Source organism: Ochotona curzoniae, unplaced genomic scaffold, assembly GCF_017591425.1.
Source record: "Ochotona curzoniae isolate NIBS_2020 unplaced genomic scaffold, NIBS_Ocur_1.0 patch14, whole genome shotgun sequence".
NCBI classification, from domain to species: Eukaryota; Metazoa; Chordata; class Mammalia; order Lagomorpha; family Ochotonidae; genus Ochotona; species Ochotona curzoniae.
In genome coordinates, this window is record NW_024466684.1 from 976,445 (window position 1) to 1,048,533 (window position 72,089).

Consider the following 72,089-nt stretch of genomic DNA (forward strand, 5'->3'; position numbering starts at 1 on the left):
ATTGTTGGATTGCACTTTTCTCTTTTGCAAATTATTTTCTATTGATTTGTCTCTGTGTTTTTATTGTTTTGCTTCCTTTTTGTCTTTTGCCCTTCAGTCCTTCCTGTAGTTCATCTGTCTGTGTTTAGTAGATATGTTCTGTGGATTAGTGTAGGCCATTTTCTTTAGGGGGGCAGACACCCGCTCCCCTTCTTTTTTGCCTCTGTGCTCCCATCTCTGCACCCCCAAGTCACTAGTCTGCTTCCCCACTGTCTGTGACAGCCTCATGTCCTCACCCAGCCATCTCCCCTTCTCTCCAGCTTCATGGAAGATGGCCTCCTGTCCTCCTGAACTGGGACTGCCCCAGTGCAGGGCAGGCTGCAGGGCCACAAAACAAAGCCCTGTCCCAAGGAGATGCAGCCCCAGGAGGCAAGGAGTTTCCCAGTAGGGTGAGTTTTGTCTACAGCAGTGTGCAGAGTACTGGGAGGACAGTGGCACAAAAGGTGCAGGTTGTTTGTGTCTGTGCCTGGCATGCTGGCCAGGGCTCTGTGGTAGGCGGCAGTGCCCTAGCCTCCAGGGAAGCAGGTAGGGCAGTGGGGGAGATCCCCAAGAATCTGGGTCCAGTGCAGCCAGGAACTTGGCACTTGGGCTTCAAAATTGTTCCCTTTGGGATCATGGGTGGATAGAGGGAGCAAGGATGCCCCTCCCTTAAACTAGGGCTTCTAAGAGACTCACCTCTTCCCCTTTAGCCCCTGCTTTGTATCCAGTGTTCAAATGGTTCCATGCTGGTGTAGAGGCTGCTGCTTCTGAAGTTTCTAGAAAAATGAGATGAAAATGCTTTCTAAACATTTTCGAAAACTACTAAAATTGATGCATATCCTTGTATGTGTAGCATAAGTGATGGATAGACAAAGTTCAACAGCATTATATATTTTTTAAAAAGATTTAGTAATTTTTATTGGAAAGTCAGATATACAGAGAGGAGGAGAGACAGGAAGATCTTCTGTCTGATGGTTCACTCCCCAAGCAACCACAATAGCCTGAGTTTAGCCAATCTGTAGCCAGATCAGGGATTTTATCCCTGGTCTCCCATGCAAGTGCACGTATCAAGACTTTGGACAGTGCCCGAGCGTTTCCCAGGCCACAAGCAGGGAGCTGAATGGGAAGCGAGGCCACCAGGATTAGAACAGGTGCCCCATATTGGATCCTGGAACATTCAACGAAGGACTTTAGCCACCATGCTATCCACCAGGCCCAACAGCATTATATTTTTTAAAATGATATATGTATTTGTTTCAAAGACAGACACCAGGCCCTTCACTTCCCCACCCTGACTCCCAAGACCTCACTGGACCCCATTCTGCCTGAGCCAGATGCCCAAACCCTGGGGCCTGAGGCACCTGGCAGTGGCTCTCAGGATCCAAGCCCAAGAGAAGCAGATGGATGAGTGAGACATGGCCTCTCCACATCCACGCCCAGGTTCCCAGAGGGTGCCCAGATGCAGTCCCCAGGAAAAGAAACCCCAGGCTTCTGGGATGTCTCCTCCACACAGCGGGACCAGTCCTCAGGGACACTCCTCATCTACAAGCGAACCTTCTCTGAAGGAACAAAGCTGTTGGAAAAGCATAGACAATGGGCTTGCCCGGACTGAAGTGTGCAGGTCCGAGCTCGTGGTCGCCCAGCACCTGAGGCTGGGGTCTGTGGTGGCTGCATCAGGCCGGGCACGTGGGTGCATACATCAGCAGAGCTTGTTCTGTGCTCAGCCGCCAGTACCCCAAGGACCATAACACAGGTACCATGTTCCACGTGACCCCCACACCCTGAGAAACCCTGAGTCAGGAGCACCCACTGTCCTCTTGGGCCCCAGGAACCTGTCTGCCCTGTGGGGGTGCAGACAGCTGAGCTTGTGTGTGGGCCTGCATTCCAGGCAGAAGCCACCAAGGACACTGGGGCTACAGGGGTCTGTGCAGCCAAGCTGCCTCCTGGGTGGGCACACAGGGCAGTGGGCCTCACCCTGTACCCTATGCAGCCATTGGGGCCCCTGAGACCTGGAGATGCAGCACCTGGTGGCCACTAGAAGTCATGTTGCTGAGAGTTCAGCACCTACGTGGGAGACCCAGAAGCCTGTGACTCCTGGCTTTGGATCAGCATGAGGAGGACAGCCAGTTTCAGAAAGAGTCAAAACTTCCCAAATCATTGCACAGCGCCCTTGCCTCAGCTGCTGCCTGCTTCTGGAGTCGGGGGTGGATGGATGGGACAGAACAGGAGAGTCTTATGGGGGCAGAGCCAAGCCTGCAGGTTCTTACTCTCTTGGGTCCGTTCCTCCTGGCAGATGCCAAAGTTGTCTTCTGAGGTGTGGCAAAGCACTGACCATTCCTGGGTGCCATTGCCACAGGTCACAGGCAGAATCCCTGTTCAGGGCTCATCTCCCAGGCAGGGTCCTCAGCTTGGAGAGCTGGAAGAGGCTGTGACAGCCCTGTCTCACCTCCTGTGACACAAAAGAGACTGGGTGGGCTCCAGGGGCAGAGTGCAGGTCAGAGCTTGCCCACTCACGATGGCTCTTTGCAGGCTTATCTGGTCTTCTGAAATGAGCTCAGGGCCTTCCTTATCCACAGTGGCCCTGACCATCCAGTTGTCCCCCCTCATCCTCCTGCAATTCCGGATGCCATTAGCGCTAATCCTGGAGCAGGACTCCCGCAGCGCAGCGAAATTCCTTCTTCTCCTGTGTACACCTGTGTAGCACCAACCATGCATGCGAATGGATGTTGCCCCATGGGTGACCCCAGGCATGCTACCCCAGGGATTCCAGGGCATGGCCAGGTGGGACGCCCAGCCACAGCCCAGAGCTGGGGACTTACCTGAAACCAGGGGTCAGCATGCCAGCAGCCTGGACACAGTTCCCAGTTGCAGGCCCAGCAGCCCTTAGGCCGATTGAAATTGTGGTGCTTGTTGTACATGGAGCACATGGTATTGTGCAGTGGCTGGACACAGTGCATGGGGCACACCTGCATGCCTGTCTGCCCACCCACAGCTCTGGCTACACGGTTCCCATTCGCCAGTGACTCAGCTGCCAGTGCAAAGCAACCCAGTTTAGCGCCGCTCTGGGCCCAAGGGACTGGGGTGCCATACTCTGTAGCCTAAATGAACTCAGAATGAAGAGAGGCTGCCCACTCCCCTGCCAAAACACACTTGTCTTCTTCTGGCAAGGTGTCAGAAGCCAGATACTCCAGAGTGAATCCCAAGCACATCCAGCACTAGAAGATGTGGACTGGGGCTGTGGCAAGGGGACACTGGGGAATGTGTAAGGGCCCACAGCTCCATGTGCACCTGTTCCGTGGATCTCTCCATCTGGGCTGGATACCAGCCCAGGCCCTTGTAGGCAGCCAGCCACATGCTCAAACCATGTTCAGGTAAGATAGACATGAGCCCTTCAACCTCACTTCTGTTTTCAGAAGTGCCTCCCTATTCATGGGCATAACCAGCCCAAATGGCAGGCACAGGGTCCCTACTATCCTTTGGTTCCCACTGCTGCCCATTCTAGCAGGGTACACCAAGCCACCTGACAACCTGCAAAACCAGACCTGCTGTGATGTCCTGGCTTGCTATAGAACCGCTGGCCCTTTGTGCAGATGAGATTATTTGGGGAGGGGTCTCCTATTTTTCTGGGGAAGGATTCAGGAAGGTGTCAGGGAGTCCCACTCCCTGGGGTGGGGCTTAGGGAGATCACGATGTGCACAGGGAGCTAAGGAAACCTTGAAGCCCCAGCTAATGCTGTTCCTGAGGCTTAGCAAGAAGGGGCAGAACAGGGGGAGTGGGACACAGCATTTTAAGGTATGGCCTGTGACATTAGCATGCCAAATGGGCACCAATGCATGCCCTGGCTGTCCACTTCCAATTCAGCTTCCTGCTAATGGCCTGGGAAAGCAACAAGGGTGGGCCATGTGTTTGGGCACCTGAGCCACATGAGCGACCAGGAAGAAGTCTCTGGTCTTTTGCCCAGCCTGGGTCCAGCCAGGAATTTGGGAAGTTAACCAGCACATGAAAGATTTCTCTCTCTGTAACTTTTTTTTTTAGATTCATTTATTTATAATGAAAATGTGGATTTATGGAGAAAAGGAGAGACGGAGATGGAGATCAAAGAGAAGGCGTAAAGACAGAGGCAAAGACGTTCCATCTACTGGCTCAATTCCCAAGTGGCCACAATGGCCAGAGCTGAGCAGCTCCAAAGTCAGAAGCCTGACATCTCATCTACCAATCGATGTGGGAGAAGGGACAAAGGTGGTGCCACAGAGCGAGCTTATGGGATGGAGCAATCAGCCTGGTCAGGGCCACTTGAGTCATCTCCCTAGTTATGCAGCTAGGGGCTAGGCAGTCAGCAGACAGTGTGCGGAGGAGACCAGGGCCAGGGGAAGAGCAGTGATGCAGATAATTAGTGGATGAAGGTGGTGGGGGCACGGGTATGTCCATTTCACTCACACACTATACACAGGTGTGTCCATCACACACACACACACCATCCTCCCCATCCCCTCCACCCCCGTACCTTTACAGAGGCCCTTGGGGGACAGACTGGAGATGAACCATTACATCATGGTCCATAGTCGATGATCAAATGGCTTTCTGGACACTTCTCTGAATATCCTCACACATTTCTATACAATTTTTAAAGAGCTTTTAAAAAAAGATTTATTTTCATTGAAATGGTGGATACACAGAGAGGAGAGACAGAGGGGAAGACCTTCCATCCAATGATTCACTCCCAAGTGACCGCAACGGCTGGAACTGAGTGAATCCGAAGCCAGGAGCTTCTTCCAGGTCTCCCACACAAGTGCAGGTTCCCAAGGTCTTGGGCCATCCTCAACTGCTTTCCCAGGCCATAAGCAGGGAGCTGGATGGGAAGGAAGGGCACCGGGATTAGAACCGATGGCCATATAGGATCCCGGCACGTGGAAGGCAAGGACCTTAACCACTACACTACCTTGCTGGGCCCCACTTTTTTTTAATACACAAATTATCAGGATACAACAGTGAAACCTCACCAAAGGACCATGCTGGACAAGAATCAGCACCTCCTGCTCCAGGTCTAACAACTGCTGCCTTTCCTTTCCACTCTTCTTACCTCACACAGTCCCCAGGCACCATGTGCACAGGCTTGGACCAGGGGGTGATGCTAAGGTGACCTGGGGGAGCCCTTGGAGGGTGGGGCCTAGTGGGAGGGCTGAAGGCCCTCTGTAGTGCTTGTCGCAGAGTGGGTTCCAGGCACTGGCTTGGCTGCCTGGCTCCCCCTGCAGTCTTCCCTGGGCCATCTACTACCCTTGTGGGAGGCCAAACCATGGGACTGCCTAATCTTGGACTTGAGTTCCCTACAACCACAAGCCAAGTAAAGCTCTTACTGCACCTGTCAAGTTGCTGCTGGGGAATGTCAACATCTGGTCAGCTCCCCTCCTTGACTGCAGGTGTCAGGAAGCATTCCAGGTGCATGCAAAAGGCTACCGGACTTCTACTTAATGAGCCTTATTATATCTATTTCCTAGATAAACTGTATATACATATTTATTCATCTGTCCTTTTGTTGCCCTGATGGTGCAGCCCATTTGACAGCACACAAGTTTCCTTTGATGGAGTGTTTCCTCCTTTGTAGTAAACTAGAGCTGCTCACTTACACAAGGGCCCACGCCCCCTGGCTCCTTTGGAAACTCACTTGGGGCTATCAGCATCTGTGCCGTCTGATATGAAACTCCCCAGATCCCAGAATGCAGCTCTTCTACTTTACCACCTCAGAGTACCAAATGATCGACAGTTTGGTCTTGCTCACTTAAAAAAAGAAAAAGGAGGGGCTTGGCACAATAGCGTAGCAGTTAAAATCCTCACCTAAATGTGCTAGGATCCCATATGGGTACTGGTTCTAATCCCAGTAGCCCTGTTTTCCATCCAGCTCCCTGCTTGTGGCCTGGGAAAGCAGTCCAGGATGGCCCAAAGCTTTGGGAACCTGCACCCACGTGGGAGAACCAGGGGAGGCTCCTGGCTTCTGGCTACAGATTGGCTCAGCTCAAGACTTTGCGGCTGCATGAGGAGTTAATCAGCAGATAGAATATCTTCCTCTTTGTCTCTCCTCCTCTCTGCATATCTGCCTTTCCAATAAAAATAAATAAATCTTTAAAAAGAAATCATTAATACAAATGGCTTATTGACGTTAACATTAAATAAAGACATGACATCCGTAAACAGGAGTAAACCTCTCCACGCCTATGTGGATACAATACAATTTACCTCTTCCCCTGTTGCAGGAGTTACATTTTTCCATCATGTGGAGGAATTATTGCAATGAACAGCCCCGTGGTCTCCTGCACACGCATGCTCCCACTTCTGGCAGGTGCATGTCTAGCTGCTGGCAGGGGTGGCAGCAGATTTTTGGGGGGAATTATTAATTTCTTTATTATTATTATTATTAGTTACATTGCATTATGTGACACAGTTTCATAGCTTCTGGGATTCCCCCAACCCCTCTCCATACCCTCCTCCCATGGTGGATTCCTCCACCTTGTTGCAGTATGACAGACCAAATTCAGTTGAGATTCCTTCACTGCTAGGATATACCAGGGAAAGAGTCCAGCAGCTAATTGTCCAGATATATTCAATGGTTTCTTGGGGAGATCATCTCTGGTCTGAAGGTAGAGCTGGCAGAATATCATCCTGATCAATTAAAAGCCCCAACATAACATCAACAACAATTTACAACATTATGGAATTAATTGTCATGGTATTGAGTAACCAATATGTTATAAAATGCAAGTTCTTAACCACATCCTGAATGGCTATAGGGTACTATGTCTATCCTCATTTTAGTATTTAGCAGTCTAGAGCGTTGAAGCATAATTATACTGAACTTGGCAGATTTCAGGATAGTCCAAACTGACTTCTTCTCTAGCAAGGCATATACCTACAGCTGAGGTGTAGAACTGGTTTAGGAGGGGTGTGCAGAGAAATCTTCCATTCCCCAGTGAGGAGTATCTAATCTCTGTGTCCTACCTAGTAAGGTATATGTGAATCCATGCTGACCGTTTCCTGTCTGGTTCTAAGCTTTCCTTGTTGTTCTCTGTCTATTCTAATTTTGTTTGTTTGTTGGGGACGGGCCTATGGAGTGACCCTCATGGTCATTGCAAGAGAGGATGGGGATCCAAAATTGGAACTAAGTAAGGACCAGAGAAACCGCCTCTCCCTGGACCTGAAGGAAGTTTACTGTTCTTCTGTGTCTACAGATCACTCAGGTTTCCTGGCTGTTGTTCCAATGAACTTGGATCCTGTGAGGAAGGATTTGGGCTTCTTCCAACCCATGTGGTAGATCCCAGTGGGGGTGTATGACCTCACAGTTCTCGGTCTCCGAAGGCACTCCAATTCCCAGTGGTCTCCTTGGCCATTGAGATTTAGTCCTTGGTGCCTGTAACAATAGTCCTTGGTGTGGATCCAGGTGTCTCCAAGGTTGGGATACAAGCCTCCTGCTGTCCACCTGCTCCACTCTGGGGTCCCCCTCCCCCCGCTCTATGCATATGACCTCCTGTTAAGAGGTTGTCAGGATCACTCGATTCCCCCATATGTCTTTGTAGTTTTACTAATGTACTAATGTCTAATGCTGATTTGAGTCTGTTGTCTATAAGTTACCTGTTATGTTCTTGATAGGTTATACTTCACGTCTTCCTCACATATTCTAGGGAGATGGAAGATTTCTCTGCTCTCCCGCCCCATTACCGAGAAGCATAGGGTCTTAAAAGTGTGTTAGGTTTTACAGTTCTTTGATGTAGATCATGAACAGTCTGACTTACACTGATTGCTGGTTCATTGATTACATCACAATATCTTATGGCATGTGTTACAGGCTGTTAGAGGTTGGAATAATATTACAATTTACAGGTACTATTTTTCAAATTAATAGCATTTCAACTTAAATTAAGGCAAACATGTGGTATCTGACCTTTTTGGATTGGTTCATTTCCCTTAGCATTATGGTTTCCAGTTGGGCCCATTTGGCCACAAAGAACTGCATTTCTTTTTTTTTTTTTTTTTTTTTTTTAATAGCTGAGTAGTATTCCATGGAGTAGATGAACCATAGCTTTCTTATCCAGTCTTCTGTTGATGGGCATTTTGGTTGCTTCCAAGTTTTTGCAATTATTGATTGTGCTGCTATGAACATGGGGGTGCATGTTGGTTTCTCGTGTAACAGGTGTTTTGGATATATTCCTAGAAGTGCTATTGCTGGATCATATGGTATGCAGATTTTCAGTTGTTTGAGTGTTCTCCATACTGATTTCCATAGGGGCTGTACCAACCTGCACTCCCACCAGCACTGGAGAAGTGTTCCCTTTTCCCCCACATCCTCGCCAACAAGAACTATAGGTGATTTTTTGTATATGAGCCATTCTTACTGGCGTTAGGTGGTACCTCATTGATGTCTTGATTTGGATTTCCCTTATTGCCAGGGAACTTGAGCATTTTTTCATGTTTGTTTGCCATTTGGGTTTGTTCCTTTGTGAAATGTCTGCCCATTTCCCGTGCCCATTTCTTGAGTGGTTTGGTGTTTTGGTTGTTCTGGAGAACATAGTATATTCTGGAGATTAGCACACTGTCACCTATGTAGTGTACAAAGATCTTCTATTCTGTGAGTTGCCTTTTTACTTTGTTGGTAGTTTCCCTTGCTGTACAGAAGCTTCTTAGTTTGATGAGGTCCCATTTGTTTATTTTGGCCTTGACTGCTATTGCTTTTGGTGTTCTTTTTAGGAAGTCAGGGCCTACACCTAAATCTTGCAGGGTGTTTCCAACATTTTCTTCCAAAAGTTTGAAGGTTTCTGGATGTAGGTTTAGGTCTTTTATCCATTTAGATTTGATCTTAGTGTATGGTGAAAGATGTGGGTCTATCTTCTTGTTTCTGCAGGCTATTAACCAGTTGTCCCAACAGCATTTATTGAAGAGACCTTCCCATTTGCTTGGATTGTTGTCTTTTTGTCAAAGATTATTTGGCTGTATCTGCGTGGGTTCCCTTCTGTTGTTTCTATTCTGTTCCATTGATCCACCTAGCTCTGTGCCAGTACCAGGCTATTTTGATAACCACTGCTCTGTAGTATGTCCAGAGGTCTGGAACTGTGATTCCCCCTGTTAACTTCCTATTCTTCAGGATGGTTCTAGCTATTCGTGGTTTTTTGTGTTTCCAGATGAACCTTTGTATCATTTTTTCCAGTTCTATGAAGAATGTTTTGGGTACTTTGATTGGGATTGCGTTGAATGTATATTGCTTTTGGTAGTATGGACATTTTGACGATATTGATTTTACCTATCCAGGAGCATGGGATGTTTCTCCATCTTTTGAAGTCTTCCTCAATTTCTTTTTTAAGCTTATTGTAGTTTTCTTCAAAGAGATCTCCTACATTTTTGGTTAGGTTTATTCCTAGATACTTCATACTCTTCTCTGTTATTTTGAATGGTATCCTGTTGGTTAGATCTATTTCCATCTTGTGGCTGTTTGCATACACTATGGCTGTTGATTTTTATTTATTTTGTACCCTGCCACTCTACCAAACTCTCGTACAAGTTCTAGCAGTCTTTGTATTGAGTCTCTTGGTCCCTCTATGTAAAGGATCATGTAAATTAAAGAAAAGGTTTTTAATAATAAAAAAAAGGATCATATAATCTGCGAATAGTGAAAGCTTAACTTCTTCAATACCCATTTGAATTCCTTAGATTTCTTGTTGTATGCCCTCTGCAAGTACTTCTAGAACTATGTTGAATAGCAGTGGTAATAGCGGACATCCTTGTCTTGTTCCAGATCTCAGTGGAAAGGGTTGTAGTTTTTCTCCATTCAGTATAATGCTGGCATTGGGTTTTTCGTATATTGCTTTGATTATGTTGTGGATTGTTCCTTCTATGCCTACCCTGGTTAGGGTTTTTAGCATGAAGTGGTGTTGGATTTTGTCGAAAGCTTTTTCTGCATCTATTGATACTATTATATGATTTTTGTTCTTCAGTTTTTGGATGTGGTGTATCACATTTATGGATTTCTGAATGTTGAACCATCCCTGCATGCCAGAGATAAATCCTATTAGTCCAGATGAATGATCTGATTTTTTAAAAATTCTATTGACTTGAATTTTGTTGAGGATCTTAGCATCAATGTTCATCAGGGAGATTGGTCTGTAGTTTTCCTTCTCTGTTAGTTCTCTATCCGGTTTTGGGATTAAAGTGATGTTGGCTTCATAGAATGAGTTTGGAAGGGTTGCTTCCTTTTCTATTGTTTTGAAGAGTTTGTAGAGGATTGGGGTTAGCTCTGCTTGGAATGTTTTGTAGAATTCTGTAGTGAAACTGTCTGGACCTGGGCTTTTCTTTGTTGGGAGATCTTTAATCACTGATTTGATCTCTGCCTCAGTTATGGGTTTGTTCAGGTCTTCTGTTGCCTCTGGGCTAAGTTTTGGTAAGTGGTGGGAGTCTAAGAACCTTTCCATTTCCTGGTGATTTTCTGATTTGTTGGAGTACAGCTGTTTGTACTAATCTCTGATTATTTTCTTGATGGTTGCAGTGTCTGTTGTTACGTTTTGCCTTTTTCATCCTTGATGCTATTAATTCTCATTTTCTCTTGTTTTTTCTTTGTCAGTTGGGCCATTGGGGTGTCTATTTTGTTTATTTTCTCGAAGAACCAGCTTTTTGATTGGTTGATTCTGTGTATAGTATTTTTTTTTTATTTCTATTTGGTTTATCTCCTCCCTTCTTTGGTTTCTTGCTTCCTTTTGTTTGTAAGGTTGTTTTATTGCTGTTTCTTCAATTTCTGGAGGTGTGTGTTTAATTCTTGTAATTGGTATCTTTCTTGGGCTTTGACATAGGCACCAACTGCTATGAACTTACCATGCAACACTGTTTGGTGGTGTCCCACAAGTTGTGGAATTTTGTATTTGAGTTTTTGTGGGTTTCCATAAACTTTTTCATCTCATCTTTTACTTCTTCTCGGACCCATTGTTCATTGTAAGCACATTGTTCAGCCTCCAAGTGTTTACATATTTCCTGGGGCATTTTGATTTATTGATTTCCAGTTTCACTCCTTTGTGGTCTGAGAAGGTGCATGGTATGATTCCGATTTTTTTGAAGTTAGTGAGGCTTGCTTTGTGCCCTATCATGTGGTCAATTCTGGAGAAGGTGCCATGCACTGCTGAAAAAAATGTATATTCTGTGTCCGTGGGGTGGAGGGTTCTGTAAATGTCTACCAAGTCCATTAGTTCTATGGTCTGTGTGAGTTCTATTGTTTCTCTGTTAAGTTTCTGTTTCGTTGATCTGTCTATTGGTGTTAATGGGGTGTTGAGGTCTCCCACGATTATTGTATGTGCATCTATGTCCCCTCTTAAGTCCATCAGCAATTGCTTCATGTAGCTGGGTGCACTTGTGTTTGGTGTGTAGATGTTTATAATGGTAATCACTTCCTGCTGGAAGGTTCCCTTCAGCAATATAAAGTGTCCATCTCTGTCTCTTTTGATGTTTGTCACATTGAAGTCTATGTCATCTGAGATTAGAACAGCTACTCCAGCCTTTTTTTCTCATCTATTGGCGTGAAATATCTTTTTCCATCCCTTCACTTTCAGTTTCTTAGCATCTTTTTTGGTTAGATGTGTCTCTTGTAGGCAACAGATGGTTGGGTTCTGTTTGTTGATCCATTCTGTTAATCTGTGTCTTTTGATTGATGAATTTAGGCCATTTGTGTTTAGAGATAATATGGAGAGGTTGTGATTTTGAGCTGCCATGAGTGTGTGTAAGCGTGCAAGTGTGTATTTGTGTCTATTAATATCTCTGATTAGTTGACTTTCCTCATATGGACTTTAGTGGGGAGGTCTTCCCATTTGCCATCTTTGATTTTGGTTTTCATTTTTTCTTTCTGGGTTTAGCACCTTCCTAAGGAGATTTTCTAGAGCTGGTTTTGTGCTGGCATATTCTTCGAGTTTCTCTTTACTGTGGAAGAATTTAATTTCATTTTCAAATACAAATGAAATCTTCACTGGGTACATTATTCTTGGTTGGCAGTTGTTTTGTTTCAGGATTTGAAAGGTTTTACCCCATTCTCTCCTTGCTTGGAGTGTTTCTTCTGAGAGGTTGGCTGTGATTCTGATTGGTTTTCCTCTGAAAGTAATCTTGTCTTTTCTTCGTACTTAGAATAGTTTCCTTGTATTTGCTGGAGGGGAGCTTGAGGACCACATGTCTGGGTGAGGATCTCTTTGGGTCGAATCTGTTGGGGGTTCTCTGTCCTTCCTGGATTTGTGCTGGATTTATATTTCCAGTGTTCTGGAAGTTCTCCTGTATATCCAATTGAACACCCGTTGCAAACCTCTCTTTTTTCATTCTTTGGGAGGGCCTATTATTCTAATATTTGACTTTTTGAGGTTGTCTTTCATTTCCTGTATGGCTTTGTTCAGGTTTGTCTCCAGCTGTTTGATGAGCTGCTTGCTTTCATTCTGATTGTCTTCCATTTCTGATATTCTATCCTCTGCTGTATTCATTCTGTTGGTTAGGCTCTCAACTTTGTGCTCTAAGTCGAGGATTCCATTTTTGACTTGTTTTATTTCTGCAATGACATGGTTTTTGAATTCCTTGAGCTCTTCCCAGTGCTTCTCGCTGTCTCTGATGAATTTTATCATTATTTTCTTAAATTCCTTATCTGGTAACTCCTCCATGTCTTCATCTTGCATCTCAGAGATTGAGATTAGTTTTTGGTTGTTTTGGGGGAAAGTGCTTGATCTTTCATCTGAGTCATTACTTTTTCTGATACTTCTCATTGTGTTGTGGTTTCTTGTCGCTTTGGGATTTTAGCCTCTGACTTGCTTGTCCACAGCCTCTGACCTCAGTGCTGTAGCCTAGAGTGGGTGTGGTCCAGTTACTGCTGCATGGAGTATAGGCAGAAGCGTAATTCTCCTTGCTCTATTGGGGACAGTAGGCAATGGTGGGGTGTTGGGTCATTTTGTTTGCCCCTGGGTTTATATCTCTGCAACCTGGTTCCCCTGCAGCTTGTTGGTTAGGTGTTGTCTTGCATGTGCCCACGGGGACAGAGAGTAGGTGAGAGCCTTTGTAGCCTTGGGACTTCTTGTGTTTGGTCTGGGTAGATTTAGTGCGTGCGGCTCCACTCTCCACTACACTCTCACAAAGGTTTTCTCCTATTGGGAAGGGTGCTGCTGTGGCCCTGCTTGACTGCCGCCTCTGCATGGGTTGGTAGTCTTTGTTCAGTGGCGTCACTGCCTCTGGGGCCTGAATTCTGGCGGAGCTTCCAGCTGTTTACTGTCCTGACATGAGTTAGGGCGCTCTATCAACTGGCCCCAGGGTGTGTGGTTCCACTCCCCACTACACTCTCTCAAAAGTGCTCCCCTGTTGGGAGGTATGCTGTTGGGACTTCTCCCCACCTCCCCCCCACCCCGCTTGTCCTCTGCCTCTGCCCAGGTTGGTGGCCTCTATGTTCAATCACGCAGCCACCTCTGGGGTCTCCAGCACTCCAGTGGTCTGTGGCCCCCACTGGTGTGGGTACTTGTAAAGGTTAATCTCACTGCCTTTGTCTTTGGATCGGCTGAGACTCCCGCTAGCCTTCCCCTGCTTGGGATCGCAACTTACCAAGTTTCACACGCTAGCCTTCCCCTGCTTGGGATCGTAACTTACCAAGTTTCACACGGCGTGCTGCCTTTCTTTTTCTGGCTGTCCCTCCAAGCTGTGTGGATTTTCTTACTTCAGCGATGTCCAGGGACCTTCCCGCTCCTCTCCCTGCAATTCTATGCCACCTGGTTTGTTCTTCTGCTGGATCTCGGTCACTCTCTCTCAGGATTCCACCCTATACCACTCTCTGTGGTCCACCATCTTTGAACTTGACAACTTTTATTTTTAAATGAAAAGTTTCAGTGAGCCTTTCTGAAGAAATGAAGAACATGATTCTTGACATGTACTCTCTATTTTTTTTTTTAATTTTACTTCTTTTATTATTATCATTTTATTACACAGTTCCATAGACTCTGGGATTTTCCTTACCCTTCCTCAATTCCCTCTCCACTCACTGAGTTTCCTATATTATTACTATAGTATAGTTTTTCATACACAATCATATTTCCATCATTGAGGGCATGGACAATGGCAGAGCATCCAGCATCCTATTGTCAAGATATAGTAAACAGTTTCATTGGGAGTCCGTTTTTGTCTGGAAGTAGAGATACATACTGCATTGTATCCTCACATCTGCATACAATAATCTGCATTACACAGTTACTTACATACCCTTATATCAAAAACCACAAACAAAATCAAAAACAGGAAGAAAAAAATTATCAGCACCATGAAGTTAAATAACATGCTACTGAATGACTACTGTGTAGCTAAAGAAATGAAAAAGTCAATCAAGAACATTCTCGAAGCAAATGATGCTACAGTATGGTCTATCAGTCACTGAAGAATCTGATCATAAGAACGTGTTTTGAAGAAAAGAAGCTAACACCAACAAAAAATAAAAATCCATGAGGTACAGTTTCTGCTGATCTTTGTTGGTGAAATGCATCTCCTGTAGACAACAAATAGATGGGTTTGTTTTTTTTTAATCCAGCCTACTAATGTGTGATATTTAATTGAGGTTTCAAGCCGTTTAAATTCAGGGTTAATACAAATTATGTGGGAATCTGGTCCTGTTGTTTTAGCAATGTGTTGTTCATTGGTTTAGTCTTCTGTTGTTATTTTACTGGGATTTTTTTTTTTTTTTTTGCATTTTCCTTTGGTTTTGATAGACGCTACTAATTTTCTCTGTCCAGAGAACATCTTTAAGTATCATTTACAGGGCATATTTGAAGAGGCTAATATTTCTCCTTCTGTGTAAACATGTCCTTACCCTGTTCCACCATCTTGATTTCTCAATGTAACAGAATTTCAAGTAAAATTTTAAAAAATCTTAAAAAAAAAAATAAAATTAGTAAGATCATGAAACAAGAACAGAAATATTATATTAGAAAAAACTTCTAAAAAAGAAAAAAATTCAAAGTAAAATTAAAAATAGTTAACACTGTTTCCACTCTTTCAATTTATACATGTTACGTAAGCCATGCCTCACTTAATCCTTTCAACAACTATAGGAAATAGATACTGTCAATGTTCTCATTCTGTTACTGAGGAAACAAATGTATGAAGTTAGGTCATTTGTCCAAAGTCAGGAAGCTACTAAGGAACAGAACCCACACACTCAGAATCTGAATGTTTAACATGGTGAAAGAGCTTAAGAAACCACACTGGGGGCTGGAGCTATACATTACAGTAAGCTCTGTGTGAGGGGCTGACATCCCTTTGGCTGCCAGTTCAGGTCCCAGCTGTGCCACTTCTCATCCAGCTCCCTACTCAAGCCTGCTAAAGCAGTACAGGAGGGTTGATGCTCTTGGGCCAATGCCTTTACATCACTTAGCTATCGATGTTGTGGCCATTTGGAGAAATGAACCAGCAGATGGAAGAACATCCTTCTCTGTCTCTCCTTCTCTCAGTAAATCAACCTTTCAAACAAAAATAATACAAAGCCAAAAAAATATGCAAAAGAAGTAGATAGCAATAGCAATAAGAAAGTTAAACCTTAAATGTAGAGACCAATAAATAAGAAAAATATTTTAAAAGCCATCATAGAGAAGCTCCTGAAATGAAGCAGAACTATATTCAAAAAACAGAATAGAGTACTCCAGCAAAAGAAGTGGAGAACATTCGACAACGGTATATACTCTATTTCCTACTGACTTTCAAGATGAAGAAGGCTGACTTTCAAACATGCAAGTCATCCAGAAAGAGGAAAAATTGGACTATCAAAAGATAGAGCAGGGGAGCTGGACAGAGGCACAAACAATACCCTCTGTGTTTACACCAGAGAGACAACAAACAACACACTTTCTGTGATGTTGGCAGGGACACAGAAGAAAACCAAAGGGGAGGATGAACTCAGCACTAAAGGGAGAAAGAAACGTAAACTATAAAACACAGGACAGACCACAGCATTGTGTGTCTCGACTCTGGCACCGGATAAAAGAAGGAAATAAAAATTTTACTGTAAGCTTCTGACTCCAAATACAATATACCTTAATGCTCCAAAAGCAAATATCACAAGAGACTGTAAAGTGGTCACGTATTGGTGAGCAAGACTGGCATACAGATGCAAACTTTATTTTTTCTGAAAGAAATAAACTGAACTTACAATCCAAAGAAAACACACAGATAACATTCCAAGGAAAGTGATCACAATCAGAGCACCAAAATAGATACTCTGGAAAAAAGGGCAAAACAGATCAAGGATCAAGAAATACCAAGTACTGATCTCACAGGCAAAGGAAACAGGAACTTAAAAGAATCAGCAGGAAACAAGAAAATTTACAGAAGAATGCAACAGACTCCCAGTGATCCAACAATACACTAGGCTGAATTAGAACTCAATGGACTGAGGACATACCAACCAGAACTGAAAAAAGAAGCTGTAAATGGGGAGATTATCCAAAGATATCGCCAAAAATAAAGTTCGGTGATATAAAGAAAGAAAACATGTAGGAAAGTGGTCAGGATGCATGGGAGAAAATGGTGAGAAAATCTTGAGAAAATCTAACTGACGGAGAATCAAGATGGCGGAATAGGGTAAGGACACGTTTAAATGGACGGAGAAGCATTTAACCAGAATGAAGCAGAGAGGACATATTTCAGGAAATACGAAAGGACAGAACAACAACAGAGGGGTTCCCGTGTACTGACAGACACAGAAAAGCAGCGGGCACAGCAGTGTGGTGTTGCAGTGAATGATATTCCAGCATGGCGATCTAAACTCCACCAGCAGCCAGAACTCCACCAGCAACCAGGTGGGAAGGGACTTTCACTGGGAGCTTGGGAGGTGCACCCAGACGGGGAACTGTCTGTCCTGCTGGTTCATTTGATTTGACCAGGAGCAGAGACAGAGCAGCAGATCCCAGGCGGGCAGTGCGAGAACAGCATGGATTTCATAGCCCAGTCAGCCCCCTAGAGCTGAATTGTTCGCCATTTTGCCTAAGGAGGAAAGGGCAAGGGAAAGGACTGAGCATGCTCTGAGCGGAGGGTGAGCTCATTTCTGACTCAGTGAACTGCAACGACGTGGCATTCTACGGGTTCCATCCGGGGCAGGTCTGGGTAGCCCTTGGATCTGACGGCCAGCAGATCAAGAACTGTAGTGGTGGTAGCACATCGGGTGCCATTTTGTGCACTGTGGCAATAGCTTTGGGACTGCAGGGGACAACAGTGAACTGCACATGTGCTGAGCTCGCGAGAACTCGCTGAGGTCCCGCAGGAAAATAATACCGACTGTGGCATTGTACCAGTCAAAACAGGTCCGTGTGGCACCCAGACCTAACATCCAACAAGTTCCGACAAGATCAGCGCCACCAACAACCTAACTAGATAGGACACCTGGTGTCTCTTTAATCCTGGAACCCACTCCAACCAGAAGAGGGAGAAAGGTTGCAGAGACAATAGTGCAGTCTCAGCATGGTATCACAGGAGGTGGAGAGTGGTGAGCCAAGAGCTGGGGCTGTGGAGACCACGGTGGATATCTGACATAAGAAGCCAGACCTGGAACTCACTGGAGGTTGTGGCACAAGTGGCTGCAAGCAAAAAGTTGTGTACCAACTACAATAAGTAAAATCGCATTGTAGACCTGTGGGTGACACAGCTTAGAAACCTGCCCCAAGGAGAAGACTCTGCTAACCAGAAGTACAATGACCAAGAGCAAAAGAAGAGACAAAGGCACAATGAATATTACTGAAAACTCCCCTGCAAAGGAGCAAAACCCTATGCCAACCTCAGAGTTAACATTGAGAAAATAGGGGACACAGAATCCATAAGACTCATTTTAAAGATTCTGGTCAAAAATGAGAAGTTAATGCAAGAGTTCAAAGAATTTAAGGAAGCAGTAAAGCAAATCAAGACTGGAATATCAGAAATTAAGAACACAGTAGAGCAAATTAAAAGTACAGTGGAGAGTCTCCAAAATAGAATGAAGCAAGCAGAAGAAAAAATCTCAGAATTGGAAGATATCTCCTGTCACCAGGGGGAAGCAAACAAAAAGCTGGAAGCAGAGCTGGATCAGGCTTAAAAAAGTATTCAAGAATTGAAAGACACTATTAAGAGGCCAAATATAAGAGTTATGGGAGTCCCAGAAGGTACAGAAAGAGAAGCTGAGTTTGCAAATGTATTTAATGAAATAATAAAGGAAAATTTCCCTTATCTGGAGAAAGAATTGGGAAACAAGATCCAGGAGGGATACAGAACTCCCAACAGGCTTGATCAAAAGCAATCTTCACCAAGACATATGATTATCAAGCTCTCTTCAATTGAACATAAGAAAAAGATCCTTAAATGTGCACATGAAAAACATCAATTGACATATAAAGGAAGGCCAATTAAGCTCACAGGAGATCTCTCACAGGAAACTCTACAGGCAAGAAGAGAATGGAGTGACATATTCCAGATTCTAAAAGAAAAAAATTGTCGGCCTAGGATAACATACCCTGCAAAGCTTTCTTTTGTCTTTGAAAATGAAATAAAATTCTTCCAGAGTAAAGAAAAGCTAAAAGAATTTGCCTCTTCTAAACCTGCTCTACAAATGATACTTCAAGATGTTCTCTTGGCAGAGAAGAGGAATAGCACCTACCAAAACCAAAGGCAAATGGGAAGAACATCTCAGTAAAATGACAACAGAAGACTAAATCAATGAATCACCCATTCCTAAAATGACAGGACCAAAGTACCACCTATGTATATTTAACTCTAAATGCAAATTGCTTAAGCTCAATCAAACATCATAGATTAGTAGGCTGGATTAAAAAACAAAACCCATCTGTTTATTGTCGGGAGGAGACACACTCTAACAAAGACCAGTGGGAACTATATCACATGGGTTTTGTTGTTTTCTGTTGGTTTCATCTCTTCAAAACACTTTCTTCTGATTAAATCATTCAATGACTCGTAGGTCATACAGTGGCATCATTTTCTTCAAGAAGGTTCTTGATTTTCACTTCTTCAGCTACATGTTATACATTTAACAGCATGTTGTTTAACTTTTTGGTGTTGTTAATTTCTTTTTTCTCCCGGAAGTTGATTTTGTTTTGTGGCTCTTCATTTAAGGGAAGGCATAGTAGTTGTGTAATGAAGACTGTCATATCTAGTAACATGTCATTTAACTTCATGGCATTGTAAATTTCTATTTTTCTTTCTATTGTTGATTCTGTATCATGACTTTTCATTTAAGGGAATGTACAGTAGTTATGTAATGGAGACTAACAACCAGATGTGAGGATGCAGTGTGGTATGCATCTCTGTTTCCAGACAAAGTGGACTTACAGTTAAAGTGTTTATATTATATTTTGACAATAGGATTCTGGACTCTCTGCCAGTGTCCATGCCCGCAGTGATGAACATATGACTGAGTATGAAGAACTATATGTTAATAATGACATAAAGGAACTGGGGGGGAAGGGAATTGGGGAGAGGGTAAGGGAATATGGAACTGTATCGTAAAATGATAGCAATAATAATAAAATGTGAAAAAAAATAAAAAAAAGAAAGAAAAAATTAGAAGCAAAGAAAAACCAATGATCTTAAAGAATGTAGAGTGAAACTTCATGTAATAATATGTACTACAAGTGAAAATTCTTAAATATTTAGTATAATGATCTTTTCTGGGTCTTATTATAATTAATTACTTTCATGCTCTGTTAACAAATTTGTGTAAATCATAACAAAAGGAGTCATCTAAATTATACTAGTGACAAAATACACTTTAAAGAATGATAATTAAATTTTCAATAAATGGATTCAAAAATTAAAAAAAAAAGAAAGAAAATCTAACTGACGCCAAATTGGACTTGGAGAGGATAACAGATTAAATAAAAGCTGGACTCCAGGTGTGCTGGGCAGAATCAGGCTGGATTGCAACACCAGTGGGTTCCAGTGGAAGACAGGGCTGGAAACAGAATTGACCCAGCAATTTCAACCACCAGTTATTGGGGCAATGGTTGTACCGGGCCCTGTACCTGCAAGTATACACAAGAATCTGGTCTGGGATCACCTCAGACAGTTTCTTTCGGGCTCTCCCCAATTGAAGTGTCAGACTCAGAACCAATGGTCTGCAATGGAATGCAAGTGCCAGAGCCAATCTGCCTCAGAGGCTCAGAAGGAGCAATAAAGAGCGTAAACAGCTGAAAATGGAAGATATGGCAGTATACTGGAACCTGCAGAGGATACGTGGCATCACAACAAGGTCAGAACAAATCAATCAACTATCCCAGCCATAAGATGGCAGTGAAAAACTGGGCAAACGGAGACCCGAAGGTGGACTAGGTCTACCAGTGGATTATGCAGCAATTTTATCGTGCTTGTAATGGTGAGATTGGCAGCAATTCATAACTGTTGAACTATCAAAAGAACTTGAGCAAGACCCTAGGAGCATGCTCCACATCAGGGTCCTGGGATGGGTATAAGACTGGGTGGGGCTTCTCCCTTTATCTCCCCCTTTACCCAAGATACAGGAAAAACGCAATGTGGAAATAATAGTCTTACCCACTTTACTGTAAAAAATAAATAAATACAAACTGGACTCCAGGGCTTAGGAATGTTTTGTTCTTAACTTGGATGGTGGTTGTGAGCACAGAAACACTCACTGATCTGCAGCTATCGTGCACTTGTTGGTAGGCACACCATATTTTAATGGTTTCCAAAACGGGAAATACTCAAGAAAATTCCCTATGATAAATGATCAGGTATGTTTAATCACAGTTTCTGCTTTATTATTAAAATCTAGGTAAGGCTAAACACCCATTCTTTTCTGTGGCTTAAAATTTTTCCTCTATTTCGGGTCCGGCGCCATGGCCTAGCAGCCAACATCCTCGTCTTGAACGCGCCAGGATCCCATATGGGCACCGATTCTAATCCCAGCAGCTCTACTTCCCATTCGGCTCCCTGCCTGTGGCCTGGGAAAGCAGTTGAGGACGGCCAAAAACCTGGGGACCCTGCACCTGTGTAGGAGACCCAGAAGAGGCTCCTGGCTTTGGATCGGCATAGCATCGGCTATTGCACTCACTTGGGGAGTGAATCATTGGACGGAAGATCTTCCTCCCTGTCTCCCCTCCTCTCTGTATATCTAACTTTCCAATAAATAAATGAATCTTTAAAAAAATTTTTTTTAATTTTCCTCTATTTAGATTAGAATGTTCACTAACCCATATCTTGTATACCATTTTGTAAACTAATAACAAAAAAATTAGAATTTTCTAAAAGAAGTGATCCAGAAAGTACAGATTAATCTCAAGGCTTCAGATCTCACGTTTCTTGATCATCTCAGGCCAGTTATCCTTGTTTCTGGTTTTCAGTGGTTGCCTTTAGGAGCTCAATCTTAAGAAACTTGCATCTGTAGTGTATCTCAGTTTGTGGGCTTCACTTGTACTAACCTCCATCTCCTGCCTTAGCCACTCTTCCAATTCCGCATTCTTTCGAGCATTATGAGCTATTAGATCTGATCCTCCAATGATGTGTGGCAGTTTTCCTGCTCCGGGAAACGTGACCTGTTAATCAGCCAAAGTAATACGGTTTTTAACACTTAACTAACAAATGCAATGATCAATTCATACTCTAAATGACCTTTTAACTATTTACAAATGAACAGTTTGCACTAAAAACATTCTGTGTGCAAATGCATTTTACAAAGCACAATAACCACCATATTATTGATTTGGATAACACTCAAGTTCATTCAATCCAGTACCATTTCCAAATAAATTTTGGTTTGAACACCATTTGCAGTTTAAAAATAAGTTTTAGCATATCAATATTTCTAATGATTTTTATATATTCAAACTGCTTTCTAGGTACTTGGACTACTTACACTGTTTTATAGCTACTACTATGCCAATATCAAACACATTTTTCCCTGGTAACTTAATCAATAATAAAATCTCGTCTCTTCTGAGTTTCTATTCACAAGCCACAGCTGTGAGTTGGGAAAGAGCAAGTGCACCACTAAAAAGGCGTCATATGAGAGGGATCTCGTCTAAGCAGAAGAGATTGCTCCTGTTGGACGGAGTTCAGACCCCTCTAGATAGCATCATAGCAGGTACAAATCAACCTGAGAAATGACAACAGTACACGCTCACATCACAGACAAAGAGCTACACTATGTCAGTTACGGCAGACACTGAAATAATTACACTTCTTTGATCAAATGCAGAGGGCAAAGACCACCTGTTAGTGTTAGGTCTGGATCAAGAAACTAATTCCCAGAACAGATGACAAACTCACGCTGATCGAATCAGTGATATCCGATGAGTTGCACTAATCAAGTTTATGCAATATCAGTTCCTTAATAAGCAGGAATTCAGATCTGATGCAACATTCAGTGTCCATGGAGTAATGTGTATATTATGGTGTTTTTGGTCAATAACACCCTTACATTATTGACACTGGTTCCAAACAGTTTTAATATATCAGCTAGATACATAGTCAGGTGATATGATCTACACCATGGTATCACACAATGATGAAACTGTCTTCTCAGAATGTATCTCAGTGCTGTTAAGAGATACATGACTGGGTTTCTATTTGGTTTTATAAAGGCATGTAATAATAGAATGCCTACAGCTTTCATTACTGATTATGCTCAGCTTTTAGGTAGGAGAAATTGTATCAGTTTTGAACATAAACTGCTTTCATTACCATTTAACTCTAACAATATTTCGAAAAACATTTCAAACACTGCCCTCTTGTGATACACTTAAAAATAACTACCTTTTTGAATTTCTTGAAATTCTTCAGTTGACCATAATCAATATTTACATCTGACAGATTTCTGTAAGTGGAGCTAATCACCAATGATCTAAATTCAGTCAGTCAGTAACAGCTTCTTTGGAAGCTCCTCGCCATCTTCCCGAAGTTCATCATCGTTCTTAAATGGAGTCATAAGGGATGGAAAAGGAGAAATAAAATTACTTGTTATTTAGGAATTTACAGCAAAAACCACATTATATAGAGCTTCCAAAACTTTGAGTACAACTACTATCCCTTTAGATATAGTGCATAATATATCATTTTATATAAAGTTTTCGATGTTACACCAATAAATATTCACATCACTTTTGAAAAGGAGATTGGAAAGTGCATGTTTAGGAACTAAAGAAAATTAATGCTTCACTCACCAATTATTACGAGTAAATACGTGTCTTCAACCTGACTAGGCATAACTACTTTAATATACATCCAGTTGCTATCACCTTCAGAATATTTTAACCTCATTTAGACACAATGATAACAAATTCAATATATGAACCTTCTCCTACCTTCCTCTTCTCTACATCCTCCAACCTGCTAATTCTCCTAGGGTTTTATTTTTTTTTAATAATAACATTTATCTAGTTATTTGAAACACAGAGTTACTGAGAGAGAAGGAGAGAGATATCTTCCATCCATCGGCTCGCTTTCCAGGTAGCTGCATTGCCTAGAACTAAGCCAGGCTGAAACCAGGAGCTTCACCCAAGTCTCACACACAGGTGGCAGGGGTCCAAACATTTGAACTATTTCCACTGCTTTTCCCTGGCCATTGGCAGGGAGCTGGATCAGAAGAGGAGCAGCAAAGACAAACCAGTTCCTATATGGGATGCAGACATGGCACGCAGTGGCCTAACCCACTACACCATAACACCAGCCTCTAACTTTTTATTTTGTAACTTAGAGAATCACATAATTATCAATGTGGATTCTCAGAATGTAAGCTTGGGGATGACCTATACTCTTTCTCATGTGTCATGTAAGTCTATCACCAGGTCAGAGATCTTACTCAAGGCCTATGAAAAATAATATATCAGATTGCCTTTCATATTTGCATGTTCAGTCTCCAGTGTAACTAACTAAATGAACGAATGACATTCAGGGAAAGCTGACAGAAGAGATCAAAATCACAGGGCATCAACATAAGTCCCAGTATCTGTGAGACCCAGTACAGTTAGTGTCCACCCATGTTCAATGGATATTTACTACTGCATTGCAGGTTAACTGTAAATATAATGATGGTATCTTCCAAGTAATAGCTATTATGACAGGGTAGTGAAAAATGATATAATTTTAAATGAGAAGGAAAACTTTGGACTAGGCGGGTATAATGAGGGGAGGAAGAACTAGACCACAGATGCAATGTGTGCTACTAAGAATGTTACCATTGCAGGAGGCAATTGCCTAGATTGTCTTGGACCTAGACAAGTGTTCTACTGTTGGGAGAAAAGCAGCCAATATCTGGTGGGCATTCTTGGCCTGGATAATGCCGATCCAGTGTTATGTAAATCAGTGTACCAGCATAGCTGCTTATTTTATCTTATTGGTTTTAAAGATTTGCAGCAAATGCCATGCAGTGGGGGGCAGGGGACAGACACTAGGCTGGGAAGCCCCCTGCACACACCTCAGGCTTACTGTGTGCTGCTCAATGGCAGGGGTGCTGCAGACTACCTGAGGAAGGGGGTCAGGGGCCTGTTGCAGTGGGCAGCCCTGAGAGCATGCCTGACAGATGAGGAGTGACCTCATAAGACTTGGAGCTGATAAACCTTGCAAATTTTCTCAACCTCATGCAATGAAGCTGACAACATCTCAGAACTAACACAACCACTCAAGTTATCACCCTTGCAACATGCTTCTCAACATCGGGGTCTCTAATTCTCATCAAATGACTGGCCCCCATCCCTAGGTGCTGATGTAGTTTGACAGCAAGGAGTGACTTCCTTTCTTTCCCACTGTGGACACATGAGAAAAAAAGAAAAAAAGAACTGATACATCTGTCCCACCCTCCTCCCTCCCCACCCTAACTGGAGGCCCACATGCTGTACATTTCCCTCAATTTTGTAAATAACATTGAAAATAAAATAAAAGTTCAAACAGAATAGAAATAACTGAAAAAGGATAAAATCATTGCAGGAATAGCACTAAGTTTTCCATTTTAACTCACAGTAAATCTATGGACATACTAGAATCTGTATTAAGTCCCAAAGTAGAAAGAACAGTTCTAGGGGCTGGCATTGTGCTAACATGGTTTAAGCTGCACATTGTGTTACCAGAACACCATACCTGAGGGCCAGTTCAAATCCTCCTGCTCCACTCCTGTTCCAGCTTCCTGCTGACACGCCCGCCTAGGAAGGGAGCAGCTTAAGTACTTAGTCCCCTGTCACCAATATGGAAGACCAGGATGTAACTCCTGGCTCCAGGTTTTGCCGTAACTGCTATGGCCATTTGCCAAGTGAGCTGGCAGCTGGAAGGTATCTCTCTCAACAGCCCTCTCTGTTATTCTTTCAAACAAATACATACATTTTAGAAAAAAAAAAAAAGAAAGCACAGAATAGTTCTACCATCAACATAGTTTAGAAACTACCTTTTGGAAATCCAGCTCAGGCTGGATTCAACATGTCACCACGGGGAGTCCTGCATGGAATTCCTATTGCTGAGACTGAGCTTGCCAAGTCCAGGTTGTCATGGCCACCTGGCTGCAATCTCTCTCTCTCCCCACATCCTTCCCTTCTTGTCACACCGCCTTTCAAATAAATCATTCAGTACACAAATTTTAAAAGACACTTACAGATCCTTTGTCTCTTTCTAGTGCTGTTTCATCACTGCGAGTGCTGCCTGTTTCCAGATCCATCTTGGTCCTTTTTCTCATATTGACATTGTCCTCTTGTTTATGAACATTCACTTGCATTTCCAACTCTGGTTTTCTGTTCTTGAATAACTCTTCCAAGACTTCATCTTCTATGGCCCGATCATCCATTTCTTTTCTCTTTTTAGTTATTAGCTTTTCCGGGCAAAGAGATTTATCAGCAGAATTTTTCACATCAGACTTGAAATTGTTCACTAGAATCAAGTTATCTGTTTCTTTGTCAAGAAGCTCATTCTGAGATAGATGCTGCTGTGTATTTTCCCATATTAAGACTGGGGCAGGTTGGGTTTGTTCTAGAAGAGAACAAGACATTTCTGTTCGTGCTGACTTGGATGAAGACATTTCTTGATCTTCTCCATCTCTTTCCCTTAGATTTCAACAAAGAAAAGACAAAAACATTTGAAAGCATTTCATATTTACATGCATTCTGCAGTTGTGATAGGACTAATGGATCTTGTGGCTCAAGCAATATGGAAATCCATATTTTCTCTGCTGAAGCAGAATTGATAAATCAGTGCTGAGAAAAAGGTAAAAACATATATATATAAAAATACTCTGCTGCCAGGAGACAGCAGCTGATATGTATTGTAGGGAATTGTGGGTAGTGAACATTATCCAAAGGATAAAACTTGACAGGTCAACTCACCTTAAGTTAACAGATCAGAGCAACTAAATCTTTTTTTAAAAAAGATTTACTTATTTTCATTACAAAGTCAGATATACAGAGATGAGGAGAGACAGAGAAGAATATCTTACGTCCGATGATTCACTCCCCAAGTGACCACAATGGCCGGTGCTGCGCCAATCTGAAGCCAGGAACCAGGAACCTCTTCCAGGTCTCCCACGCGGGTGCAGGGTCCCAATACTTTGGGCTGTCCTCGACTGCTTTCCCAGGTCACAAGCAGGGAGCTGGATGGGAAGTGGAGCTGCCGGTATTAGAACCGGTACCCATATGGGATCCCAGCGCGTTCAAGGCAAGGACGTTAGCTGCTAGGCCACGCTGCCAGGCCCAAAATAACTAAATCTTAAAGATGCTACTGACATTCCATGCATTTACTGTGTGACAGGATCACGAAAAAGCAAAGACCTAGGTCCCTGCTCTCAAATGCTTACAGGCTTATTGCTAAACTGGACCCATTAAGGTGATGTTTTTACACTGATTTAATGTTATGGTATATGGTGAGCAGAATGACCAAGAGAATTTTATAGTAACTTGGGTGATCAGAATTCAAACCAGGGAGCCATAGCTCAGACAGGAAGGGAAGGACTGAAAAGATACTGAGAAGAAGCAGCAACACATTTATCTTGAGAGGCACAGAAGAGTTAACCACAAGGGAAATGACCAAAAACAACTACAACAACAGAAATAACCCCTCAATACCAGAATGCATAAAAAACATACACAAATGTGTAAAGAAACTCTCTCAGGGCCAAGTCAGCAGACCAAAGAACCTGGATAGGCCACTATTGTGAAAAACAAATGAAGACTACAATAAAGAAAAAGATTTAACTGTTAAGCACTAGGCAACTGTGTCCAAGGATGTCACTTATAGATGAAGCACTGCTGGTTAAGAAAGAAGCCCTACAGAATGGCAGAAACAACATCAATGATCCTTTTTTTTTTTCTTTTTGGAAAGACTCACTGTTTGAAAGGCAGAGACATGTCAGGTCAGGGCAATATAGACTTGCTAGGTTCATGGGCAACTGAGAGAGAGAGGGAGTTCCAGGCAGTTTTATTCATCAGAGAAGAGTCTAGCAGACTGCTCCTTGGCAGGAGACAGCCCCTGACCACTTCCACATGGCAGGCTGACTGCGTGAAGGGATTACCTGCCCAGCGTATGCACCACTGGGCTCCTATACATCTTAGGTGTGGGGGATGGAGAATGCAGCAGCTCCTCATGTTTGCACGTTACTGGCCGTTAGCACTGGGTGCTCATGGTGGGCACTGACCTTCTATGCAGAGATAAGGTTAAGTTGTTTTGGCATCCAGACCTTTCTGGAAGGGAGGGTCAGCTTGACTTTCACATGGTGGTGGAGTCATTTCTGCTCTGCCCAACCTAACAAGACTTAAAAAAAAAAAGCCTTCATAATTGGAAGTAATAAAGCTGAGTTCAACCAGAAGTTCAGTTTGGTTTAAAGTGTATGGATGTAGAGGAAGGCAGTGTTTGTATAAAGAACTAGAATTGGAAAGAATAGAGATCAGGACATGGAGAGTCTTGATAGCCAGAAACAAGCAGTTAAAGCTTTTAGAGTAGAGGAAAATGTCAGGCAGACTGTTACCAAAGCTCATCTGAATGCAGTATGTACAAGATTTGCCAGTGAGTAAATAATAGTATTACAGGTGAGAGGATGTAAGTGAGAGATGACTGACTGGATATAGATGACAGCATAATGTTAGAGGCAGAATGAATGTGAGATTTTGCTGCACGTTAGACTTGCAGTGGAATACAGCTTAAAGGAGAGGGCATCTAAACGAAGGGACTCGGGGTTCACCTTGGAGCACACTGTGTTTACATTATTAGTAGGTTGGCTGGAAGACGCAACATACAGGAAAGTGGGATGTATTCCTGGAACGAGAATTTACTTAGAGAATTTACTTCTGAAGCACAGAGAGATGAAGGCTTAAGTAGATGAGGCTCCCAAAAAGAAAATAATAGAGAAGACAAACATCAGAATCTTATCCAACATCTAATTTTAAAAGGTTAGAGAAGAAAGAATTAACAAGGGGGAAGAACTACATTCAAAGTAGGGGGGGAAAACAGATTATAAAGATGCATGACATTTCCCCTTGCACCTTGTGTTTTTTAAATAGGAAATGGACCTTCAGGAATATGCCTTTCTTATGTTATCAGGCTACAGACCATATTTATCATCAGAAGCAATGCACCCCAATACAGTATTACATAGTAAGCTAGAAGAAGAAAGAGATCTTTGCATTGTTTATCAGGTATTGCCTCTTGCATGTCAATTTCAGCAAAATTTTTTTATACTACATTGCAGTTTGCTTTTACTGAGATGAACATTGTTTCTTCATTGGAATTATTTTAAGTAAGATTTTCACTTTTAAATTCATAAATATATTAGGTTCTGTTTTATTGAACTTATTAGAACTGGATTTCTAAAATCATTTTTCCTGCAATCTTAATAGGTGCTAAATGCTTACATAAGTTTTTGAATGTGCTTTAATTTTATCACCAGAGCAACAGGATAGAACATTAGCATGTAATGGCCTCTGAAGTTTTCCAAGGTAAGAATTTGGTTGCCTTCATTTAAGCTCAGCCTTTTCCTGTATTTGCCACTCCACCCTCCAAAAAATCATCTGATTATTCAAGGAACATCTGTGTTGGATAGCCTAGGATACTATCTGGGAAATGCTGAATTAGATGGATAATTACGATTGTGATAACTTCTGAATTTTTCCAAACTCTACCTTTTTTTCTGTTTTCCATTTAGGACTTAGAATACTTGCCTGAAGGCCTTAAGGGCCGATCATCCAATCCAGTTGCAGTACTTTTTGATACACTTCTTCATCCAGATGCTGACTTTGGGTATGATTACCCATCCACTTTGCATTGGAAATTAGAACAACATCATTATAGCCCTCACTTAGTTCTTGGTAAAGGTCCACCTGGTGGAGCTTGGCACGTGAGTATATTTTTTCCTGGAATTTTAATATATATAAATTATTATGTAATCTTCATAAACCAGCAAGATTCTTAACCATTATAATATTGTGATGTGTGGGCCCGACGCAGTGGCGCAGTGGTTAAGGTCCTCGCCTTGCACGCCCGGGATCCCATATGGGTGCCGGTTCTATCCCAGCAGCCCCGCTTCCCTTCCAGCTCCCTGCCTGTGGCACAGGGAAGGCAGTCAAGGATGGCCCAAAGCTTTGGGACCCTGCACCCGCGTGGGAGACCCAGAAGAGTCTCCTGGCTTCGGACCAGCATAGCATCGGCCGTTGTGCTCACTTGGGGAGTGAATCATCAGATGGAAGATCTTCCTCTCTGTCTCTCCTCTCTGTATATCCACCTTTCCAATAAAAAAAATAATAAAAATAAATCTTTAAAAAAATATATTGTGATGTGCGATGTTGGCCACATCTTAATGCCCTTAGTCGCTTACATGTGCATTAGTTACTAGTAATAAGCTAGTTTGGTTATTGAGACAGTCTCACTGTACTCATTTCTTAGAAAGGCAATTCTGTCTCCACAGCGTCACGAGATTCATATCTAAAGCATCCAGGAATATTCCTCTGCATAGTAAAAAAGTTTAAGATCACATATTCATTTTAGAGTATACAGATTTTCACCCAGTATTTTAAACCAATATCTACTATTTCCGTACATTTTCAAGATCTTAAAGGAAAAATGTATTGTGAAAAAAAGAAATTGTTAGTTGGCTTGGCTGCTGTAACATAATCCCGTAGATTGGGTGACTTGAACACACATATTATTTTTCATGGTTCTGGAGGCTAGAATGTCTGAGATTAAAGTCTGAAACAGGTAAGGGCACCCTTCCTCTCAGTCACCTCATTGTGTCCACACAAAAGAGAAAACGACCTCTCTTCTTGTTTTTACAATGCTACTAATCCCATGATGAAGTGCCTGCCCTCATGACTTCATCTAGCTTAAATTAACCTCCCAGTGACCTCATCTTCAAACGCCATTACATTCAGGATTAGACCCACAAGTTAGGATTCTGGGGGGAATACAGTTCAATCCATAGTAGAGATTTAACCAGAAAACCGAGATACTAAAGGTTTGATTAAACCAATAACTATTACAAAGCCAATAGCTAATAAATATTTTTAATGTGATCACAATAAACGGTGCCTGCTGTGAGATAGGCATTCATTTGTTGCACAATTTCAGTTATTTAGTTCCATGAAGGTTTTAACACTAAGTATCAAATGATAGAACCAATTTTTGTTCAATATTTTGAACAATATTTCTGTAGCGGTGTTAATACATCTGAAGAGCTGTGTACATATAATTTATCAAGTGCCTGCTTCAGGATATCAGTGGATATCCTTAGATTAAATACATGTCTAATTTTTAAAATTTTAATTTTAATGATAATAAGCAGCAACTGCCAAAGTAGCAATGCCTTTTGTTATATTTTATTAACTACCTAGGTTGTGAAAGTTTAAGTTCCCAATTACAGTACTTTTTTATCACATCTTTTTGTACTTTTGGCTGCATTAACCTGTTTCTCTTTACATACAAAGCATGCTCCAGGGCCCGTGCTATGGTACCTGTCTAGTAGAGGATCTAAACTTTGGTGATTTAGCCACACTCCTTAATATCTTCCCTTAGCCCATTGTCCTTCTATTATATATATGCCCCCGCCCCCACCAAACTGATTCATCCAACTATCTACCTTATCTCTTTTTTTTTAAAGATTTATTATAGCTATTTGAAAGGCAGATTTACAGAGAAGAGATAGAAAGATCTTCCATCTGCTGGTTTACTCCCCCAGTGACTGCAGTGGCTAGAGCTGAGCAATCCAAGGATGAGAGCAAGGAGCCTCCTCCACAACTCCCTCATAGTGGCAGGTGCCAAAAGACTTGGCCTCTGCTTTCCCAGGCCATAAGCAGTGAACTGGTTTGGAAGAGGAGTAGCCAGGACTTAAACTGGTGCCACATGGGATGGTGGTGCCAAAGGCTTCTAGTGTATGCTCCTAGTGGAGTCAGATGTGGCTATGCTTAGATCTCTCAAGAGCAGTGTGACAAAGCATTTGAAGAGTTGCCACCCCTAAGAGCTCATACATACTGGGTGTCCAGGGAATTTTCATGGCGTCAATCATGTCCAGGCCAGCAGTGCCCATGTGACTGACTTGGGCCTGTCAGACCTCTGCCTCCTTGTGCAAAAACTGGTAGCCAACATAATCCCGTTGTTAGGCTACACTCAAAACCCACATTCTTTACCTGGTGCTCTATGTGCCATCGCATATGATGCCTGACGGGGCCTAGCATATATTAATGCTCTGTTACAATTATTACGTTAATATTCTTCATTGGCAATACTGAGCTATGTAAGAACAGTCTAAAGAATTGGTTGAAAGAGATGATTGAGGTCTTTGGGCTAGGAGCCTTTGGCCCTTGCTCTTTTCTTGTTTGGAGTTGAGCAGCGCAGAAGCAGGTTGAGGGGGCTTGCAGAGCTCTCTTCCCAGACGGCAGCATTAGCTTCACTGAGGTGGTTTCTCAGGCAACCATTTGTAATTCTCCCTTCTGAAGAGATGCTGCCGTAGCCAAGCAGCCTGCGTTGCAAAAGCATACTGATGGGGGAAGGGGAGGGGAGGGCGATTTTTGTTGCTAGTTTTTGAAAATCTGTTAACTGATATTCAAAATGAAAAGACATCTAGAGCTTTGGTAATTAATAAACATTTATTTTTTAAAAAGTGAAAATACTGATTTGTTCCCTTAACATGCAGTCTCCCTCATGTTGATCATGGGCCAAATGCATGGATATTGTGTAGGCATTGGTGATATTGTAAATTCATCAGATAAAATATAATTATATGAAGCAAGACATATCAATGGAGAGTACCAAAGGCTGAAGTTTTAAAAAGCTAATTGAAATAAAGCTTTGGAAGTTATTTATACAATCATTTGTATTTATAGTCTGAACAATTATAAATTAGGTGGATTAGGCTCTTTAAAAAGAAAACAATCAGGCCCGGCAGCATGGCCTAACGGCTAAAGTCCTCGCCTTGAAAGCACCCGGGATCCCATATGGGCGCCGGTTCTAATCCTGGCAGCTCCACTTCCCATCCAGCTCCCTGCTTGTGGCCTGGGACAGCAGTCGAAAACGGTCCAAAGCTTTGGGACCCTGCACCCACATGGGAGACCCAGTAGTGCCTAGTTTCCCTTTTAGAGATGTTATAAAACCAAGCACTGAGTCGTTTCCTGTGACTTCTCATTGCTCCCTCTGGTTTCTTTCTCATCCCATGCACAGTATTTTGTGCATGTTCACGAGTGTACATGTAACTTCATGTATGCAAACCTCATGTGCCTATCTAAAGCATTTGGCTTTCAGGGTAAAGTGCAGTACACTATGGTACATGATATTCTACTTGAGCTTGTAAGCAAATATTTAATGTTAAACCTTGCGAGTTTTTTACTTGTTTTTTTCCCTTTTCTTTTCTTTTTTTTGGAAGGTGGGGAGAAGCCCCACAATTTAAAAAGCAATATTAGGAGGTCTGTAATTTTAAGCAAAGTAAATAAATTTGGGTAAGAATTACTAGCAAAGACAATGTACTCTAATTTGAATATTAATAGAAACAAGTTAAAACAGGAACTTACTTAACTTCTGTTGAAACAGAGATAAAGGGCCTGGCATTGTATTCTAGCGGATAAAGTACTTACCTTACATGCACTGGGATCCCATTTGGGCACTGGTTCTAATCCCGGCAGCCTCGCTTTCCTTCCAGCTCCCTGCTTGTAGCTTGGGAAAGCAGTCAAGGCCGGCACAAAGCCTTGGGATCCTGCACTTGCTTGGGAGACCCAGAAGTGGCTCCTGGCTTCAGATTGGCGCAGCTCCAGCCATTTTGGCCACTTGGGGAGTGAATCAGCAGACAGAAGATCTTCCTCTCTGTCTCTCCACCTCTCTGTATATCTCACTTTTCAATAAAAATAAAACAAATCTTTAAAGAAAAATAAAAAACAGAGATATAAATAATGACTCGATTTCCTGCTAGACAAAAACCTTGCTAACTCATGGAAATTTTCCTTAATTATTGCATAACACATTATTAATGAGAAATGGAAAGTTTTATTTTTATGCCAGAAGCATTTATTTTTCAAATTATGCATACTGTTTTAAATTACATGTAAAAAAAAATCTTAGGATTTGAGTTCTAACTAAAATTTCTAATATTATAATCCTAGACAAGCAACGTAGAGTTAATTTCCTGTTCAGTTATATGGAAATAATAGTAGTAACTATTCCAATGGATTTCCTTTAAAAATCACAATAGACATTCTACATCTTTTAGATTTACTTGTTTATTTAAAATCCAGAGGGAGGGGCCCGGGGCAGTGGCACAGTGGTTAAGGTCCTCGCCTTGCATGCCCGGGGATCCCATATGGGTGCCGGTTCTAATCCCGGCAGCCCCGCTTCCCTTCCAGCTCCCTGCCTGTGGCCTGGGAAAGCAGTCGAGGACGGCCCAAAGCTTTGGGACCCTGCACCCATGTGGGAGACCCGGAAGAGGCTCCTGGCTTCGGATCAGCATAGCATCGGCCGTTGCGCTCACTTGGGGAGTGAATCATGGGACAGAAGATCTTCCTCTCTGTCTCTCCTCTCTGTATATCTGCCTTTCCAATAAAAACATAATAAAAATAGATCTTTAAAAAAAAAAAAATCCAGAGGGAGAGACAGAGCTCTTCCATCCACTGGTTCACACCCGTTGTAGCCAGAGTGGCCAGGGCTGAACCAAGCTGAAACCAGGAGCTTCAGCTAGGTCTCCCCCATCTTGTGCTGCTTTTCTCAACCAGTAGCAGGGAGCTAACTGGAAGTTATCACAGCAGTGACACTAATCAGTGCCCTCCCACAATGCTGACCCCAGCATTTATGTCTTAAATACAACCAGTAGATTCAAAAGAGAAAATTTTGTGAGCTTCCAATTTCAAGTTGTACTGAATTATGAAAATAGTTTGGTTTGTTTTCAGTGCTGCTTTGGATCAGGATGGTGTTTTTTTACTTTGTTTGTTTTAAAGATGTATTTATTTTTATTGGAAAGTCAGATTAACAGAAAGAAGCATATTCTATCCACTGGTTTACTTGCCAAGTGACCGCAATGGCCAGACCTGAGCCAACATGAAGCTAGGAGCCAAGAGCTTCCCACGTGGAGGCAGGGTTCCATGGCTTTGGGTTCTCTTCCACTGCCTTCCCAGGCCACAAACAGGGAGCCAAAAGGGAAGTGGAGCAGCTGGGACATGAACGGTGCCCATATGGGATCTTGGAAGATGCAAGGTGAGGACTCCAGCCAATAGGTCACTTTGTGGGGCCCTGAACCAGGAGGTTTAGAGACATTATTGCCTAAGTTAAAATGGGAAATGAAAGCTGCATTAAACTGCTTTTTTCCTGAAAAAGTAGGTTATGTTTTTAGCTCTGTGTGAGTAGGAAAACACATGAAAGGACTACACTGTGGCGTAGTGAATTAAGTCACCGCCTGTGACAACAACATCCTAATGTGCAGCAGGTTTGAGTCTTGGTGATTTCACTTCTAATTCTGCTCTCTGCTACCTCGTCTGGGAGAGCAACGTAAGACGGGTTACATGCTTGGCCTCTGCCCTCCACAGGGGAGACCCAGATGCAGTTCTGGCTTCTGACGTTGGACTAACCCAGCTCTTGGCTAGTGCAGCCATTTTTAAAGATTTATTTTTATTATTATTTTTTTTTATTGGAAAGGCGGTTATACAGAGAGGAGAGACAGAGAGGAAGATCTTCCATCCGATGATTCACTCCCCAAGTGAGCGCAACGGCCGATGCTATGCCGATCCGAAGCCAAGAGCCTCTTCTGGGTCTCCCACACGGGTGCAGGTTCCCAAAGCTTTGGGCCGTCCTCGACTGCTTTCCCAGGCCACAGGCAGGGAGCTGGAAGGGAAGCGGGGATGCTGGGATAGTACTGGCGCCCATATGGGATCCCGGGCGTGCAAGGCGAGGACCTTAACCACTTGCGCCACCGCTGCCGCGCCGGGCCCTAGTGCAGCCATTTACAGAGTGAAGCAGCAGATGGAAGATTTTATTCTTTCTACATTTGCCTATCCAAAAAAAAAAGCAAAATACTAAATCTTATTAAGCATAGTATGATACTGATTAGTAGAAGAGAGAACATTCTTTTAGTCATAAGGAGATAGAAAGCTACTTAGTCAAAATCATGTTCTCATAGGTACGACCTGTAATAATACAACAATTATTCAATAGAGTACAATCATGAAACATATACTAATTTAATTTTTACTGCTTTTTAATTCCTTCATTTATTCACAACAGGTTTTAGAGCAGGCACTGAATGTCACTGGAGTCACAAGTACATGTTAAATGCCATCTGTCCTCCAAGGACTCCTGCTGATACAGCTAACTCATTAACATTTTTTAAAGACACCAGCCCTCCTTTGTAAAGCATCAGGACAATTTATAGCTAGAAACAGGCAAATTTAAAATGTGTAAAACTTACTACAGCAGGCCCGGTGGCATGGCCTAGTGGCTAAAGTCCTCCCCTTGAACACACTGGGTACCCATATGGGTGCCGGTTCTAATCCCACAGCTCCGCTTCCCATCCAGCTCCCTGCTTGTGGCCTGGGAAAGCAGTCGAGGACAGCCCAAAGCCTTGGGACCCTGCACCCACGTGGGATACCCGGAAGAAGTTCCTGGATCCTGGCTTCGGATCGGCATAGCATCGGCCGTTGCGCTCACTTGGGGAGTGAATCATCAGATGGAAGATCTTCCCCTCTGTCTCTCCTCCTCTCTGTATATCTGACTTTCCAATAAATAAATAAATCTTAAAAAAAAAAAAACTTACTGTAGGGAGGAGAAATAATCACGGGAGCTAAAAGCACTGTCCTCAAATATGTCTTCTTTTGCAGGAACCTAAACGGAGATCGAGTTACGCCTGAGGACAGAGTTCACTACTATAAACATTATGTAAAGGTCATGGGCCTTCAGAAGAATTTCCGAGAGAATACTTACATAACCTCCGTATCAAGACTCTACAGAGATCAAGATGATAGTGATGGTCAAGATGGAGATGTTTCAACAGAGCATTTACAGATAGAAAAGTCAAAATTCATCAAAAGAAACTGGGAGATCAGGGGTTATCAGCGGATAGCAGACGGTTCTCATGTCCCCTTCTGCCTCTTTGCTGAGAACGTGGCTCTCGCAACTGGGACGCTAGACTCGCCTGCCCACCTGGAAATTGAAGGGGAAGATTTTTACTTTTTTTCATTAAATGCCTGAATTTGAAAAGTCGTGTGGCAAAGTGAATCCAGTGTTAACTGTAGGTTCTGGGCTTACTGCAGCTGATGCAGTGCTGTGTGCTTACAACAATAATATCCCTGTGATTCATGTATTCCGTAGACGAGTAACTGATCCAGGCTTAATTTTCAAACAGCTCCCCCAAAAACTCTATCCTGAATACCATAAGGTCTATCATTTGATGTGTACTCAGTCATATTCTGTAGACTCCAATCTTTTATCTGATTATACCAGTTTTCCTGAGCACCATGTGCTTTCAAGTCGGACATGACATGCATTCTTCAGAGCATCTCTGGATTGAAGAAAATATTTAAGCTGTCTGCAGCAGTAGTGTTGATAGGTTCTCATCCTAATCTATCCTTTCTAAAGGAGCAAGGATGCTACCTAGGCCATAACTCAAGCCAGCCAGTCACCGGGAAGAGTAACCCTGCGGAAATAGACACATATACCTATGAGTGTGCTAAAGAAGCCAACCTTATTGCACTGGACCCCTTAGTTGCAGACAATTTTGTTTGCTTTTTAAAAGGAAGGGCAGGTTTGGAAGAGGCATATTCTTTTAACTTTTCTTTACTGTGGAAGAATTTTATTTCATTTTCAAAGACAAAGCAGAACTTTGCTGGGTACGTTATCCTAGGCTGACAAGCTTTTGCTTTAGAATCTGGAATATGTCGTTCCATTCTCTTTTGGCCTGTAGAGTTTCCTGAGAGTTCTCCTGTGAGTTTGATTGGCAGTCCTTTAGATGTTAGTTGATTTTTTTCCCATACACATTTAAGGATCTTTTCCTTTTTCAATTGAAGAGAGCTTGATTATCATGTGTTGTGGTGAAGATTGCTTTTGGTCAATCCGGTTGGAAGTTCTGTGCCCCTCCTGGATGTTGTTCCCCAATTCCTTCGCCAGATTATGGAAATTTTCCCTTATCAATTAATTGAATACACCTTTAACCTCAGCCTCTCTTTCTGCATATTCTGGGATTCCCATATCTCTTATATTTGGCCTTTTAATAGTGTATTCTTGAATACTTTTTTAAGCCTGATCCAGCTCTGCTTCCAGCTTTTTGTTTGTTTCCCCCTAGTAACAGGAATTATCTTCCAGTTCTGGGATTCTTTCTTCTGCTTGCTTCATTCTATTTTGGAGACTCCCCACTGTACTTTTCATTTGCTCCACTGTATTCTTCATTTCTGATATATCACCTTTCATTTGATTCATTTTCAGTGTGACATACTGCTTGAATTCCTTGAACTCCTGTTTAATGTGCTTCTTGTTGTTGATAAGTTTTATAACAAGTGTTTTGAATTCTGTATCCCCCATTTTCTCAATGTATTCCTCAGTGAACTCTGAGGTTGGCAAAGGGTTTTGCTCCTTTGGAGGGGAGTCTTAAGTAATATTCATTGTGCCTCTGCCTCTTCTTTTGCTCTTGGTCATTTTACTTCTGGTTACCAGATTCTTCTTCTTGGGGTAAGTTTCTAAGCTGTCACCCACAGGTCTACAGTTCAGTTTTACTTATTGCAATTGGTACATGGCTCTTTGTTTGCAGTCAGTTGTGCCACTCCCTCCAGCAAGTTCCAGGTCTGGGTTCTTATGTTAGATTTCCACCATGGTCTCTGTAACCCCAGCTCCTGGCTCACCAGTCTCCACTTCCTGTGATATCACACATAGGCTGAACTGTTGTTTGTACAACCTTTCTCCCACTTCCGGTTGGAGCAGGTCCCAGGATCAGGGAGACAACAGGTGTCCTATGCAGCTAAGTTGTTGGTGGTGTTGATCTTGCTGGAACCTGTTGGCGTTATTTCTGGGTGACACACTGACCTATTCTGACTCATAGAATGCCATAGTTCGTATTATTTTCCTGAGGGATCAGTACAACGCACTGAGCTCAGTGAGTTCTCACGAAGCTCAGCACGTTCTTAAAGATGTTCTCTTGACAGAAAAAAGAAATAGTGCCTACCCAAAACCAAAGGAAAATATGAAGAAAATCCCAGTAAAATAACAACAGAAGACTAAATCAATAAATAAATTACTGCTAAAATGACAGAACCAAATTTTCACCCATTTATATTAACCCTGAATGTAAATGGCTTAAACTCATCATTCAAACATCATAGATTAGTAGACTGTATTAAAAAACAAAACCCATCTATTTGTTGCCTACAGGAGACAAGATCAGCAGAAACTACATCTCATGGATTTTTGATTTTTCTTTTGTTAGCTTCATCTCTTCAAAAACTCTTTCTTCTGATTAAATTCTTCAATGACACATAGATCATAGAGTAGCATTATTTGCTTCAAGAAGGTTCTTGATTTTCTTTTTCATTTCTTCAGCAACACATTAGTCATTCAGTAGCTTGTTATTTAACTTCATGGTGTTGTTAATTTCTTTCTTTTCTTCCTGTTGTTGATTTTGTTTCTTGGCTTTTCATTTAACAGGATGTATAACAACTGTGTAATGAGACTATCATATCCAGATACAATACAGTATGTATCTCAACTTCCAGACAACCATGGACTCCCAATGAAACTGTTTACTATATTTTGACAATAGGATGCTGGACTCTCTGCCATTGTCCATGCCCTCAATGATGGACATATGACTGTTTATGAAGAACTATACTATAGTAATAATATAGGAAACCCAGTGAGTAGACAGGGAATTAGGGAGGGGAGAATGGAAATCCCAGGGCCTATGGAAGTGTATCATAAAATGTTAATAATAAAAAGAAGTAAAATTTAAAAAATAAATAAACGGAAGGACACTTGGTATTACATGCTGTTTAGCTACAAGACAGAAGAAAAAGCAACATTTACTTGTTGAACAAGGAGGAGGAGATGGGATCTCTTAAAGCAAATTTATAAATAAATGGACAGTTTACCATTAAAGATTTTTAATAATGGTTTTGCAGTGTACTGGCATGAATTGTCTGGACTTGAATTAATTAAAGCCTCAATTCATACAGTAAATTCATTTTTTAAAACTGCCATAACTTGGTCCTGATACATATATTAATGCATCAAAGATGTTACTGTTAGGCAAACAAAAATACTGCCAACTTGGTGTACTTTAAGTTTTCACTTAACTAAAATATTCTTTTCTCTCAAGGTATGTTTTCTTAATGGTCATTTTGGGGATGGGTTGTTACTTGTTTGATTCAGAAATACTACCACAGTAAATCTATCAAACCATGCAGTCATTAAATGAGAAATTGTCCTCACTGTATATTGGAACACTTTGCTGTTCAAAAGGTGATCCAGGGCCAGCAGCATCCACTTCATAAGTTACTTGTTAGCCATGGAGATGCTCAGGCCCCACAACATTCCTACTGAATCAGAAGCTGCATTTTTAGGAAGATCCCCAAGGGTTACATATGGATGTTCGTTTAAGTTGGAGACATCTTGGCCTAAGTGGAAATCAGATAATGTATATATGCTAGGGAGGGTGAAAGGGTAGGAGGTATTCACAAAACAGGTTTTATTTATCTTGATATTATCAATTGTATAAATTAATTTGTTAAAAAATATAATGGCCTTCTAAAAATATTTTTATTATTGGAACTCTGACACATACTTCATACTCTTACAATAAGTTGAACATTCCAGCAATGTGGGTATATGCCTTAACATCTAAGAAACCAACACATTTTTTCAGAGATTTTTTTTTTTCTGTGATCACCATTAACATCACATCGATTTGGTTTTGCAATTCAATAAATTGTGAATGGAACTACTTATCTTTGTGTGAACATTGAGTTCATTTCTATCACTGAAACTAAACTATCTAAGCTAAGAATGGTAAGTACTTCTGAAATTGTAATACTGTTTGGGTATTCATAATTTTAAGAGCTTAAAATAAAAATATAGGTTAAAATTTCTATTCTCAAAATGATTATTGAAGTTTTCTTTCCTTTTTTAATATTAAATGTTTGCATTATTTTATGACATAGTTCCATAGGCTCTGGGATTTCCCTTCCCCTCTCTCCAAGTTCTCCTCCCTTCCCCCATCAATTTCCCCTATATCATTACAATAGCATAGTCCCTCATAAACAATCAAAGTCCATCATTCTGCTATTTAAGTGGATCCTGACACTGTAGGTACAGACAATTGCAAAGTCCAGCATTCATGGTCAAGATATATTTAACAATTTCATCGGGAGTCCATCTTTGATTTGGAAGTAAGAGATGCATACTGCATTGTATTTTCACATCTGGATATAGTAGTCTATTGCACAGTTACCATATGTTCCACTAAATGAAAAGCCATAAAATAAAACAGAAAGAAAAAGGAAAGTTAACAACAACGTGAAATAACATGCTACTGAAAGACCGATGTGTCATTGAAGAATGAAAAAACAAAATTCGAAAACTTGAAGCAAATGATGCTACTATATCACCTATGAGTCAGAAAATTAATTTTTAAAACTTTATTAAGAATTGAAAGAAAAATATCAAACCTGAGATGCAGCAAAAACAGTACTGAAAGGGCTATTGGTCTTGTAGTTTGCATGAAAGTTGTTTTATATCAAAGAGAAAATGTAATATTGTTTAATCACGGGAAATGACAAAGTAGCTTACACAGTGATAGTTGGACTAACCTATTGTAAATGTCTTGATTTGTGTTTAAGTGTGCTTAATGTCTATTTTTATATACATTGCCAGAAGTTTCAGTATAAGAAAGTCTTCTCAAGTTCTCCTTTGTAATTGAGTATGTCAGTCCACAGTCATATTATGGTAGTTATTTCATCTTGGAATGCATTCATCAAACCTCCAATTCTATTTTTCATAGAATTTTAGAAAGTGGACCTAAAAAGGCAGTGTTTTTGTATAGATTTTGTTATGCTGTGTGATCAGTTAACTAGGAACAAATTTATCTTAACTATAATGCTTCAGAATACATTTGCTTCTACTAAATTGTTTCAGAAGAATTCTTAGATTCTTGATAATGGCATACCTAATTCAGTTCAACTTGAACTGTAATCCCTTTTCCCATTATGATGGTAATTTTCAAAAACTATTTGCACACCTTATTGAAATGGTCTTATCTTATAACTGCACTTGAGTCAATACTTTTGCTTGTTTTTCAATTCTGAATGAATAAGGTTTTTTTCTTTATGCCCATTCCACACCTTGAAAATCTTTCCAAGGTCTACTGGCTAAGCCCACCTCAGTGTGCATCCACAGACCCAGACATGTGATGCAAAGCTTGGGCACAGGACTTCTTCAACCTGATCTGCTCTTCCATGCTCTGATGAAACATCCTCCGCTAACCAGATGAGCTGGTTGTCATGGATCCCACGTGCATCTGGGCATGCTGTGCTCAGCAACAGAGGAGGCCGTCCTGACACATGCCCCAGAAGGTCAGACCACATACGCTGCGATTTTATTTGTGCCAGAATTTGAGTCCAGTGGTCCAGCTGGGGAAATCCCCAAAGAAAGCATGCCTGGGTGAGCTCAGACTTCATCCTCGTCTGTTCCAACTAGTACGGGGTTGGATTAGCTCCAACGCCTGCATCAGCCAACACATATACTAGCGGATACAGCTACTGGTTAGTTTTACCACTAGCCCCATCTCTCTCTTGAACTAATGCATGCTGCCCATGCGAGGAGCCCAGGCCAGCCCAGCTCACCACAGGCCTGGTATTCACACAAACCCTAGTCAGGATAATTCCCAAGAACTCTCACAAGGCCCACCCCAAGCTCTGGTTTGTGCATGTGCCAAACCAGTCCATCCTGCCTCTGATCTAGCTCTTGTGCACACCCATGGGTGCTGCAGCTTAGCTCAGCCTGATCCACCCTCACACCTGGCCCACACATATGCTGATGGGGGCTGCTGCCTTGACCAGCCTGGCCCACCTCTAGCTCCAGGTCTCATGCTCACCAGTGGGAACTGCAGCCTAGTGGGGGAGTGCCTACAGTTCCCCTATAAGGCCTGTTCCCAGCCCCATATCCTGTGCTTGCCAGGGTTTACTATGATCCATCCTGACATGACACACCCAATTCCAGCACTTGTCAGTAGATGCTATAGCATCCACTTAGCCTAGCTGATTGGCACCCATTCTGGCTTTCCTGTGTGGCAGCAGATGCAACAGCCTAGCCCAACCTGGTCTGCCTCCAGACCAGTCCAGCTACAATCCTCGCTCTTATGCCTACTAGTGGAAGCAGTGACCCAAAAAGGGAGTTCTTGAAGTTCCCCAACCAGGCTAGCTCCTAGCCCTGGGTCTTGTGCATGTCAGTCGGTGCTGTGGTCCAGTTTAAGATAGCCCACCCCCAGTCTTAGCATTTGCCAGCAGGTGCTACAGCCTGGAACATCCTGGCTCAGCCCTAGTCCTATCTCTCACTGGAAGGTGAAGTAGCTTTGTCCAGCCTGGCCCATCCCCAGCTCTCAAGTGAAATGGGAGCTGTTGCAGTTTACTCTGGTCTCACCTGCACTCCAACCTGGTTGTTGCTCATGCCAGTGTGTGCTATGGACTAGCCTAGCACAGTCCACCCCCAGACCCAGCTCACACAAATGCCAATGGGTGTTGTAGTCCTGCCTGGCCTAGCCAGCACCCTGTCCCGGCTCCATGCTCAGCAGTGGGAGCTGTAACCTAGCAAGAGAGTTCGCCAAGCACTCCTACCAAGCCCATTCCCAGCCCGGGATCTTGCTTGTGCTGGTGGGTGCTGCTACTCAGATTGACATGGCTGGTCCCCAGTCCTGGCACTCACTGGTGGGTCCTACAGCCTAGCCCAGCCTGCCCTGCACTCACTCTGGCTCTTGCAAGCACCAGCAGGTGCTGCAGCCTAGCCCAGACTGGCCAAACATAGCTCCTACACATATCAATAGTTGTTGTTCCAGCATTTCCCAGCCTAGTCTACCACTAACCCTGGCTCTTGCATTCACCCGTGGAAGCTGCAGCCTAGCAGGGGAGTCCTCAAAGTTCCGCTACCAGGCCCATTCTAAGTTCTTGGACCTTGCTTGTGCTGGTAGGTGCTTCAAACCACCTTGGTATGTCCAACTGCACTATTAGCTCTTGTTGGCAGGTGTTGCACCTTAGCCAGGCTGGATGCAGTCCACACCATGTCTTTGTTCTCACGCGTGCCTGTGGGTGCTGAGGCCTGCCCTGACCAAGCCCAGGTTGCCCACAATCCTGGCCAACACAAATGCTGAGTGTTGCAGTCAGCCCCAGTGATCATGCTTCCCAGGAGAAACTGCAACCTAGTACAGGAGTTCCCTTACCTGTCTTCCTCCGAGCCCTGGATCTTATGCATGCTAGTGGATGCCACAGTCCTGCTTGGCATGGTGTGCCCTCAGTTCTGGTATTTTCATGTGCCAGTAGGTACTGTAACCTGGCCCATCCTGACATCCTCCCAGCCCTGGCTCCAGTGAGTGTCGGTTGAGTTCCATAGTCCAGCCTTCCTTAGCCTCTCAGCACTCCCAGCTCTCTGTGCAAACCAGTGGTTGCTACAATCTCACAGAGATGAGCCTAATTCCCCTGCAGATTCTGCCCCCAAAGCCATTCTGGTGAGTGCTATGGCTCACCTCCTGCCTAACACTCATGGATAAGCACTGCAGCCTAGCAGAGACAGACATGACTTGCAGCTTCAGCTTTTCCATCTGCCAGCAAACGACAGGTGATACAGCTTAGCATAGCTCATGTCTCTATGTGAGCAGATGCCTTCCCCTGACCCAATCATGTCCTCCAAACTTCCCCCCTCCAAACCACCTGGTCTTGACTCCCTCATCTATCTGTGACTGCAGCGACCCATCTGTGGAAGATCCCTCAAGTCATTCCTTCCCTGTCAAACATGCCTTCAGGTCCTCCCAATCCAGCGTGCTCTTAGGTGCTTCCTTCAGCAGCACATATACCAATATTTCCAGACACAATTCCCTGGGCAATCTGCAGTTCTCCCCCAACACCCATTCTGAGGGCCAGGATTGTGTGTCCCAGCCTGGTGTTCCCCACATGCACACATATCTTTACATATAAAAATATATGTGTGTACCTTTGCTGTCATATTGGTATAGTTAACACAGTTTGGCATTATCCAGGCCCAAAATGCCCACCAGCTACAGGCTCCTTTGCTTCCGGCAGTATAACACTTGCTTAGGTCTAATAATGTAAGCTGGCAAGTTGTCTACAGCTGAGGGGAAGGATATTTTTAAACGGTTTGTATACATCATATATGGAATAGCATGTCATTAACTTATGGAACACTGTGACTACTAAGAAAATTAGGTTAAAGCCATCAGAGGAGACAAAATTGAATAATAAAATGTGACCCCATGGAACGTCAGAAAAGGAGAACTCATTGAGTCAGAGAGAAAACAAGGAGTCTATTAAGACTGATACTCGGCTGCATCAGTAACTTTGTGTAGATGTGGCTCAAACATCACCATATTAAGAAAAAAAACAAGCATTTTCAAGATAGCCAAATAGAGGAGTTCAGCACTTACCTCCACCAAGAAGACACAATCAGCCACATGTCAAGATTGAGTGCCCAAGGGCCAGCACCTGAAAGCAGTAACGGGACAGTGGGTACAGGGCAGGATACAGAAGAGGGGAATAAAATCGAGGTAGGCAGCCCCAGAGCCAGTAGGATTCCCTCCCACAGAAGAAAGGCCGAGCAAGGGAGCACCAGCAGAGCCCAACACTGTGAACCCCCAAAGTGGGCAACACCTGCCCGACAGCAATCCAGTCAGCACAGACCAGAAGCTTGGTAAGGAGGGCTCCCATGGAAACACAGCAGCTTTGCCCCAGAGAAGTGAAGCACACGTCCTCCCCTGGCCCTCAGAGTATGCAGGCTGAGGCAGGGAGGTGCCATTTACAGGAAGGAGGCACTGGTAGAAACCATGTTATGCTAAGGCAGAAGCATCAGGGGTCCTATGCTCTGTACAATTTCCCCCCTGAGATCCAAAGCTGTTTCTAGAATAAGGACACCAGGGGACAGTTTTTACAGTAGGGTCTGAGCACACATTGGCATGACATTTGGACAATGCACATTTCAGAGGAGAAATGTGCAGTATGCTTGATACTGCAACTAGCTCACTACCAACCACAGAATGGCAAAGGACCAGCAGGGACTGGCAGAGTGGTGCAGCCAGTAGCCACCACCTGTTATGTCTGCACCCCATATGAGCAGGAGTTCATGTCCTGGCTGCTCCACTTGCCACCCAGCTCCCTGTTAATGTGCCTGGGAAAGCAGCAGAGCACAGCCCAAGACCTTGGGATCTTGCAGCCATGGTGGAGTCCTGCCTGGAGTTCCAAGTTCCCAGCTTTGTCCCAGCTCAGCCATTTGGGGAGTGTTCCTTCAACAAGTATCTTTAAACAAAACAAAACAAAAAAAGGCAGGGCTCTAGCCCAAGCTTTCCATGCTTTCACTAGCCCAGCACTTGGACTTGCTATGGATTCTAGCCCATGATTTCTGTGCCTCATTCAGGTCCAGCTTTGGTCCTAAGAGATCCAGGCTTTCCCACAAAAGTTGGCAAGTTTTTGTTTGTTTGTTTGTTTGTTTGTTTGTTTGAATTGGAAAGGCAGATATAGAGAGGAGATACAGAGAACCATCTTTCATCTGCTGGTTCACTCCCACAATGGCTGAGATTGACCAAATCCAAAGCCAGGAGCCAGTAGCTTCTTCTGTCTCCCATGCAAGTACAGGGTCCCAAGGCTTTGAGCCACCCCCTACTTTTTTCTCAGGCCACAAGCAGGGAACCAAATGGGAAGCAGAGCAGCCAGCATACAAACCAGAACTCCACGGAATCCCAGTGGATGCAAGGTGAGGATTTAGCCACTGGGTTTCGCATCAGGCCCAGAAGTTGGCAAGTTTCCCTGCCCCTGCAACGATTCCTCTTGCCTGCAGCTCCAGGCTGGGGATTCAGTACCCACAGACTGTCTCTGTCCCCCTGCTCCCATCTCACCACATGGCCCATGCAAAGTGCCTAGGAATACTTCCTGTTCTGTTGCAGCACCACATCTTTCTCTCAGATCCATCTACTCAGAAAGCATCTGGGGAACCTGCCTCTCCCAATCAGCATTAGTGACTTTGGGCGTCTGTGAGCTCACCCTAGTCCTGGAGCCAGTGCTGATCTCAGTTGTGTTTGCTGGAAGCCTCTATGCCAGGGCCACCTGCTATACCAGCAGGAACTGTTCACAATACCTGAGAAGCTCCTCACTCCAAAACTTCCCTCAGGAAATCACTGGAGACCTGTATATATCACAGGGTTCCCAGCAACTACACTGGCCCACAGCATCACCCCAGATGAGCATAACACTTGAGGAAATCAAAACTTGAGGTCAAACAGATGAAATGCCTGCTGAAGAATTCAAAGGGGAGGCTGATGCTGTGATACAACGGGTTAAGCCACTGTGTGTGACACTGGCATTGTGGGGGGCCTGGAGGAAGCTCATGACTGTACAGGCTCAGCCCTGACTGCCATGGCCATCTGGGGAATCAATCAGTGAGTGGAAGATCTCAGTATTCTTTCTCTCTGTCTCACTCTCTTTCAAATAAATTAATGACTCCTCAGAAAAAAGTCAAAGCAATCATTATAAGGTTATTCCAACAGACAGAAGAGAATTCCGGTACACAGTTAAACAAAATTACGTCATCGGCATATGGTTTGAATAAGAAATTCAGCAAAGAGAATGAGACTGAAAAGGAATGAGTAGAAATATTAGGAATGGAAGAACTCAATAAGTCAAATGAAAAAATAAAAATGTTGGGGCTGGTATTCTAGCACCTAGGATCAGGCTGTCACTTGCAATGTAGGCATCCCATACGGGCACGAGGTCAAGTCTTGGTTACCTAGCCTATGTACTTGACAAAGCAACAGAAGATGACCTGGGAGATCCAAAGGAAACTCCTTGCTCTTGGCTCTGGCCTAGCCGAGCTCTGCCATTGTGGCCATTTGGAGAATGAATCAACATATAGGAGACATCTCTCTCTTTCGACCTCACCCTCTCTGTGTAACTTTTTCAAGTAAAATAAATAAATTTTAAAGAAAAACAAGTGAGAGGGGGCAGCACAGTGTGAAAAAGTCTTCAGATCAAGCAGAAGAAAGAACAGCTGAACTTGAAGGTATCTTTTGAAATATTGGTAAAAAAAAAGAATGCAACAGTGCGTGATATCTCTTAACTATTCTACACAAGTCAATATTTAAATTTTGGAAGTCTCCCCCAAACAGAAAAAAAAGAGTGGCTCAGAAAACCTAGTCGGGTGCTGGTGTGCTACATGTGACACATCCAATACAGGAGCTGATTCAACTCCTAACTACTCCACTTTTAGTTTCGTTCCACTTATGTGGAAAATCTAGATGGAGTTCTGGTTTCTGGCTTTTACTGTGGCAATTTGTGGAGCAAGCCAGTTTGTGGAAGCTCTCTCTGTCTCTTCCTTTCAAACCAACAAATAAAATCTTTAAAAATGAAAGAACCCATTCACTGACACAACAGAGGAAAGCTTCAATTTGGAATATATGGAAACCCACATATATGAAGCTGACAGAACCTCGAATGAACATGCACAGAAAAAAACCCTTATCATGATATAGTGAAACTTTCAAACGCACAGCACATGGAATTATATATAAACTGTGTGATTTTTAAATGAACTCATTAAACTGACAGCAGAGTTCTCAACAGAAAACTTAAAAGACCAGAAAATGATGGAGAGAGAAAATCTGTTTTGAAATTAAAAAAATTCGGGAGAGAGCGAAGATGGCCGACGTAGGAGGAAGGCTGTGAGGGAGCGTCTAATGAGAGAGGGATAGAACGCTACAGAAGCAGCAAAGAGGAACAGCAGGGAACCGCAGGGAGAGGTCCGTGAAGCTCCCTGGGACAGTGTGGAGCCAAAAAGATCCACACAACTCGGAAGAACAACGAGAACGGAGCAGGGCAAAGTCAGAGAAACCGACATCCCACTCTAGACCTGCTGAGTCACTTTTGAAAACGGCCTGACGGGAGACGCGGCCAGCTCGGAGGCAGGGAGATCAGGGGGATCGTCGCTGGCGGGAGGCCTTCGGCAGCGGTGGAGGCAGACTGCAGCAGCCGGACGTTTGGTGAGCTCGGGGTTGACGTGGCAGCCTCCGCATTTCTCGCCCCCTGCTGAGATTCCAGCCTCTGAGAAGGCGGAGCAGGCGGCCGAAACTGTTGGGTCTGTGTGGAACTACGCACAGTGGTGTTGTGTTGGTGGCTGAGGGGGGCCGCGGGAAGGCGCCTCGGAAGTTCCTGCGCTGAGGGGACCAGTGCGGCTCGGTGCGCAGAGGCAGCTGGCGAGGGTCTGGAGTCCCCCACATCCTGCCTGGTGAGTGCACGAAACCACCGAGCGCACTGGTGAGTGCGCGCCGCACCGAGCGGGCTGGGCGCCCCGCCTGCAGCAGCAGCACCTCCGCAGCACAGGTGTCAGGTGTCAGGAGAGCTCAGATTTGGGAAGTGTAGCGCTGTGTGTCCCTGACACGCAGGTACCACTCCCATAGAGTGAACTGCTCACTTCTCGCCTCCCACCCTGCAGTTCTGAGCGTGGGCGACCCACCAGGAGAGCCCTGAAAACTCCTGCATCACACTGACACGGTGAGAACCTGCCGTGAAGTCATTATAACAGGGCGCCTGGGTCACTCCTCCACTAAGGGCCTGTGTGGGGGAGCCACACGGGAGCAGGGGCTCTGAACACCCACACACCACGAGTGGTGGATTCACTGCACAAGAGCCACGCCTGGAAAGTGCCTCACCCACAGTCCCGTGTGTGGGAGACGCACCAGGTGGGCTCTGAAAAACCCTGCAGTCCCTGACACGGAGAACGCAGGGAGAAAGCACATAAAACCTTCTACGCCCTGCGGATTCCCGTGAAGGGGGCACACCCAGAGAGCGCCTCCATCCCTCCACGCCCTGGGGTGTCACACCTGTAGAAGAGGTGCCCAGAGTGTGCCTGGAATCCACTGGGCCCCCAAGGTGGTGCTCTACAGCCCCGGGCCCTGAGAACGCACCAACGGTGCCTTGAAAATAACCACGCCCGGCAACACCACGCCTGCAGGCTCCAATCTCTACAGGAAAGCACCTGACAGCCCCTCAACACACGGGTCCATTTGCCTCACCAGAACACACCAACGCAATGGGAAAAACCACCAGAAAGAGTTGTGCTCCAGATGAAAGAGCCAGCACCCCACCAAACAAGGGCCAAAAGCCATTATCAATATCGACGATACGAGATGAAGACATGGAAGTGTTACCAGCAAAGGAATTGATGAAAATAATGCTAAAATTTCTCAGAGACGTGGACACAAAGCTGGAAGACTACCAGAACCGCATAATCACCGAAATACAACAAATCAAAACCAAACTGGACGCCCAAGATAATAAGATTGAAAGCCTCATCAACAGAATAAATGCGGCAGAGGAAAGGATCTCTGAAACAGAAGACACACAAAATGAAAGTGCCCAGCGAATCAAACAGCTGGAGACAAACCTCAGCAAAACTAATAAAATGATGCAAGAGATGAAGGATTACCTTAGAAAATTGAATATTCGGATCATCGGCCTCCCCGAGGGAGTAGAAAGAGAATCTGGGATGCAAGCAGTGCTCGATGAAATTATACAGGAAAACTTCCAAAACACTTGGAACACGAATCCACCCCGCATACAGGATGGACAGAGAACTCCCAACAGATATGATCCAAAGAGATCTTCACCCAGACACACGGTGCTCAAGTTCTACTCCAATGAAGACAAAGAAGGAATCCTGAGACAAGTACGAAGTAGAGAAAAGATCACATACAGGGGAAAACCCATCAGAATCACTGCTGACTTCTCCGAAGAGACCCTACAAGCAAGGAGAGAATGGACAAAGATCTTCCAAGTCCTGAAACAAAACAACTGTCAACCAAAAATAATCTACCCAGCAAAGATCTCATTTGTATATGAGAATGAAATCAGATACTTCAATAGCAAAGAAAAACTAGAAGAATATGTCTACACAAGACCAGCTCTGCAAAGTCTCCTTAGAAATGCGCTAGTCCCGGACAAAAAGGAGGCAAATCACAAACAAAGTTGGCAAATAAGAAGGTCTCCAAACTAAAGGCCGCACAAACAAGACAATTACATAGGCAACAACACACACACAACACAATCACATGGCAGGGCAAAATTGCAACCTCTCAATTTTAACTCTCAACACAAATGGTCTAAATTCACCAATCAAACGACAGAGATTAATAGAATGGATCATCAAACAAGACCCAACCATCTGTTGCCTACAAGAAACGCATCTAACCAGAAAGGATGCAAAGAAACTGAAAGTGAAGGGATGGAAAAAGATATTCCACGCCAATAGACGAGAAAAAAAAGCTGGGGTAGCTATCCTAATTTCAGACGAGATAGATTTCATTCTAACTAACATCAAAAGAGACAGGGAAGGCCATTTTATACTGGTGAAAGGAATGATCCATCAAGAAGCAATCACCATCATTAATGTTTATGCACCGAATCTAAATGCACCTACTTACGTAAAGCAATTACTTACAGACTTAAGGGAAGACATAGACACCCGCACAATTCTTGTAGGCGATCTCAACACACCTCTAACAACAATGGACCGGTCTACGAAACAAAAACTCAACAAAGAAACAACAGAGCTCACACAAACAATAGAACAACTGGACTTAGTAGACATATATAGAACTTTTTATCCTAAGGCCACAGACTATACATTCTTCTCAGCGGTGCATGGCACCTTCTCCAGAATCGACCACATGATAGGACATAAAGCGAATCTAAACAACTTCCAAAACATTAGTATCATACCATGTACCCTCTCAGACCACCATGGGATGAAACTGGTAATCAACAACTCAAAACTCCCCAGGAAGTATAGGCACTCTTGGAAATTGAACAATATGCTATTAAACGAACAATGGGTCAGAGAAGAAATTAAAGATGAGATCAAAAAATTCATGGAAACCAATGAAAACTCTGATACAACATTCCAAAACTTGTGGGACACCGCCAAAGCAGTGCTACGAGGTAGATTCATCGCAATCGGAGCGCATGTCAAGGCCCAAGAAAGACGCCAAATACAGGAACTAACCTCACACCTCCAGGATCTGGAAAAACAGCAGCAGAAGAGTCCCACGCACAATAGGAAACAAGAAATCATCAAAACAAGGGAGGAGATAAACCAAATAGAAATCAAAAAAACTATACATAAAATCAACAAATCAAAAAGTTGGTTTTTTGAGAAAATAAACAAAATAGACACTCCACTGGCCCGATTGACCAAAAAAAAACAAGAGAAAGTGAGAATCAACAGCATTAAAGATGAAAAAGGCAACATAACAACAGACACTGCAATCATTAAGAAAATAATTAGAAATTACTACAAAGAACTGTACTCCCACAAATTTGAGGACCACCAAGAAATAGAAAAGTTCTTGGACTCCCACCATTTACCAAAACTCAGTCCGGAGGCAACTGCAGAATTAAATAAACCCATAACCGAGGTAGAGATTGAAACAGTCATCAAGGATCTCCCAACGAAAAAAAGCCCAGGCCCAGACGGCTTCACTACAGAATTCTACAAAACATTCCGAACAGAACTAACCCCAATCCTCTACAAGCTCTTCAAAACAATAGAGGAGGAAGCAACCCTCCCAAACTCATTCTATGAAGCCAACATCACCTTAATCCCAAAACCGGATAGAGAACCATCAGAGAAGGAAAACTACAGACCTATTTCTCTGATGAACATTGATGCTAAAATTCTCAACAAAATCCTAGCCAATAGAATTCAAAAAATCATCAGACAGATCATTCATCCGGATCAAGTAGGATTCATCCCTGGAATGCAGGGATGGTTCAACATTCGGAAATCCATAAATGTTATAAACCATATCCAAAAACTGCAAAACAAGAACCACATAATAGTTTCAATAGATGCAGAAAAAGCTTTCGACAAAATCCAACACCTCTTCATGCTAAAAACTCTAGCCAAAGTAGGCATAGATGGGAAAATCCACAACATAATCAAAGCAATTTATGAAAAACCCAACGCCAGTATCATACTGAATGGAGAAAAGCTAGAACCCTTCCCACTGAGATCTGGAACAAGACAAGGGTGCCCACTATCACCACTGCTATTCAACATAGTCCTAGAGGTACTTGCAGAGGCCATAAGACAAGAAAAAGAAATCAAAGGCATACGTATAGGAAACGAAGAAGTCAAGCTTTCACTATATGCAGATGACATAATCCTATACATAGAAAAACCAGGAGACTCAATACAGAAACTGCTAGAACTTATACGAGAGTTTGGCAGAGTGGCGGGGTACAAAATTAACGAACGAAAATCAACAGCCATAGTGTACGCAAATAACACCAAGATGGAAGAAGATCTAACCAACAGGATACCATTCAAAATAGCAGAGAGAAGTATGAAGTATTTGGGAATAAATCTAACCAAAAGTGTAGGAGACCTATTCGAAGAAAACTACAAACTATTTAAAAAGGAAATTGAACAAAACCTCAAAAGATGGAATAACATCCCGTGCTCCTGGATAGGCAAAATCAATATCATTAAAATGTCTATACTACCACAAGCAATATACATTTTCAACGCAATTCCAATCAAATTGCCCAAAACATTCTTCACGGAACTGGATACAATGATTCAACAGTTCATCTGGAAACACAAAAAACCACGAATAGCTAGAACCATCCTGAAAAATAAGAAATTAGCAGGGGGAATCACAATCCCGGACCTCTGGACATACTATAGAGCAGTGGTAATCAAAACAGCCTGGTACTGGCACAAAGACAGAAAGGAAGATCAATGGAATAGAATAGAAGCACCAAAAGGGAATCCACACAGATACAGCCAATTAATCTTTGACAAAAAGACTAATGACAGCTTAAGCAAGTGGGAAGGACTCTTTAGTAAATGTTGTTGGGACAACTGGCTGATAGCCTGTAGAAACAAAAAGATAGACCCACATCTATCACCATACACTAAGATCCAATCTACATGGATAAAAGACCTAAACCTACATCCAGAAACCTTCAAACTCTTGCAAGAAAATGTAGGAAATACCCTGCAAGACCTAGGAGTAGGTACCGACTTTCTAAGAAGGACACCAAAAGCAATAGCAGTTGAGAACAGAATAAACAAATGGGACCTCATCAAACTAAGAAGCTTCTGTACAGCAAGGGAAACAATCAACAAAGTAAAAAAGCAACCCACAGAGTGGGAGAAGATCTTTGCACACGATATAGGCGATAGGGGGCTAATTTCCAGGATATACAAAGAACTTCAAAACAACCAAAAAACCAAAACAAACAAGCCACTCAAGAAATGGGCACGGGAAATGGGCAAACATTTCACAAAGGAACAAGTCCAAATGGCAAACAAACATATGAAAAAATGTTCCAGCTCCCTAGCAATAAGGGAAATCCAAATTAAAACATCGATGAGGTACCACCTAACACCAGTAAGATTGGCCCACATAAACAAGAACACCAACGACGCTTGCTGGCGAGGATGCGGGGAAAAGGGAACCCTACTCCACTGCTGGTGGAGCTGCAAATTGGTACAGCCTTTATGGAAATCAGTATGGAGAACACTCAAACAACTCAAAATCAGCATACCATATGACCCAGCAATAGCACTCCTAGGAATATATCCAAAACACCTGTTTTACGACAAACCAACATGCATCCCTATGTTCATTGCAGCACAATCAGTAATTGCAAAAACATGGAAGCAACCGAAATGCCCATCAGCAGAAGATTGGATAAGAAAGCTTTGGTTCATCTACTCCATGGAATACTACTCAGCTATTAAAAAAAACAAAATGCAGTTCTTTGTGGCTAAATGGGCACAACTGGAAACTATAATGCTAAGGGAAATGAGCGAATCCCAAAAGATTAGATACCACATGTTTGCCTTGATTTAACCTGTAATTTTTTGTTTGGTGGTTTGTTATTTTTTGAACCTGTCATTGATACTGTCTCAACCCAGATGTTTCGAAGAATGGAACTTGCATTATTTTTAACATATTGTTTACCCAATACTATGTCAATTAATTCCATAATGTTGTATAATGATACTGAGGCCTTGTTGGGGCTTTTAACTGACTGGATCTTTACTCTGTTAGACCTATCTTCAGACCATAGAAGGTCTCCCCAAGAGGCCACTGAACTTATCTGGACAATAAGACGCTGAACTTTATGCTAGGCAGGTGTTTGCAAGCAATGAATCTCAACTGAACTTGAACTATGGTTATGCAACAAGGTGGAGGAATCCACCATGGGGGGAGGGGTATGGGAGGGGTGGGGGGGATCCCCAGCGCCTATAAAACTGTACTACATAATATAATGTAAGCAACAATAAAAAAAAAAAAAAAAAAAGAAATTAAAAAAATTCAAACCTATCAACCAAAAATACGTTTCCAGTGAAATTTTGTTTCATCAATGAAGTGAAATACTTTATAAAACAAACAAAATATAAAGATTTTTTATCACTATCCAATCAGAATTACAAAGGATAATTAAGGAAATATAGTATACAAAAGCAAACAGACGGGCCCAGCAGTGTGGCCTAGCGGCTAAAGTCCTCACCTTGTACACGCTGGGATCCCATATGGCGCCAGTTCTAATCTCGGCAACTCCACTTACCAACCAGCTCCCTGCTTGTGGCCTGGGAAAGCAGTTGAGGACAGCACAAGACTTGGGACTCTGCACCCACGTAGGATACCCGGAAGAAGTTCCTGGATCCTGGCTTCGGATCAGCATAGCATTGGCCATTGTGCTCACTTGGGGAGTGAATTACAGACAGAAGATCTTCCTCTCTGTCTCTCCTCCTCTCTATATATCTGACTTTCCAATAAATAAATCTTTAAAAAAAAAATAAAGCAAACAGGCTACTTTCATTGTGAAAATGTGACTTCTACAGGAAAACAACAACAAACATTTGAAAAAACAAGAAATTAAGAAAAAAAACCAGGACCAACTCATTACCAAGTAATTGTACACTGGATGCAAATGGACTCAATTCTGAGAAACACAGATTAGATGAATGAATTTTAAAAAATAATAAAAAGGACCCAGTAATATGCAAAAGGTTGCCTACAAGAAACAAACTTCATCTGTTAAAATAGAGTGCAAGTGAAAGAATGCGAAAAGTTAATAAGCCCAGCATGGTAGCCTAGTAGCTAAACTCCTTACTTTGCATGCACCTGGATCCCACATGGGTGCTGGTTCACATCCTGGGTGTTCCACTTCCTATTACGCGGCTTGCAGTTGAGGATGGCCAACTGTGGCCACTTGGGGAGTGAAACAACAGATGGAAGATCTTTGTCTCTCCTTCTCTTTGTAAATCTGACTTTCCAATAAAAAGCAAAAATCTTTTTTGTTTTGATTTCTTCATTTGTATTCCAAAGTCATATATAGAGAGAGGAGAAGAAACAGAGAGGAAGATGGTCTGTCCGATGATTCACTGCCCAAGTGATCACAATGGCTGTAGCTGTGCCAACTTGAAGCCAGGAGCCAGACATTTCCTCCAGGTCTCCCATGGGGGTGTAGGTTCCAGAGGCGTTGAGCCATCCTCAACTGCTTTCCCAGGCCACAAGAAGGGAGCTGGTTGGGAAGTGCAGCAGCCAGGATTAGAACTGGTGCCCATGTGCGATCCATACGTGTTAAAGGTGAGGAATTTAGCTGTTTTGAAAGCATGACTGGCCCAAAAGTAAATAAATCCTAAAAAAAAAAAAAAAGATACTCCATGTTAATGGAAATTGAAAGTGAGCAGGGATTCACCAGGCTTATAGTAGATAAAATAAACTTTAAGACAAGAATTGTTAAAAGAGACCATGATCCTACATAATGGTAAGGAGATCAGTTTAACAGACAATATGACCATTGAAAATACATACACAGCTAATGCAAGAGCACCATTGCATAAACACAAGTTTAGTAGATCCTAAAGGAGACTTAAGCAGTAATAATAATGGGCTAATTCAAACTCCACTTTCATCTATGAACAATTCAACAAGACAAAAAAGTTAACAAACAAATAACAAACACAATACACACATAGACCATGTGGACCCAACACACTTGTACACTATCACACCTCACACTTGTAGAATGGACATCCTTTTCATCAGCACATAGAACACTAAGACTGATCATACAGTAGAAAAATAAACAAATCTCAAGACATTAAAAAAGACCGGCTCCTGTCTTAGGTCTGGCCAGGCTCAGCTTTTACAGCCATTGGGAGAGTTAACAAGTAGATGGGATGGAAAATCTCTTCATCTTGGCCACTCTCTCTGTCACTCTTCATTTCAAATACATACAATTAATCATTTTTAAAAAGTCACTTGAACGAGACACAAAAGCGAAAACAATGGTTGCTACAGAAATAGAATCACTCAGAACTATTATGAACATATACCCACAAATCAGGAAATCTGGAAGAAACTGATAAATCTACAGGAACATGTAATTTGCCAAAGTTGAGTCACAAACACAGAGAACACTTGAACAAATAACTGGTAATGCAATAGCTCAGGACTAAATGCCTTCACTAATGACTTCTCCCAAACCTCCAAGAAACAGCTAATACCAGTTCTTGTCAAACTGTTTTGAATTACTCCAGTAGTATTTTGATAGGCCAACAGGCTCTTTCTTGGCTGAGAAAGAACTTGATGAGAACAATCCCAGTCACAGTAGCTACAGAAATACACACAGGGGCAGGAGCAGTGAAGCAGGCTGATCCTCTGCTGCAGCACTGGCATCCCATATGAGCACTGGCTCATGTCCTGGCTGCTTCACTTCCCAACCCAGTGACTGGGAAAGCAGTGCAGAATGGCCCAGGTCTTGGGAACCTGCACCCATGTGGGAGACGAGGAAGGAGTTCCTAGCTCCCAGCTTCACAATGGCCCAGCTCTGGCCACTGCAAACATTTGGAATGGAAACTCTATGTAACTCTGCCTTTCCAAGTAAAATAATTTCTTTCAAAAATACATTCAAAAAATACATACATACATATACACCCTGGCACAAATGTAAGGATTAAAAGAGATCTGCAATGAAAATTAAGAAAACACTGATGAAAATAAACTGAAGATACCCAACAACAAAATGAAAACAATTCCCATGCTCAAAGATTACAACAATGCAAATTATCAAAATGTCCATGTTACTGAGAGCATTCACAGACCCCACCAAAATGCCAGGGACATTCTAAAAGAACTAGAGAGAGAACTAGAGAAACAATGCTGAATTTCATATGGAAACAAAAAAGGCCTCAATAAGCAAAGCAATCTTGAACAATAAACACAAAGCTGGAGGCATCACAAAACTATATCTGAAGACATTCTACAAGTCTATTGTAGCTAAAATAGAACGATAGTGGCATAAAGACAGAACAACAGAACAGAAAAGAAGCTCCAAAAGTAAACGAATGCATCTATATCCAACTCATCTTTGGCAAAGATGTTAAAAACATTACCTATAGAAAACTCAGTCTACACAATAAAGGATTTTACAAAACTTGGATTTTAAGATTTTGTTTGAAGTACCCTTTATTATATCAAAAAAATTAAGTATTTAAGGATAACCTGAGACTTGTGCAAGCCTACACTGACATTCAAATGCTGAAAGATGACCAAAGAGAATAATTTAATGAGGAAAATGCAATTATTTTAATAAATTAGACTAAATAACTGGATATTCACACATAAGGAAAAAAAAATGAACCCTGACCCATACTTAAACCACTATCAAAATTTAATTCAAGATGGACATTTGGAGAGCAAAACATAGGACATTTGGGGTTAGCTATCAGAATAGAAAAATAACCAATACAGAACAATGGATAAATTTGCCTGTCAAATTTCACTGTCAAATAGATGAGGTGAAACATTCTCAACACAAATACTGAGAAAAAGACAAGTAGCCAGACTACATGTAAAACTGCAACTTGATTATAGTTATTAGGTTAATGCAAATTAAAACCAAAATGCAATACGGCCATCTACACTTTATAATATTGAAGTGGAGAAAACACTGACAGGATTGATGTTTCTAATGATGGGATTGCTCACTCGTTCCTTACATTTATATACAGGCAGACACCAAAACTAGTGTGGGGAGCAGTCTAAAGACAGGAACTGTCAACACTCACAGAAACCACTATTAACCTGCCCATTATATTCCTAACTTCTAAAAAGGTGGCCACAACAGCAGGTCTTCATAAAGTTTATGAAAACACACATTATGGAAAAACTAGGCAAGAATTTCACATCTTTTTTTGGCAGTAAGAGAAGCATTTTAATTTCATATTCCAAGAACTTCCTAAAGTTCTCGTTTCACTAGTTCACTGGCTAACAATGAAGCAAAACCTTTAGCAGACTCAAAGTACTACATTTTATCAATACGTGTTTTTATGTCTAAGAGGCTTCACACTTTTTTCTGTGTTCATACTACCACCATGAGCCAAGTGGAGGGACTAGGGTTACCAGACAGACAAAACAGACAACACACAGTGGATCATTCTTGTGAACAGAAGGCCCTTTACTCAAAGTCAAACTGCTCTTTTATAGTCTGCTTGGCCCCTCCCAGCATTTTCCCAAGGCTTAAGCAACACCTAAGCTCCCGCGAGGGGATGTAAAAAGGGGAAGCAGGAAGGTAGCAACTTGCAGTCAAGCCAGGGGCTAAATATATCAGGCCAAGGTTGCCCAACCTATTACACCTTAAAAAACAAGCTAAACTGTGGAGTTAACCCTTGGAAGACCAGGGCCTACAGGCTACAGGAAAGTGGATAAGACCACTGCTTCCACATTCTCTTTTTCTCCTTCCTATACCTGAGGAAAAGGGAAAGACAAAGGGAAAAGCCACACCTACCCTTCCAGTCATCCCAGGGTCCCCCAATGTGGGGCATGCTCCAAGGGCTTTGCTCAAGCGGTTTTGGTAGCTCAACAGTTTTGAATTGCTGCCAATCTCGCCATTCCAAGCACAATGAAATCTCTTCAGAATCCACTGGCTCACATAGTTCACCTTAGTGTCTCCACTTGCCCGGATTTTCACTGCCAACACTTGGCTGGAGTAGCTGATCAATTTGTTCTGTCCTCTGTTGTGGTATCAGGTGTCTGCAGGTTCCCACGTACTATCATATCCTCCATGTGCACCTGGATGGATATGCTGTCCACTGCTCTGTCTGAGACACTGAGGAGCCTCAGCTTTGACACACACACTCCACGGTCAGACCATGGAACCTGCACTTCCCCTCATGGTTGGGGTTTGGAGTCCAGCAGTTTGATAGGGGGCATCCCCAAACAAAGTTTGTCTAAAGTGATCCCAGACCAGATTCTTGGTGTGCTTGCCAGTACACTGTCTGGTACAGTGCATCGTCCCTATCAGCCTATGCATATGCTAGCCATTGCAATTGTTGGGTCAGTTCTGCCTCCAGCACCATCTTTCACACAAACTAATGGGTGTTGCCGCCCAGCCTGATTCTGCCCACCACACACTTGGCCATGGAAACCAGATGGGGGTGGGACAGGGGAGTGAAGCAGGTAAGTCACATCTTAAAATAGGCCCCACAGCAAGGGAGGGCCAAGCCTGCCCTGTTTCTAATATCCCTCTGGCTTCTGGTGAGAACTGGCAGGATCCCATGGCAATCTACCAAATCCCTTCTGTGGGACATCCCTGTAAACCCCGAAGAGCCATCACCACATTCTGAGACTCCCAACACCCAAACTCTTGGGCGACAACCACATCCAAACAGCAGCAGCATCCAGGACAGACTGGCAGTGCCTAGGTCAGAGGGAAATTCATTCCCGGGAATCCTCACCCAAGTACCTGCATCCAGCCAAGCCTGAAGCCTGCCCAGCATGCCGCTGCTGCGGGACACAGGTCAGCATTCAGACTTACACATATGGCCATGAGCAGGACCCAGGGCTCCTCACCAGGTCAGGCAAGTGGGACTGTCCCATGTGGCCATCTGCTTCCCAACACAATGGACCAGGGAGACAGTGAGAGGTCACACATTCAAGACAAAACCACTGTCTGTGTAATCTAATCACACTTGGTCTAAGCCCAGGGGTGGGGACTTGGCCAGGCCACAAGCTCCCAAAAGTAGGGTTACCAAGACTGCCTTACACACTGCCTGCTTCTGACAGGTGTCATTCAAGAAGGTCCTGGGACTGGCACGGGAGTACAGTGACTTGTAAATGCTGGCATCCTATAGTGGAGCTCAAGACCCAACAGCTCCACTTCTGATCCAGTTCCAGGCTAATTTGTGGAGCCAAGCAGGGGAAGATAGCCAGAGTACTTGGGCCCCTGGCAATCACCCACATTGGAAATACAGATTTCTAATTGGTAATTGCAGGCCTGCATTTGCTTTGGTCCACCCTCAGTCACTGCAACTATTTGGGGAGGGAGCCAGCAAATTGAGGATTTCTCTCTCTCTCTGTAACTCTACCTTTCAAATCAATACACTAAATATTTTTAGAAATCTCTCTTGTGACAAGAGGTGGTTGTGAGTTCTGTTGTTATTCCTTGTAGATACGAGAGCAGAGCCATGTACTTCCTCCTTTATGGGGACCAGGGGTGCCCAGCCAAGGGACCAGCTGTGATGTCCCACTCCAAGAGAGGACAGCTCTGGCTACACACTCCAACATCAGGCCCAACAGGCAGGGGACACAGCCAAAGGCAGAGCCAGGTACAAGGGGGTGATGCCAGCAGGCTAGGGCCAAGTAGAAGCTTCACCCACTGTGGCTGGGCTTCCTGTGGACCTGAGAAGATGCAGGCCGGCAGGATGTAAGGGGAAGGAAGCCCTATACCTGCTCAGCTGTGCTGGCAGGGCCCTGAGGAGTCCTCTCCATGGGATAAGGAAGGGCAGCACCAGGCAGCAGTGAGGGCTGTAGCAAGCCATGGGCGCTGTCAGTGTCTACCATCATTATGAATAGTGGTAAGTCTGTTCTGCATAGCTCAGATGAGGTCCCTGCCTCCTACATGTCTCCCAGCACCTCCTCCCTGGAGACCAAGGTTACCTCACAGGAAACTGGAGAACAAGGCCAGCAACACCCCATCAGCAACACAAAAGGCAGGTCAAGCCAGCCGTTAACTCTGGGTCTATACTAACAATCCTACTCAACAGGAAATGTTGGCTCTGACCAAAATTTACTCTGTGGACAGAACAAAATCCACAGCTGGCCCTGACCCCTGGCTGTATCCTCCATGCTCCCTGAAGCTGTGTTTCAGCTGATTGGCCCAGCCTCACAGTGCCACAAGGTACAGGTTCCAGAAACCCCTGCAGATACAACAATCTACAATGTTCAAGTCCCTCATTAGAAATGTTGCTTTTGCTGCCAGTGTCATGGTAAAGTGGGTAAAATTACCTCCTGTGCTGTGGGATCCATATGGAAGGCGGTAAATGTCCTAGCTGCCCACCTATGTTTTAGCTTCCTGCTAAAGGCTCCAGGAGAACCAACAGAGGATGACCCAAGTGCTTAGGCTCCGGCACCCATGGGAGGAGACCCAGAGAAAGCTCTTGCCTTCAGGCTAGCACAGAGCTGGCTCTTGGGGACACCTGAGGGACCAACCAATGAAGAAAGAGCGCTCTCTCTCTCTCTCTGTTTGGAACTCTGGTTTTCAAGAGTTGCTTAGTGAACCGGAGCTGTGAGTGGTTCCAATGGAGCAGTGACGGCATGGCAGCATGAACTGAGGAGAAGGTGCAGGATGAGGGTGGGTGATTGGTGAGGATGGTGCTGGAGCCACAGCACCTAGGGGCCACTGTCATGGGGTCGTCTTTGCTATAGAGATCCCTACATTGGTAAGAGGCTGGCAGCTTTGCTTTGGGCACCTCTCCCAATGTGGGTCAGGTCTGGGGGCAGGCCAGTCTGGGCCAGTTCATAGCACCCACTAGGAGATGTGAGAACCAGTATGGGGTACAGGACAGGCTGAGTTGGGTTGCAACATATGCCAGTTCCCTTTAGTGCCAGAACAGGGAGCAGGCCAGGTCAAGCTGGGCTACATGGCAGGCCATGCCAGGCTTAGCCACAGCACCCACCACCACATGTAAGACCTTGGGTGGTGGAGGAAAATCCCAGGAGGGATACTGCAGGGGCTCCCCTGTTAGGCCAGTGTACCCACTGCTGAGCAGAAGACCTAAGACATGGGGCTGACCAGACTTGCCAAGGCTACAACCCTTGTTGGCCTGCATTGAGCTGGGTTAGCAGGAATCAGACGGGGTTAACTGGCTATATCCACTGGGGCATGCATGAGCCAGAATAAGTGCAGGCTGCTCAGGCTTTGCTGCAGCATCAGTTGGCATGCTGGGAATGGGAACAAATCCTGTGAGACTACATTACAGAACCACCTGGAAAGTATAAGATCTGGGCCTGGAAGCAGGCCTAATTGGGACACTTGGATACCCCTCTATTGGGGTACAGCTCCCACCAGTGAACATAAAAACCAGGGCTGAGGCAGGCCTTGCTGGACAGGTGGTTGTACCTATCAGCAGTAAGTATGGGTGGGACATGGTACCGGTCAAGTGAACTAGGTTGCAGCTCGCACTCATGTGAACAAAAGTCAAATGGGATGCGGGATAGACTAGACAATCTACTGCACATGCGGGCAAGTACAAGAACTAGGTTTGGGGATGGGCCTGGTGCGGTTATTAGGGGTTGCTCTGACTAGGCTACAGTTCCCACTGACTTACATAAGGGCCAAGAGTGTGGTGCACAGGGATGGGCTGGGTCACAGCATCCATTGATTTGTGTAAGAAATGAGCTGCGGACAGAACTGACTCAGAAACTGCAACCACCGGGGGGCGGGGTGGAAGCAGTGCTAAGGTGGGTGAACAACTGAGCCAGACTCCACACTGGCTGACACACAAGACTCGGGTCTGGGCTTACCACAGATAAGGTTTCTTTGGGGACTTCCTCCCCATACTCCCAGACTGGACCACTGGACTCAAAATACCAAGCACATGGAAGAACACAGCATCTGTGGTCTGACCGTGGAATACATGTGTTAGAACTGAGGCCCCACACTTGCTAATGGCAGTGCAGTGGATGATATGCCTAGAAGCACATGATAGACATGACACCTAACTGAAATCCTCAGAGGACGTCTGGTACCATGGCAGAGGACAACAGACAGAATAAATTGGACAACTCTCCTGGCCAAGCTTTGACAGCAAGTATCCTGGCAAATTGAGTCTCTAAGATGAACTATTTCAGCCAGTGGACCTTGGAAGGATTTCCTCAATCTTGGAGCAATGAAGTCAACAACATCTCAGAAGTGTCGAAATCACGAGCAGTACCCTTGGAACATGCTCCACATCAGGGACCCTGGGATGACATCAAGTGGCCGTCCTGCATCCCCAGGGTGCTGATGCAGTTGGGCTGCTGGAAGTGGCCCTCCTCCCTTCCTTCCCATTTGACCCAGGTACAGGAAGAAAACAAAACAAGAAAAGAAAGAAAGAAAGTGTGAGACACACACACTAAGAGAGAGACAGTGAGAGAGACAATGAGAGAAAGAAAGAAAGAAAAAAAGAAAGAAACAAACACTTGGAAAAAATGGCCTCATCCACTTTCCCCTGTTCCTTTGACCACACCACAGTCAGCAGTCCACAGGTGTATACATCCTTCTGAACTATGTAAACATCAGCAAAATAAAATTAAAAAGAAAAGAACACAAGGATCTAATGCACTGCTGTTGTTTCGAATGGATGAGTAAGGACTGGCAAGGATGTTGGAGGCTTTGGTAGGAGATACATTCTCCAAAAGGTGGAAGATAATTAAGAAAGAAAGAATTATACACCAAAGCAAAAAAATCGTACTTTCATTGTAAAAATTTGAATTCTACTAGGAACGTTCAACAAATATCTGAAGAAATAAAAAATTGAAATAAAACAGGAACAACTCACTACCAGTAATCGTAACACTGAATGTAAATGGACTAAATTCTGAGAAACACAGATTAGATGAATCAATTTAAAAAAATTATAAAAGGACACGGTAATATGCAAAAGCCTGCCCACAAGAAACAAAATTCGTCTGTAAAAATACAAAGTATAAGTGAAAGAATGCAAAACCACAATAAGCCTGGCATGGGAGCCTATTGGCTAACGTCCTCGCCTTGTATGCACCAGGATCTTACATTGATGCCACTTCATATCCTTGCTGCTCTACTTCCCATCCAGCTCCCTGCACTTGAAGATAGACAATTGTGGCCACTTGGGATTGAGCCAACAGATGGAAGATCTTTGTCTGTTGATTGCCACACGCGGTGATGTTGATTGCCACACGCGGTGGCCTAAAGATGGCGCCTGGCGGAAATAAACACATCAGCAGGAGTAGCTCCTGTCACGTACATTGGAGAGTATTGCGCAGGCGCTTGCACATGCGCTGAGGGCTGACGCGTGAACAGCGGCGTGATCAGCGCGTGCACAGGCCTCTTGCCCTATCCAAACTGCAGGATTGGCGCGTGGTCTAGAGGCTCACCAATAAGCCGCCACTTGGGCGGAGCCATCCCCGATAAGAGCGAGAGCACGAGCTGGGTCGGGGCCTTCCTCTTCATCATCTTGGTGTGCACAATAAAGACTACCGCGGAAGACTTCACTCGCGTCTGCCTCTTATTGCGGGTCGATAGGAGCGTGGGCGTGACAACTGGTGCCGAAAACCCGGGAAATTTCGGGACCTAGAGGAAGGCCCCCCGTGCCATACGGGGAGAAGTCAGAACCGCGGCCATAAATAGGTAAGGAGCTCTGAGAGGGAGGCGTTACTGGGCTTGAGGAATTTAACCCTGAGACATGGGTGCGCAGACTTCCTTGATTAAGCCTTTACAGGCAGTTTTGAAGGCGCGCAACTTAAAGATTAATGAGCGCACACTGGAAGGCTTTATCAAAGAAGTAGATCGTCATGCGCCCTGGTATGTGGTTTCCGGATCATTGACTCCGCGGTCCTGGGAGAAACTCGGTAAAGATTTACAGAGAGCTAAGGAGCGTGACCGTTTGAGTCCGGGAGTTATGCCACTATGGAGATTGATTCGTGCATGTTTAGAAGACGACCGGTGCAAAGAAGCTGTGACTCAGGGTCAAGATTGCCTTCAAATAGCCCAAGATAGCCTCTCAGAAACAGAGCGGGAGGAGAGAGTTGGTACCAAGCTTAAACAAGAAAAGGGAGTCAAGAAAAATGAGAAAAACGATAAAAATGGCCATAGTCAAGAGAAAAAATCTTCCCTTTACCCGATATCGGAGTTAGAGAAGTTAAAAGTAGCTCCCTCTTCCTCAGATACAGAATCTTTAGACTCAGAGGAAGAGCGTAGACCAAGAAAAGATTATAATAGAAAAAGGAGAGGTGAGAAAGACTCCAGGGAACGCGAGGCCCAGGAGGGACGTTGTGGCCCCTCCTCCCGCAATGGGCAGAGCCAAGAGGCACCCGCAACTCCGGCGCCTTCAGCACCCCCCTGGGTTTTTAATAGCAGCCATTGGTATGCAGCTGCCCATACCTTGGAAAACAGCCGAACCGGTTTGGGTTCCCCAATGGCCGCTATCATTTGAGAAATGCCAAGCTGCTCAACAATTAGTTCAGGAACAATTACATTTGGGACATTTAGAGCCCTCTGTTTCTCCTTGGAATACTCCTATCTTTGTTATCAAAAAGAAATCAGGAAAGTGGCGCCTTTTGCATGATTTAAGAGCTGTAAATGCACAGATGCAATGTTTTGGTCCCGTTCAAAGGGGCCTCCCAGTTTTGTCATCCCTCCCTAAACACTGGCCGTTATTAGTGATTGATTTAAAGGATTGCTTTTTTTCTATACCATTAGCATTACAAGATAGGGAGAGGTTTGCTTTTACTATTCCCTCTGTTAATCATGAAGAGCCGGATAAGCGTTATCAATGGAAAGTATTGCCTCAGGGAATGGCTAATAGCCCCACCATGTGTCAGCTTTATGTTGCCCAAGTGTTACAGCCGGTACGAGACCGGTTTCCAACAGCTCGTATTGTCCATTATATGGATGATATTCTAATTTGTGCCCCAAAACAAGACCAGTTATTACAAATTTATGTTGATTTGAAGCAGGCTCTACAGAATTATGGCCTTATAGTTTCAGCTGAGAAGGTTCAAATGCAGCAGGTAAAAGCCTTTTTAGGATCTTTAATCACAGAAACATATGTTAGGCCTCAAAAGATAAGTCTTAAAATGTCTCATTTGCGAACACTGAATGATTTTCAAAAATTAGCGGGGGATATTAATTGGTTACGACCCTTCCTCAAGATCTCTTCTCAGGAGTTAAAGCCCCTGTTCGCCCTACTTGAAGGCGATTCTGATCTTGCCTCCCGACGAACACTCACACCTGAGGCACAACAGGTCTTAGTGAAAGTTCAAGAGGCCATAGAGAAGGCTCAATTAGTTCGCCTAGATCAAGATCAGCCTTTTGAATTATGTGTGTTAGCTACAGAAATTTTCCCCACTGCTGTGTTATGGCAACAAGGCCCATTGCTTTGGATTCATTCTCAGATTTCTCAGATTAAGTCTATTCAATGGTATCCATCTGCGGTCGCGTCCATAGTACTTAAGGGGTTAAAATTAGCTTTGTGTCATTTTGGGCGCTATCCAGACCGCGTAGTAGTTCCCTATACTGTTCAACAATTACAAGTGCTGAGTGGGTGTAGCAATGAGTGGTCCATCTTAATGTTTACCTATCAAGGAGTTTTTGATAATCATCTTCCAAAACACCCATTATTACAATTTTTACAGCGACATCCTGTGGTTTTTCCAGAGAAAACCAGCTCTCATCCTCTTACTGGTGCTTTGACAGTTTTCACTGACGGCTCCTCGACAGGAGCTGGAGCCCTGGTTGCTGAAGAGAGGATAATAACCAAGTCCTTTTCAACAGTCTCTCCTCAGAGAGTGGAATGTCATATGGTGCTTCTTGCCTTACAAACCTTTTCAGAGCCCTTGAATATTGTTTCTGATTCCCTATATGTGGTGAATGCGGTGAATGTTTTAGAGGCCGCTGGCTTTATTTCAGAGTCCGGCCCGGTGGCAGATCTTTTTAAACAAATTCAACAGGCCATTTGGCATAGAAACCACCCCTTTTATATAACCCATATTCGAGCCCATTCAGGGCTACCGGGACCACTAACTAGAGGAAATGCTCTTGCAGACGCCGCCACCAGGACTCAGGTTATGATGATGCTCGTGTCTCCACCATCCTCAGAGGAGAAGGCCCGCCAATTCCATTCACAGTTTCATGTTTCAGCCCAGACCCTTAGACTTCGATTTGGGATTACTAGAAAAGAGGCACGCCAGATTGTTCTCGATTGTCCTGCCTGCTGCGAATTTAGGCCTGTTCCGCATGAAGGGGTTAACCCCAGAGGATTGAGGCCTAATCAACTATGGCAGATGGACGTGACACACGTCCCCTCCTTTGGGAAAAATCAATTTGTACATGTATCTGTTGATTCCTTTTCAGGCATACTTTTTGCATCAGTACTAACCGGGGAAAAGGCTGTTCATGTAATCCAACATTGCTTAGAAGCATGGGCCGCGTGGGGTAAACCTGAATGTCTCAAAACTGATAATGGCCCTGCCTATACCTCGGTGAAATTTCATGCCTTTTGCAAACAGATGGGTGTGAAATTAATTACTGGTATCCCATATAACCCACAAGGACAAGGAATTATTGAACGCGCTCATCGCACCATTAAAGAATACATACAAAAACAGAGAACCGCCTGGGACTCATTTGGCCTCACTAGCCATAGCCCTCGGGCCATTTTGGCCCTGGCCCTTTTTACCATTAATTTTTTACAACTAGATGAGAAAGGCCTGAGCGCCGCCGATCGGCATTCCCTTCCCTCTACTAAAGAACAGTCATGGGTCAAATGGAAGGATGTATTAGAAACTAAATGGAAAGGTCCAGACCCGGTAATAAGACAAGCTCGAGGAGCTATTTGTGTGTTTCCACAGGATGCTCCAGTCCCGATTTGGGTTCCGTCACGATTGACCCGCAGCTGTCCAGGCCCGATTGAAGCAGCGCCTTCGCAAGAGGACGAAGAGGACGCTGCCAAGGATGAGAACCGTGAATCCCTTTTGGGGTAATACCCTGTTAGTGCTAGTTGGGGTGCTGCTTCTATCCAGCTTAGCCATGACTGAGCATCGTTGGGGCATTCTAACTGCCTTTCCACGGCCCCTGCCGGTCACCCATACAGCGGCTGTGTTTCCTCGCTTTTTTACCACAAATGAGACCCTTGACTTGCCATATTTGCCTATGGATATGGAAGAGGCCAATGTTACAAGCTATAATTTGGATCTGAGTGGCTCCCTGTGTTTTCAGTTTTGGAGTGGCTCTGCCAGCGAGGATTATTCTTGTGTTACTTTTTCTCCACAGGCAGCTGCGTGGGTAGATCAGCCAGAGTTAACCTGGACACAGAAGCTAGATCAATGGCTTAGGCAAACTTTGTTGTCCACACAGTCGCCATCTACTGAGGCCGCTCCTTTTGCCAATGCCACCATAATTTTCGGGGCTATGCCACTCCGCCATCTTAATAGAAATCTGACGATTCCATCACAGCCAAAATGGATGCCCCGTTGTTCCACGCCCTATTCATCAAAACTTTTGAAACCATGGACCTCCTGTCAGTCCCCCATGGTTATGTGGGCCAGACGAGGCCAATATACCTTTTCTCCTGCTATGGGTACCTGGCGCAATAACTCCTATAGTGGCCTTAATTATACATATCAAAATCCAGTACAATCTATTTTTGTGAATCCCTGGCATCAGTGGCTTCTTTGTGGAATTAATGGATCCTGTACAGATTTACAACCATTTTCAATGTTGAGAGGAGGCAAGATAATGCTTGCCAATGTTACCTGGAATTTTACGGAACCTTTTGAGACCTCATTAAATGTTACCAAGGAATTTAGGACAGAGAGTTTTGCTTCCACTCCAGTTTGTGTGATTCCTCCGTTTTTGTTCCTGCTGTTTAAATCTACGGGCCAACCAGTGTCGTCTTTGAATTGTTCTGAGAAATGGTGCAAATTGGCACAATGCTGGAATGCCACTGATGGCTGGGATGGAGCTGTTGTGATGCACATCCCGAGATGGCTTCCCTGGCCCGTGGACACCCCCACTGCTCTGACCCTATATCGCCAGAAGAGGGATTTTGGGATAACGGCCGCTCTGATAGCCGCTATTACCGTAGCTCTTGCAGCCTCCGCTACGGCGGCCGTGGCCCTTTCCACCACTGTACAGACGGCCACTGCCTTAAATAACATTTCTGCTGCTACAGCCCAAGCCTTACAAAATCAGGCCCACATTAATAGCCACCTAAAAGGGGGCCTGATGGTCTTGAATCAGAGAGTCGATTTGGTTCAGGACCAGGTCGACACCCTGTGGGAAGTAGCACAATTAGGCTGTCAATGGCGTCTTCCTGGCCTATGTGTGACATCGGTTCCTTTTGTTAATGGCTCACATGCTGCTAATTTGTCCAGACAACTGTCTAGTTATCTTTTAGGAAATTGGACCAAAGAGTTTGACGAGCTTCAACAAGATCTAAGGATCGCGATCGTGCAGATTAATTCCACCAGAGTCGATCCTTCAATAGCACACTCCATGACAGACTGGATCAAAACCGCTGCAGCTTCTATAAAGGAGTGGGCGGGAGTAGGGGTCTTGCTCTCGCTCTTATGCGGCGGGTTGGCGCTTGCCCTTTTTTGCCTCTATCGCATAAGACAGAGGGCTGCTCAAGATCGTGTGATTATCCGCCAGGCCCTTCTAGCCCTTCAAGAGGGTGCCTCCCCCCAGGCTTGGTTAACCATGCTCAATAATGAATAAGGTCCAATGCACAGCCCTAGCACCTCGAGCCGTCACGGCATTGCACCGAGTTGGGTGTGCACACAACCCTTATTCATTCAGGGTCAGCCCTTGCACTCCGCTGGGATTGCCCATTGCACGCGGAAGGGTGACCCATGTCAGCAGCTTGACCTTTGCCAACTTTCTCTACAAACTGCTGCCAATGACGGGTAAGATGGCTAGGATGTCTCCACCTAAGACAGGAGGCCATTGGTATCTGACAATGATCTCCCTAGACGGGTAAAGAGTATCCCAAGCCACAACCTAAGACAGGCTCTTTTTGTAAAGAAGAAAGGGGGAGATGTTGATTGCCACACGCGGTGATGTTGATTGCCACACGCGGTGGCCTAAAGATGGCGCCTGGCGGAAATAAACACGTCAGCAGGAGTAGCTCCTGTCACGTACATTGGAGAGTATTGCGCAGGCGCTTGCACATGCGCTGAGGGCTGACGCGTGAACAGCGGCGTGATCAGCGCGTGCACAGGCCTCTTGCCCTATCCAAACTGCAGGATTGGCGCGTGGTCTAGAGGCTCACCAATAAGCCGCCACTTGGGCGGAGCCATCCCCGATAAGAGCGAGAGCACGAGCTGGGTCGGGGCCTTCCTCTTCATCATCTTGGTGTGCACAATAAAGACTACCGCGGAAGACTTCACTCGCGTCTGCCTCTTATTGCGGGTCGATAGGAGCGTGGGCGTGACATTTGTCCCTTCTTCTCTTTGTAAATTTGACTTTCCAATAAAAAGTAAAAAAAAAAAATTTTTTTTTAATTTGCTCTTTTTATTGCAAAGTCAGATATACACAGAAGAGATGAGAAAGAGAAGAAGATTTTCCATCCAATGATTCACTCCCCAGGTGGCCACAACCGCCAGTGCTGTGCAAATCCAAAGCCAGGAACCAAGGACTTTCTCCAGGTCTCTTATGAGGGTGCAGGGTCCCAATACTCTGGGCTGTACTCAACTGTTTTCCCAGGCCACCAGCAGGAAGCTGGATGACAAGTGGGGCCGCTGATATCAGAACCAGTGCCAATATGGGATCCCAGCATGTTCAAGGCAAGGACTTTACTGCCTTACCACTTCCCCTGGCCTAAAAATAAATAAATCCAAAAAAGAAAAAAGCAAAAAAGATACTCCAGGTAAACAGAAATTGAAAATGAGCAGGGATTAACCATGCTTATCATAAACAAAGTAAACTTTAAGACAAAAATGGTTAACGAGACCATGATCCTACACAATGATAATGAAATCAATTTAACAGACAATATAACCACTGCAAATACATATACCCCTAATGCTAGAGCACCATTTTATAAACAGAAATTTTGCAGATCTAAAAGGAGACTTAAGTTGTATTAATACCAGGTTAATTCAAACTCCACTTTCATCTATGAACAAATCAACAAGACAAAAAAGTCAACCAAGAAATAACAAACTTAATACACACATAGACCTGCTCCAGTCAGCAGAGCCAGTAATTTGGACAGGGAGAGGGTCTGAGGATGAAGCACCAACAGACCAGTCATGGTGGAAGTCTCTCCAAAGCCTCACTTTTTCCTCCTTTTATATTCTTTCGCCCAAGTCCTTTAGCCAGACAATAGCATGCCAATGAGTC

The 72,089-nt window shown here is 43.7% G+C and overlaps 1 long non-coding RNA gene and 1 pseudogene across 1 annotated transcript; one reads left to right on the forward strand and one right to left on the reverse strand.

The window, feature by feature from the left end:
• Positions 1 to 3,316: 3,316 nt before the first annotated feature.
• Positions 3,317 to 25,479, reverse strand: LOC121166454. Its single transcript, XR_005885413.1, has 5 exons — positions 25,406 to 25,479; positions 22,786 to 22,942; positions 21,453 to 21,566; positions 6,250 to 6,257; positions 3,317 to 3,327 (listed from the first exon to the last, which is right to left on the reverse strand). It is a non-coding gene; the product is annotated as an uncharacterized LOC121166454 (long non-coding RNA).
• Positions 25,480 to 27,893: 2,414 nt separating this feature from the next.
• On the forward strand, positions 27,894 to 39,500 carry LOC121166423 (annotated as a pseudogene).
• The last annotated feature ends 32,589 nt before the right edge of the window (positions 39,501 to 72,089 follow it).